The 72,089-nt window shown below is 40.7% G+C and overlaps 1 protein-coding gene across 1 annotated transcript; it reads right to left on the bottom strand.

Moving 5' to 3' along the window:
• Positions 1-390: 390 nt before the first annotated feature.
• GHITM (growth hormone inducible transmembrane protein) lies at positions 391-17,259 on the bottom strand. The gene is made up of 9 exons (XM_061196803.1): positions 17,123-17,259; positions 15,565-15,729; positions 14,463-14,562; positions 12,783-12,894; positions 12,220-12,361; positions 8,852-8,960; positions 3,995-4,183; positions 3,365-3,536; positions 391-1,841 (listed from the first exon to the last, which is right to left on the bottom strand). Exons 2-9 carry the CDS (start codon positions 15,691-15,693, stop codon positions 1,757-1,759), a joined length of 1,038 nt encoding a protein of 345 aa, XP_061052786.1. The 5' UTR covers positions 15,694-15,729; positions 17,123-17,259; the 3' UTR covers positions 391-1,756.
• Positions 17,260-72,089: the final 54,830 nt, after the last annotated feature.

The following is a 72,089-nucleotide window of genomic DNA, read 5'->3' on the forward strand; positions in this document are numbered from 1 at the left end:
GAATAAGTTGCTTTCTTGAACAAATCTCCTATTCAATGATATGCATATGGTTCAGCTGGAAAAATTACAGACCAATCACGATCTGGCTAGAACCTTTATTTCAGAAATAGGCATCCTATGTAACTTGAGGTGGGTAGAATAGTTATTTATGGATTACTGTACTAAATATTTGTCAAAACACCAACTATCTCAATAATCATACACTTATTTCATTCATAAGAACTTCCAAAAATAACTCTTCTGTATAAAAAAACTTATAAATGGCACAAGAGAGTTAAATAATGGCCTATGGAGGACAGAAGGAAAATTCTGCTAGGGGAAACTCTAGTGAAGCATTTTCTCCATTACATTTTTGATTGATATAGTTCATGAAAGAAGCCTCGCTTTGCCTTCCTTTTTTTTAAAAATAAATTTATTTATTTAATTTATTTACTTTTGGCTGCGTTGGGTCTTCGTTGCTGTGCGCGGGCTTTCTCTGGTTGCAGCGAGCGGGGGCCACTCTTCGTCGAGGTGCGCAGGCTTCTCATTGTGGTGGCTTCTCTTGTTGCGGAGCACAGGCTCTAGGCACGCGGGCTCAGTAGTTGTGGCTCACGGGCTCTAGAGCGCAGGCTCAGTAGTTGTGGCACATGGGCTTAGTTGCTCCACGGCATGTGGGATCTTCCCAGACCAGGGCTCGAACCCGTGTCCCCTGCATTGGCAGGCGGATTCCTAACTGCGCCACCAGGGAAGCCCTGCCTTCCTTTTTTTTAGTGATTCCTCTGAGAGGGAATGCAAGAAACTAAATTTGAGGGGGAAAACTGCTTTCATAATCTCAAGTGTAAACCACGAATAGGCTTTTCTGATAAAAGTTAAAGCCTGAAGAGATAAGAAAGGCAAGCATGTATTCCTTTAAACATTTCAATTAATTTGCAAAAATATTCAGCAACTATGCACATATTGTTTGTATACTTAAAATGCAACAATTTTCATGCTTCGAATATTTTTTTCCTGAGTGTTTTACGGATATTTTGTTCTACTAGACGATTCAAAAGTAAGACTTACACACACACATAATATATATAACAGGAATTCTCCGCATGATTAGCATTGTGGACTCTCCTAACAGTGTCAAACAATGAGAAGCCAAACATGATCACATCCATATCGTAAGGAGAGCCTGGAGAATCACCTATGTCTTTGTTTTCTGCTCAGTGCTTCTGATAAGTTCAGCAGATGTACAGCCATGACTTGTTTCCAAACATCCAGACCCCCTCACTGGCTCACCACAATTACACGAGTGCTAAGTTCTAAGTATTCACAGAAAGACTGCAGGTGTCGCTTTACTCCTCTCTGGTCCCTTTACCAAACCCCTACATCACTTATGACATTACTTGTTAATATTCTGCAATCCAAAATGAAAAATGCAGGTACACAAGTTTGCTAAATTTCACTTAACCAAATAAATTTAAAAATAGATAAAATACTTAAATTCCTGCAACACAAAACTTGGTTTTCATATTCATTTGAACATTTTAGAATTACTCAAACACAAGAATTGAAAATGTGTGTGCTATTTGGAAGAGAACTACTGAATTTATTCTCCAGAAGAAAAAGCAGACGTGAAGCATCACATTACTGGAACACCTGAAACATGTTGACAAGTTCTTATCTTCTAAACTTCAACGAAAGCTGCTTGCACAAACTATTTAAAGAATATCTGCCCCTAATAAACAAGCCAGATATCTGATGTATTAAGGAAGTCAGAAGCTGAGTCACTTCATTTCTTTCTGTTGCCTCCAGTTGCTAGAATACTGGCAATTCGCATAAATATGTTTAATGTATCCATGTAGATTCCCAGCATCCTAGAAAAGAAATTATGCCTGTTAAATATGATGTAATTCTTGTAACAATGACAAAAAATATTTCTTAATGTAGGAGAGAAGAAAGCGCAACACTGATTATTTGTCCCAGGTATATGAAATGGAAATTTTAAAAAAGACGCCAACTAAGGAAGTCCTAGACTAGAAAACTATCAAGATTTTTCTTTTGGCAGATTAATCTTTTAAATGTTAAAGGGCAGTTTTAAAAATCATTATATTCTCTGACACTCTACTATGAGTACAGTATCTTGCTTAAAAAAGAAAAAAGAAATGGGTGATAGACAATGAAATAATCAAAACAAAAACCAAAGAAACACCTTCACAAAAATGTGTCAGACACAAGTCTGGCGTTTTAAAATACAACACACTCCCTCAATGCCTCCCCTCATTACCCCCAAAAACCTGCTACAAATCTGTAAGCATTATAGCAATGTTTAAAAAAATCATTACATTAAGTTTTAAAGAAAGAAAAATAAATTACTTTAAAAAATGTGATAGACACCATGAAACTCAAGGAAATTACTTAAATAAAATAACCTACTTTGGTGGAGAGGTCAAGGAAAGGAAAAAGCATTATTATACACAACACTTAACATCAGCTACAGTTGAATATCTTAAAAACGCAATTTTCAATTTTTAGTAAAAAATTGAAGTGTTTCCAATTTTTAATAAAATAGGTTTTTCTATTAAAACTTTCAATTATGCACACTTTCCAAAAATAACACTTGACTAATACATCTTTTCTTCAGTTTTAAAGTCTGTTAAATAAAAATTACACACACACACACACACACAAAATTAACTGACCAACAAGAGCACTATAAGGCTAATTAACAAAAATAGGTAAAATACTCTGAATCAACTGAATACATACCTAATTATTACACTTAGTTGCAATATAATCAAATGTTCTGTGTACACATAGCTTACTAAGGAAAGAGAACAGACCAAATAATAACAGAAATAAAATAGTAAAATTCAACAAAGTCATTGTTGCAGGTTGAACTCAAAAGATATGTTCAAGTCCTAATCTGTGGTACCTGTGAATGTGACCTTATTTGGGAATAGGGTCTTTGTGATTATAATTAAGATGTGAGCTAAGAAGAGGTAATACTGGAGAAGGGTGAGCCCTAATTCAATATGGCATCATTATAAGAGACAGAGATACAGGGAGAACATCATATGAGGACAGGAGTAAAGATTAGAGTGATATATCTACAAGCCAAGGAATGCCAAGGATGGTTGGCCATGACAAGAAGCTAGGAGAGAGGCATGGAGTAGATTCTCCCCTAGGGCCCTCAGAAGGTACCAACCCTGATGACACCTTGATTTCAGACTTCTGGACTCTGGAACTATGAGAGAATAAATTTCTGTTGTTTTAAATCAGCCAGTTTATATAATTTGTTATAGCAGTCCTTGGAAACTAACACAGTCATAAAACAAAATAGGCCAAAGCAACACAAATGTCCTTACGCAACAAAGAAAAGACATTAAAGGCTACTTACGAATTGATGGGATCATACTTTTGAACTCCATACACTGGTACTACTTCTGCACGCTTGATTACTTTCTGTGTATCATACAGAAGAAACATGCTGAAAAGAACTAATCCACCATAAATTGCCACTGAGTACAGAGTGGCACCAGCCACAGTGGTAGGTGGAAGAAACATAGATCCTGAAATCAAAATGGGAAAAAAAAGTTTTTCTGGGAGAAAGGATTTTTCTGTAACTGGATTTATAATCAGCATTACTTAAAAAAATTTTCTTCTTTGGTATGTTGCACAGATAAGGAAACATCTGAGTATGTGCTCTAATTTTACATACATTCAGTTCAAAACCCATTATACTCATTCTTGCAATGGGTCACTTGCCCACATTATAGGAAAGTTCCTGCATCAGAGCAATTTTCATGTTCTCCAGACCAACTTTCCCATTTTACATGTATTTGGTAAAACCAATAATAATGGTTTGCCATGATGCCAAATGAGCAAATCCAGTCAAATTAGCATATATCTTTTAACCAACTTTTAAAAATGACACTTACTAAATTCTCTCCATTAGGATACCTGAGTATGTCAGATGATTTTAGGACATCATGAACCAAGAACCAAGCGTCAAAGCACAGTGGCTTACCTAGTGAGGACACAAAGACGACACCCAGGCCCACGCCCAGGGGTGCTCCCATGTTCAAAAACTTCTCACTGGGTGCACACATGGCCACAGTGGAGAGGCCTCCCACAACACCAGCTGTGTACCATGCAGCTCTGATGAGAAGAGGCCCCCCTAATATCGTCAGAGGAGCCACCACTGCACCCATCACACCTGGAGAAAGAGCAAGCAGGCAGTTAAATATTTACTAAATAGCAACCAAAAGGAAAATGCTTCTTCTAACTAACATGCCATCTGAACATATTATAGCTTATAGTTAAACAATATGATTACAAAAAGTCTTCTCCTTATTTAGGTGACACTATCCCCATAACCCCACAACTAAAGCTTGTACCTATCCAAATTCTAAATCACAACTAACACTATTCCTAGTCAATCAGTCAAAACTCACACAAGTATAAACACTAATCTAGATTTTTAGTAACTATGTCAAATTCAGTGTAGTTCATTATTTGGATCTGAGTCTACCAAGAGTCTTTATAACAATATTCACATTTGGAAGAACTGAGATGAAAGCCTTAAAATAACTGAAGGTCAAATCTACTGTGCTGACAGAGCACACAGAAAAAGGAAAGAATAAGTATATGATGCTAATCTTAAAGTAGGAACTTCAAGGACAGATGCTGCTGTTACCTTGTGTAATAGGGAATGTAATCACAGCTTGTAAAAAGCAATTTTAGTTGTCAGATATTTATAAACATGTCCACCAAAAGTATAGTAACAATAATTTCATTAGCAAAGGTAAATAGAAATCTTTTATTTAAAAAAAAAAGATCTTAGATAAGGCATTCTTTCTGTATTGAGTAGAGCAAGCTATACCCTTTTCTCTTTTTTTTTGGCAGTACCATGTGACTTATGGGATCTTAGTTCCCCAACCAAGGATCGAACCTGGGCCCCCTGCAGTGGAAGCGTAGAGTCCTAACCACTAGACAGCCAGGGAATTCTTAACTATACCCTTTTCTTAAACATTAAATGTGCATCGTTGAACTCATGGAATAAGCACAGAGCTACCTTCACACTGAAATTTTAATACCAGTGTGTCTCTTTTGAGACTAACATTTCTAGATCAAGTAATAGGGCATATTATATCACATGATGATGAAAAATTAAAAAATTTTTTGCTCTAGGAAAGATATTGGATAGAAATTCGTCTGTATGACATTTCTATTAGAATTCCTATCAGTTTTGCAACTGACAGCAAAATTTTAAGAAAAACTTTCAAGGAGATTATTGAGATTTTTTCCAATGGTACTGATAAAAATCTTAAATGGCAATAGATGTTTGCTGCTTAAGAACAAATCAATTACAAAACTAGTAAGAATAGCTCAACATTATCATTGTGAATGAAAACTGCCCTTCAGGAAATTAGTACGTCCACTGGGGAAAACAAGTATGAAGGTTCCTCAAAAAATAAACACAACTATCATATGATCCAGCAATCCCAATTCTGGGTTTATAAGCAAAGGAACTGAAATCAGGATATGAAAACAACCCAAGTGTTTGTCAATGGATGGATGGATAAAGAAGATGCGGTATATATAAACAATGGAATATTATTCAGACTCAAAAAAGAATGAAATGTTGCACTTCTTGACAATACAGATGGATCTTGAGGGCATTACGCTAAGTGAAATAAGTTGGACAGAGAAAGACAAATAACGCATGATCTCACTTATACGTGGAATCTAAAAAAGTCAAACAGAGAAACACAGAGCATAGTGGTGGTTACTAGGGGCTGGGGGGAGACGAAAATGCGGAGATACCTGTCAAGGGGTACAAGCTTCCAGTTATGATTAACAAGTTTGAGGACCTAATGTACATCATGATTACAGCTAATAATACCGTATCATAAATGCTGCTAAGAGAGTAGATCTTAAATGTTCTCACCATAAAAAAGATATGGTAAATACGAAATGAAGGTGTTAGCTAATGCTATGGTAGTAATCATTTTGTAATATACAAATGTGTCAAATCAACATGCTGTATGCCTTAAACTTATACAATATCATGTATCAGTTATATCTCAATAAAGCAGGGGAAAAACACAGTTAGAAGAGACTAGCTTTCAGCGAGCATTTCAGTAATTCTTGCACAGTATCACTTAGGCCTGATTGAGACCGCAGCTGTGTCCACAAGGTATTAAACATCTGTACGAAAAATGAAAATAGAATGCATTGGGATGTTTATCCTGGGTCAAAAGCTGGCTTTGATGTCTCTTTGACACTGTGAGTGGTTACCCTTAGGTCATCCACTTTGGATTAAAGGGGTCTGAAACTCAATCATGCCAGTGAATGAAGAATTAGACAGAGAGTTGGACTTTAAGAAATAACATTGGGGGCTTCCCTGGTGGCGCAGTGGTTAAGAATCCGCCTGCCAGTGCAGGAGACATGGGTTCGAGCCCTGGTCCGGGAAGATCCCACATGCCGCGGAGCAATTAAGCCCGTGCGCCACAACTACTGAGCCTGCGCTCTAGAACCCGCAAGCCACAACTACTGAGCCTGTGTGCCACAACTACTGAAGCCCATGTGCCTAGAGCCCATGCTCCGCAACAAGAGAAGCCACTGCAATGAGAAGCCCGTACACCGCAACGAAGAGTAGCCCCCGCTCATCGCAACTAGAGAAAAGCCTGCGCGCAGCAACGAAGACCCAATGCAGCCAAAAATAAATAAATAAATAATAAATTTATTGGAAAAAAAAAAAGAAATAACATTGGGGGGTGTCAGTCTTGACTTTGGCACTTCCTGCTGTGTGACCTCACCCAGCCTCAGCTTCCTCATCCATGAACATATGGACAGGCTAATGCCTGCACACACAGCTTCCCAAGATGTTTATGAAGAATAAAGCAAATTTTGAAAACAAATTAAAAAAAAAAAAATGGCATTCATACTGCGCAAGAAAGGGTTAACATAGCAGACCTAAGCCTACCTTTACAAAGACCTGCTTGCAAGGTTAGTCCTTGGTTGGCATCTGAGAACTTGGCACTGGAACCATTCTCTAACCTTAGGGTTAGACTATTTATGCAAACAATGAGTTATGCTGAATGCCTGCTTTCCTTCTGGGAGTCTGGATTTTGGTAGTTGCTAGGAGGGTCCCTAAATGATCAGCCCCCAATAAAAACCTTGGGTGCTGAGTCTCTAATGGGCTTCCCTGGGCAGAAACATTGTACATGTTATTGCACATTTCACATTCTTGCCGTGTGCCCTCAAAGGAAGGAAACAGCACTGAAAGCCTGTGTGTGGATTTCTCCACACTCTATACTTTCCCTGTATCTTTCTCCCTTGCTGATCCTGTTGTGTATCCTTTCACTGTAATAAACCTTAGCTCTGAGTATAACTATATGCTGAGTCCTGTGACTCCATCTAACAAATTGCTGAATGAATGGGTGGTCTTGGGGACTGCCCTCCAACACACATAAAACACCCAGAACTTAAGTAATTTATGTTACAATAATATCAGATAAGAAGAGGTTTTCTAAGCAACACAGGTAGAAAGGCTTACTTATTCTAGCTCGAATTAAAACTACATAGCTACTTTAATTCAACAAGTGGATCTACTATTTATCAGAGATAAAATGACACTGAACCTGTTTATTCAAGGAAACAGTGTCTAAAATGGGAAACAGGTGTAGAACTCTATTTACTGGCCAAGACACTGAATAATCCTTGAATATTTATATGGCACTAAGAGATATTAAATTTTACAGAAAATGCACACACTACGTTTTAAGTAATTTTTTTCTTAAAAGCAGGTTACTGGTATTAGAAGAAAATATTGGGACCATCGCCCTCCCAACCACAAAAGTTCTGTCTTGTAAAGGTCCATGGAAAATATCTATGGTTGAATTACCTAAGACCTAATGGAAGAGAGGCTTGAAAACCAAGGTTGGGAAGTCATGCTCTCTCACATTCACCAAAACAAAGCCAGCACATGAAGAATATAAATGATGTATTTCACACTGGAAATTCATCATACTAGGTACCTCAAAACTAATTTCCATTTACTAACCTACGTTAAAAACATTTCAGTCTGTCTCCCTGGAATTTTCATGGAAATGCTTATAAAATTTGTCTTGTCTTGTGGTAGAGGTCATGCATCTAAAGCATTTTTGTTTCTGCATCTGGTGTTCTTTACTCAACCCAGAGGCAGAATACCCTGGGATACTTGTAATGGAAAATACTTTATGTAAACTTTAAAATATTTCTTTCCATAATTAAGGAAAATATTACATATACCTAAAGGAATATTAATACTGTTCCACAATACCAGGGTTGGACAGTCTCTGTCCTGCCCACAGTAACTTTGTGCCAAGAACTATCTAAATACTGACCCAGCTAACCACATCACACACAAAAGTGAATTTCCAAAGATCTTTTTGACTGCTTTGTTCTTCCCAAAGCTCCACTGCAAAAACCTCAGCTCCTATTCTTTCACACGTCTTACGTCCTCCTTCTCTGGTAGAGACCCCCAGTTTCTTATTTTTCTAAAGATATACAACAAGAACAATTCTCAAGTGATGTGTATCAGATCTGAAATCCTCCTGGTATTAGACAAAATACATAAAAGGAAATCTCTGCATATACTAGACGGTCACCAGAGGCAAGTGTAATAATGGGGCTGTCTATGGTCTTAGTATCAGAATCATTAACTTTCCAGAGTGGAGATCTGGCAATACTACTACCAGGAATAAGTGCAGAAAACCGTTAAGTGTTTAGCAGACATGAAGCTTAATTAAATTGTGTACATATCATTTACGACTGTGAAGAGCCATCAAAAAAGGCAGTATTTAAGATTGTTTAACAACAATTGTAAAACAGAACATACCAGAATGTAGTAACCAAGCAAGATGCTTTCGGCCTGGGCTCTGGTCATATGATATCGACTGGACCAGCATTCCAGCTCCAATCATGGCTGCGAAGGTTGCACCAATTGTCTGAAAGACATGTATTACTAAGAAAAACTGATCCTTATACAACAACAAAGTAGAAACCCACAGGTTCCAAGTCCAGTTAGTCCCTCCAATAAACCATGTTTAAAAAGATGAAGGATAATAAACAGAATCCTATATTTTTCTAGCACATTAAAAGGCCTTGTGCTTATTTCAGTTTGGTCAAATTAGCAAGAGCACCCCCTACTATCATACATAAAGTTTTCCAGACAACTTTAAGTGAATGAGTAGAGCTTTGGCAGATAACATCATCTTTAAAAAATTTTATTCTTGTTAGACAGAGGTATAACAAAACCCCTTTAAAAATCCCAGAATAATTATTTTAAATTATATTTATTTTGGTATAGCACAAGTAACATTAAAAAAGTTAGTCATGATACACCAATTAGAAAATATATATATATATATATATACATATATATATATATATAGTGCACATTGTCTCAAACTCTGTATTTGCTAAATGAAAACATGAAAAAAAGAAGCACATGGAAAAGATGAGAAATAAGATTCTACATTTCTATCCTCCCAATTTTCTGGCTTAATTGGCCCTCATCCCTTTTCTTTGTCTATCTTAGATTTCCATTGTTATACATTTAAATATTGCTTGTGCATAACAAGGAAGAAATGTTTGTAATGAAAGATGATAATCAATCTTCAGGAAATTTAAAGCAGAAATTGCAAACTTGCAGCCCTTGGGCAAGATCAGGCAGCAGATGTTTTGTTTGGCCAACTATTCAAAAAACAATTGCGCGTGAATGCATTTAGTTGGAAGGCTTTCTCTAGATGCCAAAATCCCACGTGACATACCAGGCCTGCCTCACTCATCTGATGGCTAACCCAAGGGCATCTGAATGGTCAACCTCTGAGGTAAAGTACAGGTAAACATAACATAACAGCTGTTTTTGCTGAGAATGTGAAAGCCTTCACTCATAACACAGAAAAGCACGCTGGGTTCTACTTCACCACCTTCCAATGGAGAAACAATTACTAAAAGCTACTTCATCTATCTCTGTGCAAAGCATTTTCAGGATATTTAACACAATTATATATTTTTCTTTTAAAGTTCTTCATCATCCAGGTTCATTTTTTGCCTTTTACCTTCCCATACTCTACGCTCCAGCTACACTGAACTGGTAGGCTGCAAACATGCCCCAGTTCCACACCTCTTTAATTCTGTTTATTGTGCCTAAAAATACCTCCTTCCTATCTGGTTGACATACTCAAGGATTACCTCCTTGCCTGTAAAGTTTTTCTGGTAGGTACCCTGGCTGTAATAAGCAGTGTCAGATGTCTCTACTCTGTTCCAAAAGCACTTGGTACAAACTTTGACATTATCTGTGTGTATGTCTGTCACCTCCCAAAGGCTTCTTCATTTCTGTAGCACCTGTCTGCCTTTCTAAGCTATTTTAGTTAAGCAGCCCTAAAGGCAGGTGAGACTGATCTTATGCCCACAAGCACCTGAGAATATGGCCCAAGCACAAAACCTCCTTGAAGTCTTATTTTAGGGGCTAAACTCTTTTGTGTATTTTAATCTTTCATGTTTGCTTTGTTGCAAAAGCATTGCTTTAAATTGTTTACCTCTGATTAAAACTGACATACCTGATGAGAATGCAACAAGTTGATTCTGTGCCTTCAATAACCTCTAGGCTAGGAGATTCATGACACCCATCTGAGAAGCAAGACCCTAATACTGAAGTGTCTAAATGGCTACACAGCTGCAAATGGTTCTCCTTTTGGAAAGTACAGAATAGTGGAAATATTACAGATTTGAAAGTCATAGGGATTTGGGTTGCCCATGGGAAGAATCAGTGGGAATTTGCTGTGGGAAGTCTGTATTATATAAACTTTCCCATCTCCCCTTCCCTTCTAGTCTCACACTTGTTGCTCTAGTTTGCATTACCATCATTTTAGACCTTGAAAAGGCACAGCTGGTACACCTGCTTCCCGTCTCTTCCACATTAGCTCTTAAAGCTCAAATACAAATCATACTTTTGCTGTTCCAGTATCTGCAATGGCCTCTAACTGCTTAGGTGCTCTCCTTAGCTCGGCAATCAAACACACCCTTTCTAATTGTGTCTTCTTCAAACTCCAGACCTCAAACACTTGAATTTCATTTGAATGGGATTATAAAGTCACTTGTAATGACTACCTCCTCTCCTTTGCCCAAGCTGTTGTTTTTTATAAAACTCGACTACCCTGTCCTCTCCTACTAAAATAAAAAATGCTAGCAAAACAACAAATGCTCAAGAAACTCTCACTGAATATAAAACCTTATATAGGGTCAAGAAAAGTTCAGAATAATAGTGCCAGCACTATTCTACTCCTAGTAGTATAGAGTGCTTGGGTTTTTGTGACAGCTATTCTCCACTGACCTCTAAGATGGATTTTTTTTTTAAACATCTTTATTGGAGTATAATTGCTTTACAATGGTGTGTTAGTTTCTGCTTTATAACAAAGTGAATCAGCTATACATATACATATATCCCCATACCTCCTCCCTCTTGCGCCTCCCTCCCACCCTCCCTATCCCACCCCACTAGGTGGTCATAAAGCACCGAGCTGATCTCCCTGTGCTATGCGGCTGCTTCCCACTAGCTATCTATTTTACATTTGGTAGTATATATAAGTCCATGCCACTCTCTCACTTCGTCCCGGCTTACCCTTCCCCCCACCGTGTCCTCAAGTCCACTCTCTACATCTGCGTCATTATTCCTGTCCAGCCCCTAGGTTCATGACCATTTTTTTTTTTTAGATTCCATATATATGTGTTAGCATACAGTATTTGTTTTTCTCTTTCTGACTTACTTCACTCTGTAGGACAGACTCTAGGTCCATCCACCTCACTACAAATAACTCAATTTCGTTTCTTTTTATGGCTGAGTAATATTCCATTGTATATATGTGCCACATAAGATGGATTTTCATCTGCCTTATTTTTTAGTAAATTACTACAATATAGAGCTGTTTGATATCTGCTGCTAGATAAGTAGAATGTTCCTGTAAGTTTGGGTTCCAACACCTTTGCTGCTACTAAAATACATATTCAACAAGGAATAATAGCTGACTTGCCTAAGAAGGTATTTCCTACTTTGTTTCAGCTGCACTAATAGTTCATATATTACTTGAACAAAGATTTGTTTAATTAGTAAGGCATTCTTTCCATTTAATCCCCTCCTCCGATAGTTTTCATTTAATCTTTTGCTATTTAGTGGGAAAGGAAAACAAAAACAAGCTAACTTACCACCCAAGAGCCTCTCATCATGAAGTTCATGAGGGCAGGAGTTCTGCTCACTGCCAGGGCAGACAAAGCTGTTATGCCGATACTTCCTGCTAAGTACATATAGGTGGTATGAATTCTATCCTTCACATACTGAGGCCAAATTCTGTAAGAAACACAACACGGTTAATTTATAGAATTATGAATGTGAATTTTGGTTGAATCATTTACTAGGTGGGAGATCTTGAGAAATATCACTTTATTGCTCTAAATCTCATTCCATTATCATGGAAATAATGATGCATGTTGGAGTTACCATAAAAAATTAAGTAATATAAAACATATAAGCACTTGGCACATATACAAAACAACACATTTGCTTCTTGCTTAAACACATATAACCTTGGTAAAAGATTTTTATTTATTGTTTGAATAAATATATGCCAAGGAAATAAGAGATTCTATTTTTATTCATGTATATTTCCACACAGTTGGAACACTGGACACAAAATATTCCAAAAGTGGTGAAAGATGAGAAGAAAACTGGAACCTTTAAGGCTCAAATTGTTTGAGAACAATTTACTTACATGGCTTTTTCAATAGCTCCAATCTCATTAGACATTCCCAAGCCATAGTAGCACAAAGCTCCAAGACCAACAGCAGCCCCTCCAGCAATAAACCATCTTCCCATCTGATCAACTGCAGAACACAGGAGGAAATGCAAGTTAATACTGCTGTCTTGACTAAAATGATTAGACTTAATTAAAGTTCACTCTAACAAAATTTGCGGAGGCAGTGTATCTGTAGATGTAGGGGTACTTCTGTGACATATGTTATTTTAGTCATAAGAGATGTGTGTTCTTGTGACACTTTTAGAAAATAAAGATGAGAAAAATATGTTAACATCACATGTTCTATTTAATGTTGTGTCTAAAGTGCTATTAACAAAGATGATGCTTTACACGGAGTCAAGAAAAAAATGAACCAAAGAAAAATGTAATTAGTGTTTATGCAGCAGGATCAAGGGAGAGGGTGCTCTTGTTTTTTAGAGTACTGAGAAGGAAATAATTCATTAACTCTTAACTGGATGGAGGTATTCACAAAGAGCATCTTGCTCCCTTTAGTCAAAGTTTGTTCCCTAAAAATGTTACTACACTGTTGCTATGATTCATATAATTTGGTTTCTAGGGCCAACTGACCAACAGAAATGCCCTGAGCGATGCCAACTAGGGCTCTCTCCCATTTTAAAATACAGATGGTCCCCAACTTAAGATTTTTAAAAAACGATATGCATTCAAGTAGAAACTGTAGTTTGAATTTTTAATTTTGATCTTTTCCTGGGCTACTGACATGCAGTACGATACTCCCTTGTGATGCTGGGCAGCGGCACCCAGTCAGCCAGTTGATCATGAGGGTAAACAGCCGATACACTTATAACCATTCTGTACTCACCCAACAATTCTATTTTTCACTTTCAGGATTCAATAAATCACAGGCAGGATTCAACACTTAATTATAAAATAGGCTTAGTGTTAGATAATTTTGCCCAACTGTAGGCTAATGTTAAGTATTCTGAACACGTTTAAGGTAGGCTAGGCTAAGCTATGATATTTGTTAAGTTAGGTATATTAAATATATTTTGAACTTCAGGACATCTTCAACTTATGATGGGTTTATCAGGATGTAACTCCATTTTAAGTCAGGGAAGATGGGTGTTGACCTTTTACAAGGTTGTTAAGGAGCAGGAGTGTTCTTTGATTTTGGGTAGATTACCAATCTAGATTCTGAACTTGCAAAGCTGAAATCCAAACTGTGAACCAAACTGACTTCATTAGGGTATTGCTTCCTGAGAGGCCCTAAATGGGCAGCCAATCAAGATGACCCCTCTTGAACAACTAGCTTTTTATTAACATCTATGTTTTGGTGATTTACTCTTGACCTGAAACATATACAAATATTATGTTTGAAGTAAGATTCTACATGACTTCAAATGAACTTCATTAACAGATTATAACTTTCAGATCATGGCACATTAACTAATAATCCTTAAAAAAAAATTGTGAAAGTAAAATTTTTTTCAGGAAGAAATATGACTGGGGACCACTGAGCTCAGTGTGAAGTACCAACCTTTTCAGGGTCATCAGATACCTGAGGATGACTGCCCTTCTTCTCACAAAATGCACATATGTACAAGTTTGCATATACTTTAAGGAGGCTGTTCATGGACCTTTTTTTAAAACACGAGTTTACTAAAGGCTGCCACCTACTTTTAAATATTTTTTCCAATGATGGTTCCAAAGCTGCCTCCTTGAGTTCTTGGCTAGTTTTCCCACGTCGAATTCCAATTCTTGTCTTGGTGGCATATTCCTGATACACATGGAAACGAAGACACACACCATCCACACCAAAAGAATGTTAACAACAAAATAAAACAGAGGATCTCATCACCCTAGAAAACTCTGTATAATGTAACTTGGTACTTTCTATGTATGTAAGTCATACATACTTCACTATGGAAGTATGTTAGCCAATCTAAAAAATTAAATGTAGACCCTACCTGTGCTCTATCTTCAAAGTGATTCACTAATTCATTACAACCTAACTTCTTAGTTCAGGTTTCAGAATTGTTTATTTCATAAACTACAAATTTTATTTATATCTCTAGAATTATCATATTTTAAACACTAACTTTTAAAAGATACGCACTCAATAAGTATTAGCTGCATTTTTTCATCTGGGAAATGGGCTCAATCCTTCCTTTGACACAAAGCCAAAGGGAGGGATGACTACTACCTCTATTTTAGCTCTTTTTCAACAGTGGAACAGTTAATTTAAGAGAAAAAAGTTGTCTCTTTTAGCTTCTGTATATTTCCTTATCTACCTCACATTTCAAAATTGATACTAATTCGAATGCTAGAGCAGAAATCTACCACAAAAGGAAATGGGTTTCTCTCTAACTTGACAGATTTTGTTTTACCATTCTCTAAACAAGAGCTGAAATGACATGTTTAGTAACTTATTAATAAGTTATTGGCCAAATGGTAGTATTCTTAAGCTTTTGACAATAGGCTCCATGATCTGTTGAACCATATAGCTCTCAATCCTTCACAAATTACTCTAAATTCTCTGAATGAGAAACTCCAAGAGCTGTAAGTAAAGGAGAAGTTACAGGAGTTCTTTTTCATATATGATAAGGATGGAACAGGATGATACAACACTAAGAGGGAGAAAGAGCTGATCTGGGACATTTTCAGGGCTGTTTTAGTAAATCACTAATGGTAGAATAGGGAGCTTCACAATCTGTCAAAAACATAGTTCCAGGAGCATACAGAGAGACAGACAATATAAAAATATTCAGATTATCTTTACCCTGCTGGGTGGTAAGAGCCACTGATTTTTCGTGATGGAATTCTTCACAACAGGGGAGGCCTTGGTGAGCGCTGGGTGGAAAACCCTGGAAGGTAGTGTCCGGAGACACACAAGTCTTGCGGCCAGCATGGTGGTGCACCAGGTTTACCAAGCAGATCTGAAATGCTAGTTAGAGACAGAGACAAAAAAATCACCCATTAACCAACCCACTGGCTCTAAGAAAGAGCCAATCATCTCTTAGGAGAAAAGATGAAATAAAGTGACCTTTTAAAATGATAATGATGAATACGCTGCTTGTCCCTTGTTAGTTCAAGAAATCCATCCCACAGAACTGGTTTGGGATGGACCACCAAAATGGGTTTAAATCCCAATCGGAACAATAACAAGAGGAATGACTTTTAAGTTATGTGTCCAATACAGAGTGGATTTAATATCTTAAGAGAATTAAGGGGTGTGTGATGGATTTTATACATGTGGTTTTGGCTGAAGATTTATACCAGCATTCAGTGGGAAAATTTAAAAGAGGGCTAAGAGTAACTCTGAGCAGAGGAAAAATGTCATCCAAGAAGTGATTAACTCTTCAAGGTCATACTACATTGCAAGGCTATAAAACATCAGTGGAAACCAAGCATGCCAAGTATTACTTCCCTTCAAAATATGATATAAAAATATTCAAGGTACTGAAACCACCTGGGATGTATCTTAAAAATGTAGATTCCTAGGTCTAACTCCGGTCCTAATGATTTAACCCCTAGGAATAGGACACAGTAATATGTATTTTAACTAGCACCCCAAAAGCTAAGAATCCTTGCTTTTAAATACCTGAGTGTCCTTCCAACTCTGCCACGGGATCTGCGAGGGGTGTACAAAACTGACACCTATCCTTTGGAAAAACACCGAATCATTCTAGCACTTTCGTGGCATTACATCATCTCAGCCTAAAGGTGCTGTGCCTCTCAGTCCTCAACACACCTACTGAGGAGCACCAGCTCAGACAGAGTGGCCTCCAGAGTGGGAATTTTACTTCTACCACATGCTAGAAGTGGCCTCGTGCGAATGTTTGATCCCTGAGACTCAGGTGCCTTAACTACAAAATGGGTACTATTACCGATCCCATACGCTTCCGTGTGCATCAATGAGCTCGGGCGCCTGGTCCCCCGAGAAAGTTCAGCTAGATCACAAGACTCGGATGAGAGCCCGGCAGCAAAAACTCCAGCCTCCCAAAGTCAACGCACCACTCTACAGCACACCAGCCACAGGCACCCCGTTATCTACCACAGCGGCGCCTGGGTGGCCCGGCCGCGGGGATGATTCAGCACCTCGCTGCCCAGGGAGAAGCAGGCAGAGAGAGCGGGCCCCTGCCCGCCTACCCCAGGCCCCGAAGTCGCCGTCCCCTCCACCGGATCACCCGCAGGACGGCCCTGGCGCGCCGCCAGCCCGTGACGCAGCCCGCAGCGCCGCCGCCTCCAGCCCTCCCCACACGCACGCAGCGGCCCAACGGGGCCGGTTGTCAGTAGTACGGTGGATCGCGGTGCCTCACGGCCCGGGGGAGCCTTACCTCAGTCCCTGGTCAACTCAAGCGCGCAGTTCCCCTTCCGGGCCGGCGAGCAACGACTACCAGCTCTCGCGCCCTCCGCTCACCTCTTACTGACTGTGAACGCAGTCTCTTTAGCTCGCTGCGTGACGCAACATCCGGAGAAGCCGCAAACACTACGGACAGCCAATCATGAGCGGAGGCCTAACGGAAGGGCGGGCATAGTAGGAAGGCGGGGTTCCGAGCTGTAGGGGCGGGGCCAGTGGATGATTGTTGGGAGCCTCGCAGTCAACGTCCATCGTGGGTGTGGGCAGAGAAGGCATTTCAGCCATTTTAGCTCTGGGTAGAGGAGCTTACCGTTTTTGTCTCAACAGTTTCACTTGCAGCAGTTAAAAAATTATTTTAAAATTGAAAGAGGATAGTGTGAGAATTAAAAATTATTCATTCGTCCCGTTTCTTTCCTCTTGTCAAGAATTTATTGCCAGATAGTGTGCCAAATTTGGCAGTTTCAGACCGGAGCCAACGGGTTTCTTGCGGCAGATGTGAAATCTACAAAAGGGTCTGAGTCACACGAGGTCGGAGAGCCGCCTGGCCGGATTTTAGGAGTTCTTTCATTGCTTTGTGACCTCCCCATGACACATTTTCAAGGTTCAGTGAATACTAGTATAATAGGTTGGTACAACAGGCTCTGCCTCTTACCCAGGGTTGTTTTGAGAACTATTCGTATGCACGTAATTTGTAAGTTGAAAAACCATTTCTTGGCTACGTGAGGAAGATTTTCCCCTCCTATCATTCTCATTTACCCGTTTAACAAATATTTACTGAGGCTCACTTTGTACCAAATTCTGTACTAGGGATACATGCAAATAAAAGACATATTGTACCATTGTTTTGGCAAAACAAACTCCTTGCCCTTATGGCGTTTACTTTCTGTTGGAGACAAGAAAATAGATAAAATGTTTGTTAGTGATAAGTACTAAGAAGAAAAATAAATCTGCGTAAAACCCTAGCGGGCGCTATTTCGATAAGGTGATTAACAACATGTAAAATTCATGAACCTAATCTCCTAAACTATTGTTAATTGTGATTTACGATAATCCTCTAACCATGTAAATCTTGACAAACATAAAGGATTGCGTTTTATGTGGGTAATAAAACAGCTTGGCAGCACACAGGTCTTATTCACTCTGAAAATGGCAGGAAAACACTGGAGAAATCTGTCGCTTGAGATAGTGAACAGATCGAGCATGATCAATTTAATCTTACTTTAGATCGTCACCCAATTTGATCAGCTAGCAAATAAGTTCTCTGTTTAGTTCCCTTAGTGCTATTTTTCCCCTAGAGCTTCTGTTACCAGCAAAGAGAAGGCATTCACAACACAGTACCTGAATAAACGAAATACCTTTTTAAATCCAAGTGACTTGCTTCAAGATTATTGATTAAAGTTTATTATCTTCAAAAAAGAAGAAACATTTCTGGTTTCATGTTTTCTTTTCTTACCTATGGGGCTAGTGTTGTTTCCACAGATGTTAAATGTTTTGAGGCAGGAGAGTTACCTTGTCCCATCCTTGGGAAGATATGCTTAGTGTGGAGGGAGGAGAGGTTTCATTGACTTTGAAACCAGTTGGGAATGTATTGCAATTGTTTAAGCAAAAAGTGATGAAGGCTGGAATTAAGACAGAGGGACAGAGAAGGGGTGTATGACAGAGATAAACGACTAAGGAGGAATTTACAGGTTTTAATGACTGATGACTATCACTGATAAGGATGAGGGAGGCACCCAGGATAATCCCTCTGTTCTGAACTGAGTGAAACTGGGTGGATAATTGCACCATTAATTTAGAGATAGATTACAGGATGAGATACAAATGTGGGGGAAGTAGATAAAACTCAGTATGAAGTGTTAAATTGTAAGTTCTCTGCTTCTAAGACCTTGGAGCATAGGACAGATAAGATAAAAAGTCATGAATCACAAATCCTAATGCTGTATATACACTACAATTTTTATTAAAGGCTGCTAACTGGTTTCTTATCCTCCACTTGCTGGCTAAGTGAAGAGTGGGTTATAGAGGAGAAAAATCAGACTCAAGGACTAAAAATATTTTAGTTAAAATAAATACCCTCACCCTGTCTTACTGAAACTGAGCAGGACGCTGAAGGGCCCTCCTGGGTGCAAAAACCTTTCCAGGTCCCTCATTTCTTATTTGCAGGATAAAGGCTTCAGCCTCCTAGATCTTCCCTGAGCTCCAAAGAGCAGATTCAAACAGTTGCCAATCAGGGAAGTGGGGGAATGCAGAAACAAGGGAGGAGCAGTGAAGAAAAAAATAATGCAGCCTTGGGGCAGGTGCCTGGTTCCTTCTCATGGAATATACATAATATCTTTAAGTTCCTCTGCAGGAACAAAATCTCCCACCCATGTGGAGGATGATAACTTCAGGCTGAGCGCTTGATTCCTGGGGCATCGCCCTGTTGCCTCACCACCACCCAATCAGAAGAAAGTCACACACCCTGCAGCCCACCCCCCAAATTTTGCCCTTTAAAAACTTCTCCCTAAAAACCATTGGGGAGTTCGGGGTTTTTCAGCATAAACCACCCATTCTTGCTTGGCCCTGCAATAAACCTTTCTCTGCTTCAAACAAATTTTGGTTTGTTTGGCCTTACTGTCCATTGGGCACATGAACTTATGTTCAGTAACACTACTAGACTTTTCCATCAGGAGATGTGGTATGGCTGAAAGAGAGTTGAAAAGGGAGTTTGTGACCTTTATTCTCTGCCTTCCCCAACGGGGTCTTATGTGTTCACTCTGTTTCCCAACAAAGGTGCTCTTTTCTGAAAGTTTGGTGACATTTCTGAACACAGGGGACCAACTTCTCAGATAGTGTTTAAGTGGCAGAAAACAAAGCAGGTATGAAGGAGTCAAGATCTTCCTCACCCTGTTTTCTCTTGGTCTTAAAGTTTGCCATGTCAGAGAGTCCTAGAATCCCTGAGGCCTGGATAAACCCAAGACTGTAGCTGTGAGCATGGGCCAGCTTGTTTGTACCCTTCAAGACACTGCTCAGTAGTGAAGGGGACACCAGAAATATGCATGGGCAAGACACCCAGATGGGCATCAACAGACCATGGCGTGTTCTGTATGACAGAGCCAGCATCTGACTCTGTCTGGGTGAGAGACAAAACTGTGCCAACCTCAACACTTAAATCCTTCCAGCAACTGAAGGAAAATGAAGCCATGGGTGAGAAGGGGGCTGCTCCCTCTGAGATCTGCTGAAGGCATCTACCCGGGAGCCGGTACATGGAAGTAGAATGGAGGCATAGAAAGCAGGCCACACATTTTTCCTCTTGTTTAACATGGATGTTTCTTCTTCTTTCTTTCTTTTTTTTTTTTTATAGTAATGCTGCTCTTTATTTATTTGTTAAATTAAAAAATTTTAATATATTTTATTTTATTTGTCTATTTTTTAAAAATTAAAAAAAATTGTATAAAATTTTTAAAGGTTACTTTCCATTTGCAGCTATTACAAAATACTGGCTATATTCCCCATGTTGTACAATACATCCTTGAGCCTATCTTACCCCAATAGTTTGTACCTCCCACTCTCCTACCCCTATATTGGCCATCCCCACCCCCACTGGTAACCACTAGTTTGCTCTCTATATCTGTGAGTCAGCTTCTTTTTTGTTATATTCATTAGTTGTATTTTTTAGATTCCACATGTAAGTGATATCATACAGTATTTGTCTTTCTCCATCTGACTTATTTCACTTAGCATAATGCCCGCCACGTCCATCTATGTTGCTGCATATGGCAAAATTTCATTATTTTTCATGACTGAGTAGTATTCCTTTGTGTATATTTATATATCACAACTTCTTTATCCATTCATCTGTTGATGGACACTTAGGTCACTTCCATACCTTGGCAATTGTAAGTAATGCTGCTATGAATATGAACAGTGGAGTGCATGTGTCTTTTTGAATTAGTGTTTTTTTTTTTTTTTTGATACCTACCCAGGAGTGGAATTGCTGGGTCATATGGTAGTTCTATTTTTAGTTTTTCGAGGAACCTCCATACTGTTTTCCACAGTGGCTGAACCAGTTTCCATCCCCACCACAGTGTATGAGGGTTCCCTTTTCTCCACATCCTTGCCAACATCTGTTATTTGTGCATTTTTTAAAAAATAAATTTATTTTATTTATTTATTTGTTTGTTTATATTTTTTATTTTTGGCTGTGTTGGGTCTTTGTTGCTGTGCGCAGGCTTTTCTCTAGTTGCAGTGAGGGGGGCTACTCTTCATTGGGGTGTGCGGGCTTCTCATTGCAGTGGCTTCTTTGGTTGCGGAGCACGGGCTCTAGGTGCATGGGCTTCAGTAGTTGTGGCACGTGGGCTCAGTAATTGTGGCTCGCGGGCTTAGTTGTTCCACGGCATGTGGGATATTCCCGGACCAGGGCTCGAACCCATGTCCCCTGCACTGTCAGGCAGATTCTTAACCACTGCGCCACCAGGGAAGCCCTTGTGTTCTTTTTAATGATAGCATTCTGACAGGTGTGAGGTGATATCTCTTTATGGTTTTGATTTTGCATTTCCCTGATGAATAGCAATGTTGAGCATCTTTTCAGGTGCCTGTTGGCCATCTGCATTTCCTCTTTGGAAAAATGCCACCGACAGACTTGCTCACCGCAGGGTTGCCACAAACTTTCAATTTGTAAAAAATGCAGTAGCTGCAAAGTGCAATAAAGTGCAATAATATGAGGTATGCCTGGATATATATATATATACACACACATATATATATACATATATATATATCTATCTCACAGCTATACATTACATACAGTACATGTGCCAGTATATCTGTGGCATTAAAATTTCATGGGGGAAGGCAATTAGGAAAAAAATGCCTGAAATGGCTCCTTAGGGAAGCAATCATGAAAAATTGGTTGAGAAACTTTGGTCTAGAATCTAGGACTCCTTTGACTCATGGTGGTCCACTCTGGTATCAGACCTGCTCAGCAGAAAAGTCTTAGTTTTCCATCTATGATTCTATCAGTGAGATGTTATTTGAGGTAATTTTATGATCTCTTGATAAAAATTCCATATCTGTATTCTTTGTGTTCCAATATATTATTTCTAACTGCTTTGGGACATCTCCATCTAACTTGTCTAAAACCAAGTTATAGCTAAGGGGTGGTCCAGCGGATTGCATGTAATAGATGTACTCCAGTATTCGTTTCTCCCTGAGCCTTCAGATTCCTTTATAGTAGTGCTCTCCAAGTGTAGGGATTAATAGGTCCTAGGTCCTCGTGCCAGTAGCAATGGCATCACCCCTGAGCTTGTTAGAAATGCAAATTCAAGGCCCTCCTCAAACTACTGGATCAGAATTTCTGGGTCTGGGGCCCAGGAAACTGTTTAACCAAATCTACAGGTGATATTTATGCATGTTAAAAATTAAAAATCACTTTTCAACAGTATGCTAGAGAAATTTTGCCATCTCATACTCATAGTATAGGTTATTGTTTAGTCCAAGCTTCAGTTAACCAACTAGAAAGCTATAAAGACACTTCCACAAGCTCACACTAACACATTTAAATCCTGAATGCCAGGGAAGTGCATCCATATTGATAATCAAACCATACATTTTATTTTCTTTAATACCCTTAGAGTCTACTTCCATAAATGCTAACCAGACTCCTGATCATACCAATTGATGAGATCCTATTTCTCTCCTGTGTAATATGTCTCTCCGAGAACAGGCTTTGTACTTCTTCATCTGGGCTATGCTGAAATCTGACTTGATTTATTTAGATTTACAGGAATGGAGGGTGTGCTTGTAATAAAGCACAGTCACCCAGATATTTCAGTACTGGGCCACATGATCAGAAACCCAAAAGTATGGGGCTCCCATGGATCTTTAAAAAAAAAAGCTAACAGTGGTGAAATAGTTTGTTAGCTATTAGAATTATACTGTTTTAGCAATAATACAGAAAGTAGGCCAAAAGAATAGTTTAATAATAGCTAAAGCTTATTGAATTCTACCATGTGCAGACATTACCAGTTTTTGGTCATTTTATGTTTATTATATTGTGTACTCTTGTAAGATGGCCTCAGAGGCTTGACCCTGCCCTATCCCCTGTTACCTCCCCGCCCCACCCGCCCCAAGAATTTAAATCTCTTGATTGGATTTGACCAAGGATGCTTTTTCAGGTGGTGTGTGGGCGGGTGAAAAGGGCAAACAAATTAAGGGTTTTCAAGGGAGGGATTATAATGATGGACCATAGGATCTAGGCTGGGTCAGGATGGATGTGAGAAGGGTGAGAGAAACTAAAAACCTGCTATAGTTAATGGGCTGGAAGTTTTGGGATTTGTATTATTGCTAGAGTTGGTGATTTCAATGAAATGAGGTTGTAGTAAAAAAAATTTGGATATTTGAAATTCAGATATTGGAGGAAGTGTGGTTGATGGTAATGGCAAGGTCATGAGTATGACCATGGGATAAGCGACTGAGGTATGGTGGAAGAAAAGATGATTATTAGTGACAAAGAGCTGAGAGGTCTAGGTGTTGGACAGATCTTCCAATGGATGCTGATACACTGAGAATGGCGACAGGACTAGGGGTGGAAGGGAGGGTGGGTATGTAAGTACAATAATGGCCCCCTAAAAATGCCCATGTTCTAATCTGTGGACTCTGTGAATATGTTTCCTTACATGGCAAAAGGGACATTGTATATATTATTAAGTTAAGGATCTTCAGATGGGGAGTTTACCCTGGATTGTGGGACTAAGGGGCAATTAGTCACAAGGGTCATTGTAAGAATGAGGCAATAGGATCAGAGTAAGAGAAGGAGATGTAACGATGGAGACAGACATTGGAGTGATACGGGGTTATAGCCCAAGGAATGTGGGCAGCCTCTTGGAGCTAGAAAAGGCAGAGAAATAGATTCTCCCCTTCTAGGAGGTAGCACCTCCAGAAGGGATGCAGCCCTTTCTGAAACCATTTTAGACTCCAGAACTGTAAGGTAATAAATTTGTGTTGTTTTAAGCCAATAAGTTTGAGGTAATTTGTTACAGCAGCCATAGGAAATTAACACAGCAGATGTTAGAGTCATTAATGAATTAGTGAGAGTGATGGTAGTGGTTAGGAGGCGGGGTGGTAAAGGACAGAATTAAGGAGGTAACACCTGATACATACATTCAAATGTTGCTGGGGTTTTAGAAGGAGGAAGAGAACTTACAGGTGATGTATCATGAGTTCCAGGGCTCATGATGGAAGGTTTGGGAAATAGGATCAGATTGGGATGGGTCTAGATCACTATAGGGATATGTTGATGGAGAACCTGGAGATTTTGGGTTTCTGTGGCACCTGGAAAACAAGGAAGAGAGGCAAGAGTCCTGAGGTCTGTTATCTCCAGGTAGTTTCATTTATTTATTCAACATATATTTATTCAGCACCTACTCTGAGGAGGGTCTGTTATGGGCATGAATGGTTTGGTGACCCACGGGAAAGTTAGTGCATCCTTCTGGGGACTCCTGGTGACTGTTATTTTGAATGCCAGAAATTTGAGTTGCTCTAAAATATTCCTTGTCCTGTCCTGTGGGCAAAGTGGTATGACAGGCTGGATAGGTTGAGGGGAGATGAGAAAGAAAGAATGTTGATGGCAGTGATGTCTTATTTGGAATAGGAAGCTTGGGACTTTCACTTTCTCTAGTGGCTTGATGGGCTGGAGAAAAGACAAGCCACCTAAAATGAAAGAAGAATCAGACTGGCATCAGATTTCTTATTCACAACATTAAATGCTAGAAGTCAGTGGAGCAATGACTTTAAAGCTCTGAAGAAATAGAACTGAGGACCTGGAATTTTATACTAGGCAAGAATATAAATCAAGTATGAGTGAGGGCTGGACTTTGCTCTGGGATAGATTCCTTGCCTTTCCTCCACTGTGCTCTGTATTGCAGGAGACTTGTTCTGTAGGCTGCGGTTCCCAGGCTCCTGTTTTACTGCCTTCTGGTTGGGTTCAAGCAGTGAGAGAGCACAGGAGGAATGAAGATACCAGGATATAATTCCTCCCAATCCCTCCCACCCCTCCCCCTGCAGTGGAATCTGACCTTTGCTGTGTGTTCTCTCTGGCTCCAGTTTCTCCTGGGTTACCTGGCCCAAGGGTGGGATCTGTTGAACACCACCTCTTGCTTTGTCCCTCCAGCCTAAGGATGACTGTGAATGTCCACAGTCTGTAATAATTGGGTTGCCTTTCCCCTTGTTTGGTTTCTTAGTTCTTCCATTATTTATGCAACCAATTTTTTCCGTTAAACTTCCTCTGTTTAAATGCTTTAGTGGCTTTACTTTTCCTGTTAGGAATTTGAGTGATATGGCAAGATAAAGATATTTTTGGGAATTCATGGAATCAGAAAGTTTATCTCTGGCATAATCCTTCTCAGGAAGTTTTATGATGATATACTCCAGAAAAGCAAGGGAGGAATTCAAGAAAGAGGCTGGATCCACTCCAAGAGAACAAGAGGGAGCAGTGGATCCAATTCCAGAGGGCAGTGAAGGAAAATCCCGGATAAGGACTATGCCCCAGGCCTGTAGCACAAACATATCAGCTTGAAATAGGAGTACAGAAGGCTCCAAAAAGAGGCAATTTAAAACCTCCCCCCCACAAAATAAAGTCTATGTAAGACCACAAGCTGTTGTGATCCAAATTTGAAGCAAAATAAGATATGCAATGATTTTAAACATAATTGATAGACTATAAGAGAACCCATTTCACCTTGACACAAGGATCATTCTTCTCACCATGGCCTAGGGGTTGTGACATTGGACTTGTAAAAAAGGAAATATAATCATAGCATTATATTTGGCTTTGCAGTAAAAAATATTGAGTCATATTCATGTAAATGCTCTTTATTGGTTTTTTTAGCTCATAAAGTCAAACTAAATACAAAGAATAGGATACCTGATTATGGTTGCAGCAGAGAATATAAATGTTAACAGCCTTGGTACTATAAAAGTAAAAGTGCAAATGCAGAAGGTCAAGGGAAGAAAGTTGAAAGGAGGTATGAGGAATTAATATTCTCATTTTGCAAAGGGAAGAATAAGCCAACTAAAGTTGATAGAATAAGTAGAGGACCACTGTATAATTTAAAATGATTAAGATAACCAATAGTAGACTTCGAAGCAGTACTGTAATTTTCAAACATTATGAGATGCAGGAGTAGTGTACCTGATTTCAAGAAATACTTCCTCCAATTTTCAAATCAAGAAAGAGGCTGTGGGACTTCCCTGGTGGTGCAGTGGTTAAGAATCCGCCTGCCAATGCAGGGGACACGGGTTCGAGCCCTGGTCCGGGAAGATCGCACGTGCTGCGGAGCAACTAAGTCCGTGCACCACAACTACTGAGCCTGCGCTCTAGAGCCCGTGCGCCACTACTGCTGAGCCCGCGCACCACAACAAAGAGTAGCCCCCGCTCGCCGCAACTAGAGAAAGCCCGCGCGAAGCAATGAAGACCCAACGCGGCCAAAAATAAATAAATAAATAAATTTATAAAAAAAAAAAAGAGGCTGCTTCTGGGGTAGGGGCTGCGGAGCAGGAATGGCGGGTGTGGGGGCAGGGTATGTTTCTTTCCAGCCTCAGTTCTCTTTTATTCTTTAATTTGTGTCCATGAAGTTTTGAAACACTTTGGAGTAAAAGAGAAAAACAGTTATCAGAATTTATCTCTGGGAAGTAAAACTGTATTTTCCCCCTTCTTTTTGCTTTATCCTTTGAGTTATCTATATGAGCATCTATTTACTTTTCCATGAAAGCATTTGTTTACTTTTATAAAAACAAGAGCAAGTATTCCACTTTTCTTCATGCCGGAGAGTTAAGTCCAGACTCTTTATTACCAAGAGCCAGTAGCGGGTGGTGGTTCTGGGCATGTTTGAAACCTTACTGGCTATGTGATCTCCAGTCAAGTTATGTAACCTTGCTATACTTCAGTTTCTTATCTGTGAAATTGAGATATTAAATATAGTACCTACCTCTTGATGACTGTTCTGAGGATGACATGAGTTAATATATAGAAAGTTTGTGGACTGGAGCCTGACACATTGCAGACACTATGCAAGTGTTTTCTATTTTATTACTTTGCTGTCTAAGATTCTTTATGATCTGGCTCCAGGATACCCTTCCAAATGTGTCTCTCTCTCTACTTTCTTTCTGAACTGTTTGCTATTCTTCATATATAAATTGTCTTTTCCCACTTTTCCCTTTTGTCCTAATCTCTTCATTTCCAAATCAAACTTTTCTTCAAAGTCCAGCTCACGTACGACTTTTCCACGTAACTTTACGTGATCTTCCAGCTAGAAGTACCTCCGCTACACATCACAGTTTTTGTCTGTGCCATGAAGAGTTTTATGGCATTTAATACTTCCTATGCTGTATTCTGTTATTTATGTATATATGTATATATATTTCCAATTAGGTTGGATGCTCCAAGGACAGAGTGAGTAAGCATTTTATTTTCAAGTACCTGGCAGACAGTAGATGTCTCCAAAATGTTGTTTTGAATGTACAGTGAGTTAGAGAAGAAAAGGACAAACAATGTGATATCTTAGTTAAAATAAAAGGCTCAGGAACGCTTTCCCCCTCTGGTAGAATTGTGCTTGCTTCACTTTTCTTTTTCTCTTACAATAGGCTGGGATAAGACTCAGAAGCAGCCTTGATAATAAACCACATTTTCCATTTCTAATAACCCTTTAGTAGCTCAGTGCTGAAGCTCATTAGATTGAGGTCTCTTTGTTTACTGAACAAAGACCACAGTTTTTCACTAAAATGATGACTCATTCCTTTATGATGTTTGATCCGGTTCAGTTTTTGCAGAAACAGCCTGTTTGCTGTTAGCACAATTTTTTATTTTTGTTTCTATAGGTGGCGCTAGCTGTGTGTGTTAAAGCCACAAACCGGGCTGAAAATTAACCTTGTTTAGAAATAATTGAATGTCCATTTGCTTTTCATTCTTTCTCTCAAGCTTTTTGCTTCTTTGTGTTTATTTACTCTTAGAGAATTGCTCTAAGCAATGCTCTGGAGATGCTGCTCTAAGATAGGTCATTAAAACCAGGTCCATTAACATGGGATCACCTTCAACATCTTTGGGTAGTTCAGGTTTTAAAGAAAATATTAATTATAAAAAATCTTAAATTATTTATAGTGATTCTGAATCTATTATGCTATAAAATTAATTTAAACAAATCATGTACTAATCATGCCTAGCTAAATACAGAATGCTAATTTATTAACATTAATGGAAGTACTCCTAGCATTTCATATTTGATAATACTTCATGCCTAACCTCCCTGCAGCCTTTTTATTATACCTCTAAGTAATAATGCTGACATTTCTTCTTTCAATATTCTTTTTGTATTATGAATGTGAGCATTTGATATTATTATGATGAAGGCAATATTTTATGTTTAAAAAATAATTTACAGCAAGGATTTAAAGGTGAGCATCTTGTGCTTTGGCCCATGAGTCCACGGTCTAAAGAAATCTAGCAGTAAGCTCATTGAGATTGAGTAAATGAGAGTCAGTATTCTCTGCTTCTTTTTGCAAAATGCATTCCTTAGTGTTCTTGAAACACACACACACACACACACACACGTGCATGAACATACATTGTCTATATGTAAGAAGTTGATTATGTTAGCTTAATGAGAAGGAAGCAACACCAGGGAAATCATGGATTCACGGAGAGAAGGGTAGCCAATACACAAGGCGCTCATTGCAGGATGAGGTGAATAACATTTCTATAACCAGGGATGTCTTCATGGGCCTGCGATCTATGCAGTCACATAGGGCCCTTTGCTTAGAGAAATCCAGTCCTTGGTTTAATGTTCTGCTTTTGCTCTCTTGAAAATGTTCAAAAATTATTAAGAATTTCATCTTGCACTGGACCTCGCAAATCATGTATGCGGTCCTGTCTTTAGGCTTAATAGCTTTCAGGACAGTTGCAGGGCTAGAGTGGAGAATTTGTAATAGATGTCATACCCTATGTGACTATCTTCAAGGCTTTGAGATTGAATGAAATGGAGAATCAATGAGATTCCCTGAAAATAGCCCCAGCACAGGGTCATTGTCAATGGGCTGTGGAGGAGCCTTCTCTGAAGAGCCTGAGCAGATGGCAGCTGAAAACTCTGCAACTAGCGTTCCTCACCCAGGTTTCAAAACACACACTCGGCATGCTCATGCTGAGAACTTTTTAAAATTAAGGATTTCTGACACTTTTCCAGAAATACTCCTATCACCTCCCATTGCATTCAATTCCTGAATGGATGTCTGAAACACTTCTTTTCTGGTAGGTAGAGCATGTTTCCTGGACATTCCTGCTAAGTAAGACAATAAAAAAAGGCAGAACTAAAAGTCACCTATATATTTAGCCTAGTGCAGTGGCAACACACCTATAATTGCATTAGCAAATAGGGTGGTTTTGAACTTTGGAATTGAAACTCATAACTACATTGCTGGTATCCTTTTGCAGAGAGAGATGACTTTTATCAGCTGTTCACATGGTTGTGTTCATCAGCAGAAAATAAATGAGTCTGTGCTTAATACAATTTCTCCTTGGAGTGAGCTTGCACTGAAGTTTTAAAAATTAGATCTGGGGAAAAAAATCTGAGCATGCCATGGTTTTCCCTCCTGCTCTGTATTCTAGATGCCTCTCCCCGTACGTTGCACAGGGTTTCAGGGCCTTATCTATTGCAGCTATTTACATTTATATTTAATAAGAGAATCTTCTCTGTTCTAGGCTTTATAATATATATTTCAGCAGGGATTACCATGGACTTGGGAACAGAGTTTTTTTTTGTTTTGTTTTTTGTCTTTGACTGCACCACGTGGCTTGTGGGATCTTAGTTCCCCAACCAGGTATCGAATCCACGCCCTCAGCAGTGAAAGTGTGGAGTCCTAACCACTGGACCACCAGGGAATTCTTGGGAACAGAGTATCTGAGAACATATTTAGCATGTTGGGGTTCCTGACCCTTGTCCTCAAAAGAAACTAGAATAATATTTAGATCCAAATCCTTTTTTAAAAAATTAATTCTTGTGAATGCTTCAAAGCTCAGTCTTATTTATTTATTTGTTTGTTTGTTTGTTTGGCTGCGCCGGGTCTTAGTTGTGGCATAGGAGATCTTTGTTGCCGCATGCGGGACTTTTGTTGCCGCGCAGAATCTGTAGTTTCGGCATGCGGGATCTTTTAGTTGCCACATACAAACTCTTAGTTGTGGCATGTGGGATCTAGTTCCCTGACCAGGGATCAAACCCGGGCCCCCTGCATTGGAAGGGCGGAGTCTTAGCCACTACACCACCAGAGAAGTCCCCAAATCCTTTTTTATGTGGAAGCATTTACGTTCATCATTCATTCATTCTCCATTCACCATTTATTCTTAGTTCTTGATTTAGAAATGAATATGAATTTGAAGCTTCCCTTCCAGAGAAAGGAAGGAATTTGTTAAAAGCTGTGGGTTTATTAGTATCCACTTGAAATATGCAACTTCCTCTGAGGCTAATTTCAAGGAAGGAAGTCATCCTATATTACGGAACTATCAGGTTTCGCATAACAGATTGGAGCTAAACAGCTTGCACAATTGCCATAAGATTTGAATCATTAAGATAGTGGGGATATAACATTTGCTTGCTGTTGCCAGTGTATGAGTACTCGTGAGCCAGTGCCTCTGAGTGGTAGAGTGGGGCTTTTTGTTCAGAAGTCCTTACCGACACACACACTGAGGAATCGTCTATGAATAATTTTACCACAAAGCAATTCTTTATCTTCCCATTTTTGCAAGCGGTCTTGATATTTAATTATACATTTTAAAAAGTTTGCGGTCAGAAAAGGCAACATGGAAAAACTGTCAATTTCAGTTAATTTCAGGTGTGAGACAAAAACACCTGAAATAAAAACTAGGGTTAATATTTTCTTCCTAATTTAGGGTTTCATAAATATAAGATATAATGCTGTTCTTATAGTAAAGCAATTTATTTGCAATTTTTATAGTCTCATTTTAAAAAGTGATTAAAATAATAAAGGAAGGAACTATGGAAATATTTGGGAGGTAACTGTCAGATAAGATCGGTATTTCTATAGAAAAATATGCTAAAAGTTTACTTTTCTTTTCAATAAAAGCACTTAGCAAAGGTACCCAGATCCCTTTGATTTTCTTTGTCCCTTCTTTAGTTCTCTGTGACAAAATCCTAGGTCCAGGAGGAATATTTTGTCATTTGGTTTAATCTTTTTCCTAGAAAGGATGCTGTCTAGAGCTGGGACATCCAATGAGCAACCAAGGTTATCCCAGAGACTTGTAAAAAGTAAACACGCCGCAATGAAAACCAAAAACAACAACAAAACAAACAAAAACTATTGATATACACAACAACATGGATGAATCTTAAAATAATGATGCTGAGTGAAAGAGCCAGACCCCTCCAAAAAGAAGAATACAATGCCATTTATATAAAACTCTAGAAAATGTGAACTATTCTAAAGTGACAAGAAGCCAGTCAGTGGTTGCCTGGGGAGGGCGGAGGCAGGGAGAGGCAAGAGGAAGGGGTTACAACAAAGGGGCATAAAGAAACTTTTGGGGTAACAGATATGTTCTCTATCTTGAGTATGATGATGGTTTCATGTGCATGTACATATGTCAAAAATTTCCAAGTTGTACACTTTAAATATGTGCAGTTTTTGTACGTCAATTATACTTCAAAATATACACATTTTTTGGTGTTAATTATACCAAAAAAAACCCCCAAAACCCTAAACTAAGTGCTCTGCCGATTTAAACATAAGAAAAACAAAGCAACCTATAATCCCAGTGGTCAGAGATAAACACTGTTAATGTAATGGTTAGGTACTTCTAGAACCTTTTCTGTGAATGTAGAGTAATCACTGTTGGTCTATCCATCTATCACTTTCATTGATCTATCTTCCTGTTCCCCCAACATATATGTATCCATAAGGTCATTTTACTACTTTTAGGACAATTGCTGTTTTCATGTACTCTGCTGTCCTCTCCCTTAGAGAAGGGATTGGGTGGGACTGCCCGAATCCTCCCCTCATCCCTTCCCTTCTATGTCTGAGGTGTTTGCCCATGAACGTGAGCCTGCCTGGGAACTGCAGCTCTGCACATCCACATCTACAAATCTACCTCATGACCTTCGGCAACAGGATAGTAACTCCAACTTCAAAATGTTGGCATCTTCAGACATGGCACTCTTGAGTTTTGAAAAGTGGTATTTACCTGACTGTGGACAATTTCTAGAACAGAGTCTGTCACTAGCCTTGGGCGTAGTTGCTGTGATCCTTTCCGTCCAGGCAATTTTACATACTCCGCTGGCTGGAATTGCAGGGTGTTCCACGGTGCTCTTCAGCACCTCAGGAAGAAAAGCTTTCGACGGTATTGCAGTCCTTTCTGGCCCACGATGATTGCTTGTCTGCTCCTGGGGCTTCTAGTAGCTCTTTTCCTCGTTTGAGTAAGAAGTTTACGCTTCTGCTACTTCAAGTTGCTATTCTTTAAAAAAAAAAAATAGAGGTTGGTCACCCTGTACTTCTTCAACCAAGAGAGAAAGGAAAAAGAGACAGGGATTGAGAAATAGAGAATTTCATTTGCTGTCTTCATTTCTTTTATTTCAGAACCCTTCACTTACCTCTGGACCCATCTGTCTGTTCTCTCTGCTCTCTTTACTAAGGTATTAGCTTTTAAAGGAAAGGATTTGGGGACCCAAAAAGTCAATAGGACTCAAAGAATTGTCAACATACACATATCCAGAAGCTAACCAATCTCAATCAACCTCAAATAAGCACGGCTAACACTTGTCTATAAAGAAAAGCTATTTCAACTGTTTGCCAAAGCATAGATCTATGAGCCATTTTATTTGCCATCTTCACAGACACCGTGTTATTAAAGTCATTCACCTGCTGGGAATATTTTCAAAAAAATTATTCCCCCATGGGAAATTATAAAAAATTGAGAATGGCACATTTTAACTACTGAATATTAATGCAACCTTTTCTAACTACTAATAAAAGAATCAAATCCCTGTTTGTGAATATATTAAAAAGTTAGACCAGGCTATTTCATATGCAACCAGTAATTTTTTCACTGTGACATTCATTTTCACTTTAGAATTTAGATAGGATTGTAATGGGACTGATAAAAGCAGAACTATACACTTTGAAATGTGTGTAAGTGTGCATATTTTTGGCTTCATGACAATTGATTGCAGTGTTTGCTTTTGAGGTGAATGAGTTCAGAGTTCTCAATTCCATGTGTGACATACACCATTATAGGGTATTACTCCCCATCAAAAGGTTCAATCACGCGGGTGGTAAAATTAAGTTGATTACCTTGACTTAGCTATGACATGTGATTCGACATAATTTGGCTGTTCCAGTGAATAGATTGGAATTATATTGATTCAGTAAAGACTAGTGGTTTAGGAATTGGGAAACCTGGATTTTAGTCCTATGTCCATTTATAATAAAATTGGGCAATTATCGGTGGGTCTCGTGTTTTGTGTGTGTGAGTGTATATGAGTGTGAGTGTGTATGAGTGTGTATTTGTGGGTATATTTATAAAAAACGGTACAAGGTAAGACATTTAGCGTAGCTGAAACATTGGGTGTGTTATGAGTAGTGGTAGAAGATAGAGGTGTACGAATAGGTCAGATCATAAGAGACATTATATGTCATGCTAAAGAAAATGGATTTTATTTTACAGGTACTAGGGAAACACTCATTTTTTAAACCTTTTAATTTGAAATAATTTTAGACTTACATAAGAGTTGCAAAAATAATACAAAGTCCCGTATGCTGTTTACCCAGCTTCCTGTAATGTCAACGACTTATATATTTATCAAAACTGAGAAATTTTCATTGGTACAATACTAATAACTAAATGATAGACTTTGTTTAGAATTTTTATCAGTTTTCCCATTAATTTTTTTCTTCTGTTCCAAGATCCAATCCAGGATACCACATTGCATTGGGTTGTCATGCCTCTTCAGTATTCTCTTATCTGTGACAGTTTTGCAGACTTTGTCTTTCCTGACCTTCACATGTCTGAAACGTGCTGGTCAGGTGTTTTGTAGCTGTCCCTCAATTTAGGTTTGTCTGAAGTTTCCTCACAATTAGATTGAGGTTATGCTCTTTTTGGCAGGAATACTACAGAAGTGAGTTGACCTTCTGAGTGCATCATAGCAAGTGGTACTTGATGTTGATATGTTATTATTGGTGATTTCAACCTCATTCATTTGGCTAAGGTGGAGTATGCCAGGTTTATCCACTGTGAAGTTATTTTTTTCCTTTGTGATTATTAAATATTCTGAGAGGACGTTCTTTGACACGATACAAATATCCTGCTTCTCTTTAATTTTCTGCCCACTAATTTTAGCATTTATCCATGGATCTTACCTGGAGCCATTACTATTGTTGTGTTCGAGTGGTGGTTTCCTATTTCCATTATTCCTTCTACACTTATTAATAGGAATTCTCCTGTAAAGAAGAGTCAAAATTATTTTGAGGAATGATTACTGTGATGTTTATATGTGGATGAGAGGTTGGAAGGAAGCAAGACTGGGGGCAGAGAGACTACAAGTTAGGAGACTTGAAATAATTTAGGAGAGATGACAAGAGCATGGACTGAGGCAAGTGCAACGCAGGTAGGTAATTAATATGAGAACTATTTCAGAGGCAGACTCAAGAGAACATGATGACTTATTAGATGTGAGCAAGGAAGGCAGGCATCAAGTATGGCAAGAGGTTTCTGTCTTGGAGATAAGGAATAGTGGAGGAATAAGTGATTTTGGAAGAAGAGAGCTAAGAAAAACTCAAGTAGGGACATGCAGAGTGGAGGAACCCCCATGGGACATTCACAGAGGGTTGTGTGATAAGTTGGTCATACAAAAGGCTGGAGCTTAGAAGAGAGGCCTGGCACAGAAATACAGAGCTGCAAGTCATCAGTGGGTTGGTGGGAGTTGGACTCATGGAGATGTATGACCTCGTCCAGGAAAAGTATGTAGAGGCAGGGGAATCCATAGCAGGCTAAGGATCACCAACATAAAGGCAGGGAGAAGAAAAGGAACTCACACAGACAGAATGAAAATGGGCACCTAGAACAGTAGGAGGAAAACTAACACAGTGGGAAAATGCAGGCCAAGTGAGGAAAAGTCTCATGGAGGGGGGAATGTTCACCAGTATCCAGGTTACAGAGAAGTCAGGTAAGAGAAAGACTGAAACAATATGGCAGCTATGAGTTTACATCACCAGAGCTATTTCAGCACAGTGGTGAGGGCAGGCCCTATAGATTCCTAAGGGAAGTGAAGATGGAGAGACGGTGTGTACAGACAACACTTTCAGTGAGTTTGAAGGAGCTGGGAAAGAGAGAAGGGTGGCAGGAGGGGAGGAGATTATTATTACATACTCTCCCCTTTTCATACTCGTAAGTTATGGCTGTGAGTATAATATTTATTCTTTATACATTAGCACGTGTAATTTCCCTTATTTCTCTGGATGGTTTATATTAAAATACACACACACACACTATTATCTGGTGACATTCTAGATAATTTATCATTCCACTGAATGACTGTGCTTCACCTGGCTGGCACAGAATTGCCTACAAGCCTTGCATTATTATATCTCAATTCAGCGTGTTTGGATTGAGTATTTGGCCAAGGCCTCCATGTACTCAGTGGACAGGTCAATTTGCTTTGCTTGGCCAGGCTCCTGAGTGCCCCCCAGTCCCCAGCCTTACAAATGCTTCATCATCAGCTGAACAGAGAGCAAGGTGAAAGGAGAAAGGATAGTTCAGTTCAAATCTATCCCCAGGAGGGAAAAAGCAATTCAAAACATATGCCCTGCTCACAGAGGAGCAAAAGCATTATCTTTGTACAACATTATTTCAGCATAGAGGTCAAATTTTCCTCAGTAAACTCAATTACTTCCTTTATTCAATCTGGGAAGAAAATTTTGCCTGTAGAACAGCCTTTGAGCATGAGAAATTAACCCTGGAATATGAATCATTTGAGCTAAAAGTATAAGATATTCTGGAAGCTGAGTTTGGCCTTGTAGCTATTTATTAACGTTTATAAGGAACTTCTTTTGATTGTAAAAACAATGTAATAATATTACAGAAAGTTAAGAAACAGAAAAGGGAACCACTGCTAATCTTATTAGCATAGTTACTATTCTTTTTGGGTATTTTTGTGTTTCTTCTCTATGCACTCATATTTTTGCATAATTGAAATCATACAGATTATATATAGTTTTATCACTGGCTTTTTCAGTTGACTCATAAGCACTGTTCTGAGTTGCTAAGTACTCTTTATAATTATTCTTTTTATTCTTTTTAAATGATTGCATAATATTCCATGGAGTGTATGTGCCATAAGTTAATTAAGCATTCCTCTACTGCAGGACATTTAGTCTGTTTCTAATTTATCATCATCATAAATAAGGCTGTATTAAAAAATATTGTATGCCATGGTTTTATCCCTATATTTTGTAGTGTTTTCTTAGGTTGTATTTTCAAGAGTGAGATTGCCGAGTCATAGAGGATGAACATATAAACTCTTCATATTTTCTTCCATATTGCCTTTTAAAAGAGTTTACTTATAATGATGTCACCAACTAAGGTTCGCTAAGTAGGTGGGTGGAGGTGTTCAAAAGGCCAGAGCAGGGTCAGGTAGGATGGCTCTCCCATGTGGACAGAGGTGGAAGGGCACTGCAAGTTCCGTCTAGGGATCTGCTGACAACAAAACTTAGTGAAGCTGAAATTCTGCTGTGAACTTCAAACTGGAGGTGGAATTCCAAGTAGGAGGAACAAAAGGAAATAGGAAGTAAAAAAAAGGTCAAGGGCTTCCCTGGTGGCGCAGTGGTTGAGAATCTGCCTCCCAGTGCAGGGGACACGGGTTTGAGCCCTGGTCCGGGAGGATCCCACATGCTGCGGAGCAACTAAGCCTGGGCACTACAACTACTGAGCCTGCGCTCTAGAGCCCATGAGCCACAATTACTGAGCCCGCATGCCACAACTACTGAAGCCTGAGCGCCTAGAGACCTGTGCTCCGCAACAAGAGAAGCCACCACAATGAGAAGCCCGTGCACTGCAATGAAGAGTAGCCCCCGCTCACCACAACTAGAGAAAGCCCACGTTCAGCAAGTAAGACCCAGTGCAGCCAAAAATAAATAAATAAATAAATTAAAAAAAAAAAAGGTCAAAAGTCTGAGAGACACTTTAAAGATTGAAGACGCAGTGGGGCAGAAAAAGCCAAGGTTGGGGGAGAGGGTAAAGTACAACGCAATTGGAGACCATAGGTTTGAAGCCTGTATTGGTCATGAGCTGTGGGTGTGGCGAACTCACATGGAGTGTTTCAGACACACACAATGACACTGGACTCAGCAATGATTAAAACTCAGTTAGTTTTCACTGTCTGGTAGATACTGTCTTAAGTTTCTCAGGGATGCCCTCATTTCATCTTCATTACAACATTTACAGGTGCTATTACTGCTCCCATTTTCACGTGAGAATGTCAAGGCTTACAGGTGAGCAGACAGGCGACTGTCCTGAGAAGGCACAGTGGTCAGCTGTCAGGTGATCTGATGGCTTTTCCTCTGCCACACCCTGCTCTCCACTCCGCTGGAGTTTCAAATTTTGTGAACATACTCTGGGTATAAATATACCTCATTCTTCATTCAATTTATATTTCTCTGGCTTCTTGTCATGCTTAATATTTGAATAAGACACTGAATATAAGAACTGGGAAGAGGGATTTCTTCATACTACAGTAATAATCTTTATTTAACCATTTGATATTCCCACCCAGCTGGAAGGACATCAGCTTTGTTTTATTTCACTTTTGTGGTTAATCAACAACTGTTGTTGAATTGTCAAAGGGTTTTCGTAAAAAGCTAGAAGAAAATTTTTGAAATGTTAACAGTTGCCTTTACATGGTGAGAAAATGAATAGTTGTTTACACCCTTCACTTTGGCATTTTTTAAATGATATACAATTACTATGGATTTCTTTGAAATTAATAAAAAATTTTATTTTATTATTTTTAAAAACATCTTTATTAGAGTATAATTGCTTTACAATGGTGTGTCAGTTTCTGCTTTATAACAAAGTGAATCAGTTATACATATACATATGTCCCCATATCTCTTCCCTCTTGCATCTTCCTCCCTCCCACCCTCCCTATCCCACCCCTCTAGATGGTCACAAAGCAAGGAGCTGATCTCTCTGTGCTATGTGGCTGCTTCCCACTAGCTATCTATTTTATGTTTGGTAGTGTATATATGTCCATGCCACTCTCTCACTTTGTCCCAGCTTACCCTTCCCCCTGCCCATATCCTCAAGTCCATTCTCTAGTAGGTCTGCACCTTTATTCCCGTCTTACCCCTAGGTTTTTCTGACCATTTTCTTTTTTTTTTTTTTAGATTCCATATATATGTGTTAGCATATGGTATTTGTTTTTCTCTTTCTGACTTACTTCACTCTGTATGACAGACTCTAGGTCCATCCACCTCACTACGAATAAATCAATTTCGTTTCTTTTTATGGCTGAGTAATATTCCATTGTATATATGTGCCACATCTTCTTTATCCATTCATCTGTTGATGGACACTTAGGTTGCTTCCATGTCCTGGCTATTGTAAATAGAGCTGCAATGAACATTTTGGTACATGACTCTTTTTGAATTCTGGTTTTCTCAGGGTATATGCCCAGTAGTGGGATTGCAGGGTCGTATGGTAGTTCTATTTTTAGTTTTTTAAGGAACCTCCATACTGTTCTCCATAGTGGCTGTATCAATTTACATTCCCACCAAAGTGCAAGAGGGTTCCCTTTTCTCCACACCCTCTCCAGCATTTATTGTTTGTAGATTTTTTGATGATGGCCATTCTGACTGGTGTGAGATGATATCTCATTGTAGTTTTGATTTGCATTTCTCTAATGATTAATGATGTTGAGCATTCTTTCATGTGTTTGTTGGCAATCTGTATATCTTCTTTGGAGAAATGTCTATCTAGGTCTTCTGCCCATTTTTGGATTGGGTTCTTTGTTTTTTTGATATTGAGCTGCATGAGTTGCTTGTATGTTTTGGAGATGAATCCTTTGTCAGTTGCTTCATTTGCAAATATTTTCTCCCATTCTGAGGGTTGTCTTTTCATCTTGTTTATGGTTTCCTTTGCTGTGCAAAAGCTTTTAAGTTTCATTAGGTCCCATTTGTTTATTTTTGTTTTTATTTCCATTTCTCTAGGAAGTGGGTCAAAAAGGATCTTGCTGTGATTTATGTCATAGAGTGTTCTGCCTATGTTTTCCTCTAAGAGTTTGATGGTGTCTGGCCTTACATTTAGGTCTTTAATCAATTTTGAGTTTATTTTTGTGTTTGGTGTTAGGGAGTGTTCTAATTTCATTCTCTTACGTGTAGCTGTCCAGTTTTCCCAGCACCACTCATTGAAGAGGCTGTCTTTTCTCCACTGTATATTCTTGCCTCCTTTATCAAAGATAAGGTAACCATATGTGTGTGGGTTTATCTCTGGGCTTTCTATCCTGTTCCATTGATCTATATTTCTGTTTTTGTGCCAGTACCATACTGTCTTGATTATTGTAGCTTTGTAGTATAGTCTGAAGTCAGGGAGCCTGATTCCCCCAGCTCCGTTTTCTTTTTCTCAAGATTGCTTTGGCTATTCGGGGTCTTTTGTGTTTCCATACAAATTGTGAATTTTTTTTCTAGTTCTGTGAAAAATGCCAGTGGTAGTTTGATAGGGACTGCATTGAATCTGTAGATTGCTTTGGGTAGTAGAGTTATTTTCACAATGTTGATTCTTCCAATCCAAGAACATGGTATATCTCTCCATACATGTGTATCATCTTTAATTTCTTTCATCAGTGTCTTATAATTTTCTGCATACAGGTCTTTTGTCTCCTTAGGTAGGTTTATTCCTAGGTATTTTATTCTTTTTGTTGCAGTGGTAAATGGGAGTGTTTTCTTAATTTCACTTTCAGATTTTTCATCATTAGTGTATAGGAATGCAAGAGATTTCTGTGCATTAATTCTGTATCCTGCTACTTTACCAAATCCATTGATTAGCTCTAGTAGTTTTCTGGTAGCATCTTTAGGATTCTCTATGTATAGTATCATGTCATCTGCAAACAGTGACAGCTTTAGGTCTTCTTTTCCAATTTGGATTCCTTTTATTTCTTTTTCTTCTCTGATTGCTGTGGCTAAAACTTCCAAAACTATGTTGAATAATAGTGGTGAGAGTGGGCAACCTTGTCTTGTTCCTGATCTTGGTGGAAATGGTTTCAGTTTTTCACCATTGAGGACGATGTTGGCTGTGGGTTTGTCATATATGGCCTTTATTATGTTGAGGAAAGTTCCCTTTATGCCTACTTTCAGGAGGGTTTTTATGATAAATGGGTGTTGAATTTTGTCGATAGCTTTCTCTGCATCTATTGAGAAAATCATATGGTTTTTCTCCTTCAATTTGTTAATATGGTGTATCATGTTGATTGATTTGCGTATATTGAAGAATCCTTGCATTCCTGGGGTAAACCGCACTTGATCATAGTGTATGATCCTTTTAATGTGCTGTTGGATTCTGTTTGCTAGTATTTTGTTGAGGATTTTTGCATCTATGCTCATCAGTGATATTGGTCTGTAGTTTTCTTTCTTTGTGACATCTTTGTCTGGTTTTGGTATCAGAGTGATGGTGGCCTCCTAGAATGAGTTTGGGAGTGTTCCTCCCTCTGCTATATTTTGGAAGAGTTTGAGAAGGATAGGTGTTAGCTCTTCTCTAAATGTTTGATAGAATTCGCCTGTGAAGCCATCTGGTCCTGGACTTTTGTTTGTTGGAAGATTTTTTTTTTTTTTAAATTAATTATTTATTTATTTTTGGCTGTGTTGGGTCTTCGTTTCTGTGCAAGGGCTTTCTCTAGTTGTGGCAAGCGGGGGCCACTCTTCATCGCGGTGTGCGGGCCTCTCACTATCGCAGCCTCTCTTGTTGCGGAGCACAGGCTCCAGATGCGCAGGCTCAGTAATTGTGGCTCACGGGCCTAGTTGCTCCGCGGCATGTGGGATCTTCCCAGACCAGGGCCCGAACCCATGTCCCCTGCATTGGCAGGCAGATTCTCAACCACTGTGCCACCAAGGAAGCCCCTGTTGGAAGATTTTTAATCACAGTTTCAATTTCAGTGCTTGTGATTGGTCTGTTCATATTTTCTATTTCTTCCTGATTCAGTCTCAGAAGGTTGTGCATTTCTAAGAATTTGTCCATTTCTCACAGGTTGTCCATTTTATTGGCATAAGTTGCTTGTAGTAATCTCTCATGATCCTTTGTATTTCTGCAGTGTCAGTTGTTACTTCTTTTTCATTTCTAATTCTATTGATTTGAGTCTTCTCCCTTTTTTTCTTGACAAGTCTGGCTAATGGTTTATCAATTTTGTTTATCTTCTCAAAGAACCAGCTTTTAGTTTTATTGATCTTTGCTATCATTTCCTTCATTTCTTTTTCATTTATTTCTGCTCTGATCTTTATGACTTCTTTCCTTCTGCTAACTTTGGGGTTTTTTTGTTCTTCTTTCTCTAATTGCTTTAGGGGTAAGGTTAGGTTGTTTATTTGAGATGTTTCTTGTTTCTTAAGGTAGACTTGTAAAGCTGTAAACTTCCCTGTTAGAATGGCTTTTGCTGCATCCCATAGGTTTTGCGTCATTGTGTTTTCATTGTCATTTGTTTCTAGGTATTTTTTGATTTCCTCTTTGATTTCTTCAGTGATCTCTTGGTTATTAAGTAGTGTGTTGTTTAGCCTCCATGTGTTTGTATTTCTTACAGATTTTTTCTTGTAATTTATATCTAGTCTCATAGCATTGTGGTCGGAAAAGATACTTGATACGATTTCAATTTCCTTAAATTTACCAAGGCTTGATTTGTGACCCAAGATATGATCTGTCCTGGAGAATGTTCCATGAGCACTTGAGAAGAATGTGTATTCTGTTGTTTTTGGATGGAATGTCCTATAAATATCAAGTAAGTCCATCTTGTTTAATGTATCATTTAAAGCTTGTGTTTCCTTATTTATTTTCATTTTGGATGATCTGTCCATTGGTGAAAATGGGGTGTTAAAGTCCCCTACTATGATTGTGTTACTGTCGATTTTCCCTTTTATGGCTGTTAGTATTTGCCTTATGTATTGTGTGCTTGCACACAGGCTTCTTGGTGGTGGCAGCAGCAGCCTTAGTGTCTCATGCCCGTCTCTGTGGTCCGCGCTGATAGCCGCGGCTCGCGCCCGTCTCTGGAGCTCGTTTAGGCGGTGCTCTGAATCCCCTCTCCTCGCGCACCAGGAAACAAAGAGGCAAGAAAAAGTCTCTTGTCTCTTCGGCAGCTCAGACCTTTTCCCGGACTCCCTCCCGGCTAGCTGTGGTGCGCTAGCCCCTTCAGGCTGTGTTCACGCCGCCAACCCCAGTCCTCTCCGCGCGATCCGACCGAAGCCCGAGCCTCAGCTCCCAGCCCCCGCCCGCCCCGGCGGGTGAGCAGACAAGCCTCCCAGGCTGGTGAGTGCTGCTCGGCACCGATCCTCCGTGTGGGAATCTCTCCGCTTTGCCCTCCGCACCCCTGTGGCTGCGCTCTCCTCCGTGGCTCCGAAGCTTCCCCCCTCTGCCACCTGCAGTCTCTGCCCGCGAAGGGGCTTCCTAGTGTGTGGAAACCTTTCCTCCTTCACAGCTCCCTCCCACTGGTGCAGGTCCCATCCCTATTCTTTTGTCTCTGTTTTTTCTTTTTTCTTTTGCCCTACCCCGGTACGTGGGGAGTTTCTTGCCTTTTGGGAGGTCTGAGGTCTTCTGCCAGCGTTCAGTAGGTATTCTGTAGGATTTGTTCCACATGTAGCTGTATTTCTGATGTATTTGTGCGGAGGAAGGTGATCTCCACATCTTACTCTTCCGCCATCTTGAAGCTCCACCCCCAATAAAAAATTTTAAAACAAACAAAACAAAAAAGAATTGGGAAGAGAACAATAGGGTCACTTACCAATCTGAAAAAGGTAGCCACAGACAAGGACGTGAGCGTATTCTAAATTGGTATTGAGTCAACACAAAACTAAGTGATGGCGTTCAACTTTCAAATTCAAGAATGTTTGCCTAACACTGAAGCTTCCTAGATTATGGCTATTATTTATCGTAAATATTCCATCTGTAGAAATGAAAGGGAACACAGTTAAGGCTTATTATTCCAGTGTGCTGGCCACATTGTACATGGGATCAGATCTCTTCAAACATAACCATTATAGGTAAGAAAAAATTGTCAGTGGGGAAGAGTGAACTGAGAAGGAAATCAGGCTCTTCTACGAAAGGCTGTGGATGTCTTGAGCAGAAACACCACAACCAAGTGTTGCCAAAATTTGGCCTCTGTACATCAGTGACAGATTAAATCTCCGTGACAGAGTTTTGGGTGAAGTAGAAATAGCTTTATTGCTTTGTTAGGCAAAGGGTGCCACAGCGGGTTAATACCCTCAAGACTGTGTGTCCCGCCCAGGAGGGGGTAGTGGGGAGCCTGATCGTGTTCAAGGAGCAGGGCGTGATCAGCTGCTGGACATTTTTCTGATTGGTTGGTGATGAGGTAATTGGGAGTCAGCATCATCAACCTTCTGGCTCCAACAGGCCTGGGGGCTACGTGCTTGTGAGCAGCATACAGTTAACTTCTTCCACCTGGTTGGGGTTTCAGTATCTGCAAAACACCTCAAAGGCCGTGGCTCAGAATATTATCAATAGTACTTGAGGAAGAACTAAATGTCCTTGACTTTGTTTAATGGCTAAAGTATTAATATTGGGTCTTGCTTGACTGTTTTCCTTTCTGCATTTTCTCACTTCTCTGATTAAATTTATTCTTTGACTAAAGTTTTTCTGCAGTCAAAAGGCAGGCGGAGGACATGGGTGGGAGTCTATTCTGGGAAGGCTCATAGGGTCCTGCTCAGTTACACAAGCACCTAAGTTTTCATCTTCTTAGTCCTGTTTTCCAACAAAAGTTCTGAGGAAGATGCTTCAGTGGCACGGATGGTCTTTGGTTTTGAAATGATGTATGAATGTATTTTTCTTTCTGTTGAGAACTTTCCTTTATGAAACTATGATGTTTAGGTTAACATTGAAAAGACTTCCAGTTCAGTTTCTACATGTGAAGAGCTTGGAATATGTCACTCCTATCCTTACAACAAGAAAAAACTGGACAACGTGAAAACCAGTGACTTTTCTTGGCTGTCTTATGGAAATGAGGATGCAGGGAAAACCACCATCCTGAATCTTGGGTAGAGAATGAGCTCATTAGAGAGAACAAGTGTTGAAAATTAATAAAGAAAATAAAAACAAGCATTTTAAAAATTATTTTATCAAGGGGGTCCTAGATTGGCGTTCAGGACCACCTGGGCATATCTGGAAGGACTACGGTAACTCCTGGGAGAGAAAGCCACCTAAAGGAAGACGGAACCAAGGAGAAGTTTTGAACCACCCAGAGCCAAGGGGATGTGGTTGGGAGGACTTCGAAGTGTTTGTTATTCCAGTTTGTGTTCAAGTCCTTAATCCTTGGATTTCATAGAAGACGTTGGAGTCCCTTGGAGAACAGGTGTGTTGTACATAAACTCCTACAAGGATGTTTCTCCAGGACACTAGGGCATGAGCCACAGAGCTCTGACACTCTTGCAACAGAGCGTAAGACAAAGGGAGAGGGACCACTGTGCACTGGTGATATCTCGGGGGTTCAGGAATTCAGCTGCAGTGGGAGAGGGGACATCTGGCAGGAGACAGAGGGACAGCAGTAGCTTGCAGATGGAGCAGACATGTTCATAAATACACCTGAGATATACCTGGGGACTCCAAGAAACACTTCAAGTGCTCAGTAGGGGCATGACCCAGTGAAAAATGCGTTATTTCTGCTAATGTCACACTATTAGCTCCCACAGGCTGTGAAGAGCTGGGCAAAGTGTCACCACCTCCAAGAACAGTTTTGTGTCCTTTCTCATTCTGGTCATTCCTTCAACTAGCCCTTTGGTTGGGCTGCTGAAACATCCAGAACTCATGTGAGAAAATGCTTAGGAAGCAATATTATGTAGGATAGTTTTCTTGGCCCTGTGATTGGATCTGTTTCTCTGCTTGATTTTATTGTAGAAAATATGAATTTCATTAATATCTCCTTGAAATGGATGTGGGCCAGCATATTTGTTAGATCCTTTGTGCCATCTAGGTTTTATCCTCCTTGAATAATAGAGTTTGAAATTAGTTGAACTCCATGGTACCCAGGTTCTTAGCTTTTATCTCACACTTCACAAGTTTCCCCTAAGAACACTGTATTTGATTTTCAGGACTTCGGTTGTGTGCTTTATTTCCTCTATGGGAAGACCCAGGTAAAGTTGAAATTACAGTTAATTGATAGAGGCCAAGGAGGAAGATTGAAAAATTTAATTAGTTTCCCTGCAAAGTAATGTGTATTAACCTGACTTTCCACACTAGAGACTAACATATCTTAACTTAAGGTGCACACGAAGTGTTCTGTTTAAATATACGGGGTCTGAGTCATCCTCCAAGCTTATCTTCTGTCTAGATAGAGGAGAGAATCAAATCCCTTTTAAATTATAAAATTGTTCTGTGATTAGATACCATGGCTGTCTCCTGAGGCACTCAATGAACTTAACAAATGGTTAACACCTGTTAACAGTTGATTATTTAGGAGGTATGGAGCAGGTGCTATTGGTGTCCCGTGCTGCCCAACTTGGCTTCCAGCTACGGTGTGGTGGGAGCTTTCATGCCGACCACCTCCCACCTTACACACTCATGGGTCTCAGCTCTCTGCCTTAGGTCTTTCTCCAAGTGCAAGGAGCTTGCTCAGCCTGTGTGCTTGGGCCTGGAAGTGTGAGACAGGAGTTGGTACTCCCACAGTAACCAACAACCACTGGGGGCAGGAGTTGTTGGATAAATACCCCAACACTGACCTTGGACCGATGACTCTAAGTTTCATTTCTGTGTGGCTTCCCTAGCAGGACTGAGCAGTAACGAGCTCAGTCAAGCAGCCTTTATCGGGTCTCCTTCCCTCTCTCTCCAGCTTCTCTGGACACTCCCAAATGAATTACCTGAGCCCACATCCTTGTCTCAGTTCCTGCTTTTGGAGAACCCAAACTAAGAACTGGTTAGTTTGGAGGGTTAGATAGGCTGATTTTGAACATAGCAAGTTGAACATTTAGCTAGCACCTGCCTGTGACTATTCATTCAATGAATACCTTTGAGAGCCTCCTGTGTGCTAGGTGAGGATTTTTGGCGTTGAACAAAACAGAACGTCTGCCCTCATGAACCTTCCATGTGACTCTTTCAAAATTCACAACAACCGTGTGAGTTAGATGTTATTATTACCCCCATTTCACGTGTAACTAATGTGATTGAGGATTCTCAGCTCTTTGGGGATATAAACATGAGTTTAATTTTTCTAAAAATGCCTAGCTTTTCTCTGTGGAGAGGTGTGTCCCCAGATTTCTTCCCAATTTTATAAATTTTCAGCCACTTCTTCTGATTAAACAATCTCATTCTAGTTTTATGACTCACTCCCATGCACTTTTTTAAATTGAAGTATAGTTGATTTACAATGCTGTGTTAATTTCTGCTGTACAGCAAAGTGATTCAGTTATACAAATATACATATTCTTTTAAAAGTTCTTTTCCATTATGGTTTCACAGGGTACTGAATATACTTCCCTGTGCTACCCAGCAGGAGCTTGTTATTTACTCATTCCCATGCACGTTAAATCTTCAACGTCCTAATCAATTCTAAAGTGCCCATTCCTGTTCTTGGGAGGGCTTAAAAAACCCACTTGGAGACTTGTGTGGGGTGTGTGTGTGTGGGGAGTGGTTTGTAGCCTTGGCAAACAACTTAGATGACACTGTCGGAGGGGGCTCACTGAGAGGACCTGACTGTCGGCTGACCCAGGAGCTGCAGGGGGCAATCCAATTGGGAGCTCTGGCCCCCTGCTCTGTCCTTGGGATGTGAGTCCTGCTTGCCTTCCCTGAGCTGGAAGCTGCCTCACGGACACAGCCTTAAGAGAGTAGCTGTTGTTGAGACCATCTGGATGGTATATTAGACTGAACCCAGTTAAAGCCTCTATAGAGAAGTTTCTATAGAAACTTCTAAGATTCTGGCAGGCAGAAACGGAAATCTACTCGTCTCGTGGCCGCCCAGGACAAGCCTCGTGAGTACGTTCCCTGGCTTACTAAGCCTGCCACCTACCAGTCTGGAGTGGTATGCCTCTTTCTTCGGTCTGTCCCTGCCCTCCGTGTCCAGAGGGCCAGTTTCGAATTTTACCCTGGGAAGCTCCCAAGGTTGGAAACCAACAACTGGGGAGGCAGCCAGGAAGCTGAAGAATGGGTCTTGGGAAAGAGACATTCAGGGGGGAAATCCTGAGTTGGATATTGGCCTCTATGTGGAGAGGGGTGGCATGTATGTTAGATGCTTGGGGACCCTGTGAGTACAGGGACACCCGGCAAACGCCGGCTGGTCTAATGCGCCTGTTTGAGGAACTGTGCAGCTCCCTGCCGCACAGGAGAGAAACACGTGGGTGCGCGGTGGGCTAGGCTCTGCTGTGGGCAGGTCGCTGCACACTGATGTCCAACTAGAGGCTCAGCTCAAATCAGGAAATTGGAAGGAGAGCTGAGGTTAGAGAAAGACGTGCAGGTGTCCACTACTCTGCTAGCTTGGGGGCTGGCAGACAAAGCAGGGGTGCAGGATAATACGTTGGAGCCCTTAACGTGCCGTTTTGTAAAGCCAGGAGGGCACAAGCTTCAGCGGAGGGAACTTATGACAAAGCCTCTTTCTTTGGTCTCTCCTTGCCCTCCATGTACAGAGGGCGGGGGCAGTCTCAGATTTCACTCGAGGAACTCCCAGGCTTACCAACCAACAAATACAGAGGTAAGATTGAACAAAAGGGATTCTAAAGCCTTCAGGTCCAGGGATAGTCCCTTGCAGTGAAGTTTTCTTTTGAGGGGTTTCTGATATTAATTCAAACCAAATATAATGTGTATGTCATTTATACCTTTGCCACTGGGAGAAGGGAGATGGAGAGGAGAGAGGGCAGACACAACCATCTTCAACTCATTTATAATCAGCTTAAAATGACAGGATCTTTTTAAGGTGGAGTGGCAGATTTTCCTGTTTATTCTACTTTGCTTAGACTGGGAATGGAGAATATCTTGTAATTCCCCAGTCAGCTATGTTAGGCAGTGGTTGCCTGGAGAGCCCTGTTGGGAAGGAGTCTGAGGCCATAAGCAGGTGTAACAGGAAGGTCATTAATTAGTATCAAATTAATTATTAAAGCCAGTCATGGGTGTAGGAGGGGAGAAAAGCCGCACTTTTAAAGTGTGTTTGCCGTCCTTGATCCGGTTTCATGTTACCAAGTTGGATGGTACTGGATGAGGCAACCTGAAAGTCTTCCAGAGTTTTTAATTTACTAGGTTTTACAGTTCAGGTCCAGGGCTGCAAACGACAGGAAATTAAGCAGAAAACCAAAATGTGCTGTAGGATATTGGATAGTTCACTGAATTTCCAGGAAGACTGGAGAACCTAGCTCATAAAATTGACAGCAACCAAGACGACCCAGCACGGCCATAGGCAGGTAACCCTGGTGTCACTGGATGCTCACCAGTTCCTCCAGCACACCACTGCTCTGGGACCTTCCCTGCAACACTCTTGGACTTGTTAAAAAGTTTTAAAAACCTTTTTATGAAAAATTTTAAGCATATACAACAAGAGCAGAGTATAATGAGGCTCCATGCATTCATTCCCAGAGTCCCTGATTATTACTGATACAATTCTGTCCATCTTATCTATCTCCCATTTAAAATTAAAAAAATTTTTTTTGCTGGAATATTTTGAAGCAATTCTAGACATCATAATAAGTCACTTGTAAACACTTTGTATTTTTCACCAGCCGATAACTTAAAAAAAAACCTTACCCACAGCACTATTACCTGAATTCGAGATGCCTTCTTCCCTATAAACTAAATTTTTGTAGGACTTAGTCATTAATCAGTCCTTTTTATTACTTCCTCAAGGTTCATCATTACATGCCTACACTCCTGTAGCCCGGGAGCTAGGTTGCCCCTTTGTCATCCATGATGGGAGATGGGGCTATACTGCCCAACTATCTTGGAATTACTTCCAAATAATAAGGGTGTACACAGCCTGGGCAGACAAAATGGCAGATAAGGCATAGTAGAGATTGGAACTGCTCACAAAACCATCAGATAAGTAGCCACTTGTCAAAATTGCCATTTATATTTCCTAATTGCCTTTGACTTATAGCCTAGCATTCTCCTGTAATTTCATAAATATGCTTTGATAGTCATAGAGTGTTGATTTAAAGTGATGTGGTTTTCACCTGGTTGGAAGGCTATTTTCTTCCTGGGAGGTTTATTAGCAATTACATATGTAAATCTATGCATACTTTCTTTTGATACATTCTCTTGGGAAAAATTACACCAAGAAATTATTAATGTACATGAAAACGACAGTTAAAACTCCCAGGGATAATCGAGGCATTGAATATTTTTACATATTTTAAGGCATCCACCAATATCACTTGAGGGTGGCAGTGTTGAAGAAAGAATGTTAAAATAATAATTTTCCCTGTTTAGATGTTTTAAAAATTTGACCAATGAATGTGTTTATATTATACCAGAAGAAGAATTAAGGTTGTGAACTATAGAGTTTCCAGCAGTAAGATGGAGTTAACTGCAGGTTCTTGGCGCTATCTGGTAGGATCCTTACTTAATGCAAATGTGTGACGTTTCCTTGCATGGAAAGTGGGATGCATAATTTTTCTTTATCTCCTTGTTTTGAATCACATATTTGCCATCGTTTGCACTTCCTATTGTCTTTCATTATCTTTCATCTTCATCATCACTAGGGATCATGAATGATAATCACAATCTAATTTCTACCATCAGCTATCACTGGGGACTACAATTATCGAAATAAATAAATTCAACATATATCTATTGATTGGTATTGAAATATCCATTATAGAGATGGAGGGCATAGCAAGGTTCTGCATCCTCAAGGGGATCAGGGGAGATGAGATGCAAACCCATAAGATAAAAGTGTCAGAAAAGAGCTAAAGTAAAAAGCTCTTAGAGTTTAGAGAGGGGAAAGATTACGATGACTCTTGCCTGGAGAGATCAAGGAAGGCTTTCTGGAGTATGTGGCATTTGAATCGGACTTTTTTTTTTTTTTTTAATTAATTAATTAATTAATTTTTGGCTGCATTGGGTCTTCGTTGCTGCGTGCGGGCTTTCTCTAGTTGCGGCGAGCGGGGGCTACTCTTCGTTGTGGTGCACGGTCTTATTGCGATGGCTTCTCGTGGAGCACGGGGCTCTAGGCACGTGGGCTTCAGTAGTTGTGGCATGTGGGCTCGGTAGTTGTGGCACACGGGCTCTAGAGCGCAGGCTCAGTAGTTGTGGTGCACGGACTCAGTTGCTCCGCGGCATGTGGGATCTTCCCGGCCCAGGGCTCGAACCCATGTCCCCCGCTTTGGCAGGTGGATTCTTAACCACTGTGCCACCAGGGAAGCCCGGAATCGGACTTTAAATACTGGCTTCAAGGCATTTAGCGTGGAGGAGGCACATTCAGAAAGTACGGGCAGGCTCTAGGAATTGCCCAGCTTAACTGGGGTGTGTGTGTGTGTGTTCAGTGTTCCTCCAGTTGGATTCTGACTGAAAACAAGACATTTCAGAGTTTATTAGCAAAGTCTTTAAGAGAAAAATGATTCAAAGTTAGTAATAAAAAGTATACAGAGAAATGTCACGGTCACATAAGCTCCTTCTAGTTGGCAGCACCCTAGTGGGGCTGCAGACCTCCACCGGGCCCCAGCTCCGCGGGGCAGGCAGCCACAGTGGGCACACAGCCCACGTGGGGAGGCGCCCTGGGGACCAGTGCTCCCCCGGCTACACCAGCAGGCTTTACCCGTGCTTCTCGGGGTCTTCTTACATATGTCGCCTCCTTGTTGTGACTTCCTGCTCTGCCTTTTCACTGGTAGTGTAGCCGAAATTTGGCCTCTGTACCCTGACACCGAATTGAATCTCAGAGACAGACTTTTGGGTGAAGTAGAAAAGAATAGCTCTATTGCTTTGCCAGGCAAAGGGGGCCACAGTGGGTTAGTGCCCTCAAGACTGTGTGTCCCGCCCAGGAGGGGGTAGTAAGGAGCCTGATCTTGTTCAAGGAGCAGGGAGTGATCAGCTGGTGGACATTTTTCTGATTGGTTGGTGATGAGGTAATTGGGAGTCAGCATCATCAACCTTCTGGTTCCAACAGGTCTGGGGCCTACCTGCTTATGAGCAGCATACAGTTAACTTCTTCCACCTGGTGGCGGTTTCAGTATCTGCAAAACAGCTCAAAGGTATTGTCATGTGTATCCCTCGAGGGGGAACCAGGACCCTGCCCCAAGACTGTACTATTGTTTTTTTTTTTTGACTGCTCCTTCCTTGTCTCCACATCCCCTCCCTTCCCTGATTAACATCTCTTTGAACCTGCTCATTGGATCGCAGGGAAGGTCATGGAGGCTGAATGAAGCCTATTTCTTGCCAAAAAGAAACTTGGGGCACATAAAGACTTTTGTGCCCAGGAGTCCCACAGGGTCCTGCTCTGTTTCAGTAGAGGTAGGCACCAATCCAGAACTGAGTCAGAGAGCTTTGCAGTTGAGTCTTGCTTGTGGTTTTATGCTAAAATCAGCAGAAGCAAGGTCAAGAGGTCAGCATGTGAATACCTTTCCCTGCCTGGGAGTTGAGTGGGCCTGGGTTTGAATACAGGCTCCAGCGTTTAGGATCTGTGTGACTTCAGGCGAGTTGCTTTTTCTTTCTCTGTTTCAGTGTTGTCTCATCTGTAAAATGGTGGGAGCCATACTATTTTCTTGCAGGGTTCTCCTGTGTGTTAAGTAAGTTAATGGGTATAAAATGTTGGAACGGGCCTGCTGGCTTGTGCTCTCACTGGTGCAACAGTGTGTGGGGAGGAGCCTTGGGGGATGGGGAAGGGGCACTGGCTGACTTGTGGACAGTCTTGCGTGCTAGGCCAGGAGGCTGAGGCAAGAACCCTGCTTGCTGCAGCATCTGTGCTGGGCCTGGATGAGCGTCTTTATTTCGGAGCTCGAGATTATTTCCAGGGAACCGGGAGTGAACCTAATCCCTTTCTAGGTGCTGCAGGAGAACTGGGTCCCTCTTCCGTGGTTACCAAGGTTTCTGGAGGAGAGCTCTGGCATGGACCCAATGTCCTGCATAAGCCTGTCACACAACAAAGTGGCATGCGATTGTATCAGAGGAGTGGCTAGTGGGGACATATAAAGGTGACTCCTAAGGACTCATCCCTGTACCAGGAAGTGTCCATTCTAAGGCAGTTCACACACGAGCCACAAGGGATTACAGAATACAAACGCATGTACAGGGAGGCAGGCTTGTCAAGCTTCAAAGACGAAGACCGTGAGTAAAGGAGTAAGAAGTGAAAATTTAGGCGACTGTAAATCTTTGAGCCATTTTGTGCATCTTGGAGGCATCGTCTTAGTCAATACAAAAGCCTTACATTGCTGTTCTGAACAAGTTTTGCGGAGCAGAAAATGTGAAAAAGTAAGATTACCTCGGAGAAAATCGGTGCCCTGGAACCCGCAGGGCCGCCCATCACACTGCAGCTCACTGGCTAGAACGAGCTTGGCCAAGATGAATTAGCCCAGGATGAATTAGCCTCTGCAGCGCCTCTGGGCTGAGTCTGAGTGTCCCCGGAAGAAGCCAGCCCTAGGTTCAGCGGAAGGACTAAGATGGGAGTGAAAACGTGGGAAAGCATTTGAGGCGAGCCTTTGGCGAACATATATTCAAGGGCGGGAGAAAGGTCCCCATCAGTTCTGTCCTGGGTGAGCACAAGTCTCCTAGCGCCCCATCTCTTGCCCAGGAACCTCTCATTGAGAAGATACCCCCTCTGAAGTGTTCTTTATCCAGAGCTGACTCAAAACCATTGAGGGAATGTCAGCTTCTGAATATGTCTTAGAGACTACATTGTCCAGTGGTTGCTATTTTTTTTCCAGGAGAATAATAAAATTTAGAAAAATTGATGAGGGCTACTGCATATTTTGCCTTCTTGTTAGGGTGGTACTAGGTAATGGTATCTGTCCAATAATCTTAGCCTAAGAAGCTTTAGTCTAATCCAACCCTCTCAATTACAGAAGGAAAAAAATTGAGTTGCAGAGACAGGGAGCAGTTTATCTGCAGGTTCCCAGCTCAGCCTGTAAGTGGCAGAGGTGAGACAGGGACCCAGGTCCTCTTGGGTTTCAATTTTAGTATCATTTCTACTACACTAACCAGAACAATGTGCTGTGCGTCTCTAATTGTTTACATATTGTAATTGCCTTAATATTATCTTCCCTTTAGCTGTTTAGACAGGCACCAAAGATTATGGGTCTTATTCTGTACAAGCTGGCATCACTTAGGATATTGATATCTTAGAAGGGAAATGGAAGAAGCTAGCAGCTCTGTTTTAAGTTCTTGATATTTCCAAATGTCTCCAGTGATGAGCATTTGTTTGAAGAAAAAAAGCTTAAAATAGGGCAAAGTATCTTCCTTTCCATCAGGAAAATGCCAACAGCTCACAGAATCTTTCTTAGCCTTTCTGACATTTCCCAGAGAACCTTGCAAATTATTTGCAGTGATTTGGAAATAATGAAGGACCTTACACATTTTGTAGTACCGTGTTTCCCCAAATGTGTTACACTCATCAATGGTATGCGAGATGATTTTAAGTAGTATAAAGATCGGACCTTTTATTTTACTAGTAGGTATAAATAGGTATTTATTTTAATGTATGTAATAAAATATATGATAAAAATATAATTAGTACAACAAACCTACAACATTTTATTGCTTAGAATGGAGCTAATTATAAAAGGAAGTTGTTTTAAAGAAAAATGTCAAATAATAGTATAAGTTAGTGTAAGTGATGCCCAAATTTGTCAAAAATTGGAACAGTGATATCTGGCATTACATACATATCTACAGTTTGGGAACTACTTATTGAGGCCACATGTAACATGTATAAACTGAACAGTTGAACAGTCCACAAAACTTGAAAGCACATCAGTGGAACCCCCAGTTAATTTATAACTGTAAATGAGGTTTTTATTCCCACGAATGGGGGAGAACTTAATCTTGGTCCTTTCACAAATAGAAACTATGATTCAGAGGTTTGCACAGTGGATTAAAGATTTTCTCAATCCCAATGTGGTACCCAGCTGTGGCCCTTATCCCACTGGCTTCCCCTGAAGAGTCTCCTCTGGTGATTGATTAGGGGTTGAGCAGGTTTCCTCTTCGTCTCCAGTGTTTCTCTGCCAGGGCCATCTCTACACTGCTTAGTCAGCCCTGCCTGGCACAGGTGGCATCACTCCGCCAGCCTGCGATGCGCTGCAGGTAGTCTGTGCTGCCCGCCTACACTTCCAAGGTGTACAGCAGTTTCCCCTCCTACCTCCATCAGTATACACACGCGTGCACGCACGCACACACACACACACACACACACACTCACCTCCAGTGAGTGTTCACACACAGACCTCTGAGGCAGGTTCTTTGCTTTTCTGAAAGGACTTTAGAACCTTATAGATCTCTTCTAAGCCAGTTCACTCTGCTGGACCCTGTGTGGGTCTGGAGTTGTCTTAGCCCCTCCTGCCCAGCTGCACCTTTCTGTTAGCTCTCCTCTCCTTTACTCATGCCTTGTGGGTACCAGATGCACCTGTGGAGGTTGCCTCTGAGCCACACTCCCTCTAGTCACACAACGGCAGTCTCCCCTAATGGGTGGGGTGGAGGCACAGGGGCTCCACTCACGCTGTCCACACATTTCCTTTCCATCCCTTTCCTCCTTGCTTTAGAGCTCTTCTTTCTTCTACCCTGGCTCCCTAGGTGACCTCATCCAGTCTCATGGCAATTAACGATGAACAGGACAGAAGTGGTACCTGCCCTCATTGAGCTTACATTCCACTGGGGCTAGAAATTCAAAAGGCAAGAGAATTGACAAGTAATATAAAATAATACAAATTATAATAAATTTTTGTAAAAGAAGGGAAGGAGGCTGAGATATAAATAATGCTGCAGTTACTATCTCTTGCTCGAAATTTTGCTCACTCTTCAGATTATTACAGATTATTTATTTATTTATTTATTTATGGCTGTGTTGGGTCTTCGTTTCTGTGCAAGGGCTTTCTCTATTTGCGGCAAGTGGGGGCCACTCTTCATCGCGATGCGCGGGCCTCTCATTATCGCGGCCTCTCTTGTTGCGGAGCACAGGCTCCAGATGCGCAGGCTCAGTAATTGTGGCTCACGGGCCTAGTTGCTCCACGGCATGTGGGATCTTCCCAGACCAGGGCTCAAACCCGTGTCCCCTGCATTGGCAGGCAGATTCTCAACCACTGCGCCACCGGGGAAGCCTATTACAGATTCTTAAAAGTGGAGTTGTCAGGGAAAAGGTGATCATTTTCCAGCTTCTGGATACATTTTTCAAGGTTTCTTAGGTGGACATAGTAATTCGGAGAAGTTTAGGATGCTTAGGGGGGTGTGTCCCTAATATTTTGAGCTAGGAATTAAAGAAGGAAATAGTCATTAAAAAAAAAATTGTGTATCAGTCAGGGTCCAGTTAGGAGACAGTAACCATATAGTAATTTAAACAGGGAAATTTTAATGTAAATGATTAACTATATCAGTGTATTACCTACTAAGGAGAAAGAGAGAGCTATAAAGAACACAGGAATAACAGATAAAAGGAACAGTCACTATCTCTAGGGCTGTGGCAGAGAACCAAGGAAGGAACGAATCTTGAACAGGTTCCCCATTAGGGCAGAAATCTAGATCTAATTAGAGAGGGCATGGCTCTGGCCCGCAGGACGGTGAAGTTTGCTGTGGTGCTGCACCTGTAGGATTCGCTGGGAATCTACCCTCTAGGATACCAGGGAAAGTTGTCCCCAGAGATGTGCCTTGTGCAGAACTTGTTGGGGAGCTACTTGTAAGACTGGTGCTGCTGAAACTCCTGGGGGTGGGAGGGAGTGTCATGTGAGTGCCTCTAGTGTCCCTGTGATGCCAGCTGCTGCCCCAGAGGAGCAAATGGAGGGGATTCAGGAGGAGAAGCCCCTTTCTCCTCCAGGGTACCCCCAGCACCCTCTGCCAACAAAGTTTTACATTGTGCCAGTTGATAAGGAAAATGTGTTCCAGCATCCCAGGAGGCCAGCAGAGGATGGATTTGGAACTGAGAGGCAAATATACCAATTCCTGTTCTTCTTTGGTGGAAGATCAGTCCTGGGACATTAATTCACCAGTACATTTGGCCACGTCCTGTAAAAGCCAATCATAGTTTTGTGGCTCAAAAAGGCCCTCAATTCATTGGCCTGTGATAAGAAGCACTCAATTTGTGCTGAATGGTGGGTGCCCTGGGGATATGGGTGCAGCACCCAAAGCATCTGCAGTAGATGTCATCACACACGGTGTATATTTATGCATCTATTTCCTGTATTGTCTGTGTCCCCACTCTAGAATGTAGGCTTTATGAGGGCAGGAGTTTTGTCAGGTTTATAGACTGTAGCCAGAACAATGTGAGGTGCATAGTATAGGCTCAATTCATTTTTGGTGAATTAATGAATGGATTTCCCACAAATCTCAGGGAGAGGATGTGAATATCAATGACCTTGGTGTGCCTGGAGTACTAGCTCACGGGCTTCAGAAGGTCTCCTTCCCTATTCTTGAGCTGGTAAATATAGACACATCTAGAGCCGCCCACACCTTCCCGTTCCAAATGACTGAGTGCACGCCAGCATTAAAAGGATCAGGCAGAACACAGTTGCTAATACTTCTGGACAGCCAACACAAGGCTTGAGATTGCTCATTTTTCAAGGGTAATTGCAAACCATAGCAGCTGTTCTGGCCCAAGCTCGCTGGGCATATTTCACTGCAAGTGGGAGATGGCTGTGACTATTGCTGACAAGGGGAAGCAAACCCAATGCACACAGCCTTCCTCAAGGGAATTAAGCTCAGCTCCTCTCAGCAAAGTATTCTTACCTCCTCAGCTGTGAACGTTCAGGAATCTCTATCCATTTACTCCTTCAGGCACCATCAGCATATTCAATGTGCTCTGGTTTTGGCATCAGAGGAACATTTGCACTCCAGGTGTTTTATTTACTGTTTTGAGAGAGGTTCTGTATTTCAGGGTAATTTATTTTACTTTCGGATGAAAGTCTCTATTTATCAATTTTGTCTAACATCAAATCATCTTGGACTGTACTAGAAAAGGCCACATTTTAATCTTACCTGATATTTTTATACATCCAGAATATCTTTTTTATGGAATTCAGGGAGGCAGAACCAGAGTCAGGATGTGGGCTTTGGCGTCTAACTAGAGGTCCAGGTAACTCACGTGGAGATGAGGACAAATTCCAGATTAAGTTGGTGATAAATTTAGAACAGTGTAGAGTTTATCCCTGAGCCTGCAGTCAGGGCTTTTAAAATGACTGAGGGTATGAATACATGATTCAAAACTAATCTCAGGAACTAACACAAAGTTCAGAAGATTTATCAATGCTAGCTGGATCAATGGGGTTTGAGATGAAATATTATAAATCAAGTGTGAGCCGGTGTTAATCCAAATCCTGCCTCCAGCTTGGAAGGTTATGTGTGAGGTGAGAGAATCACAGGGAAGAAGCCACTGGAGGAAAAGACACTTTTTCAGTGAGGGCGTGCGGTGTCTCAGACTTAGGGCCCTGGCACTCAGCAATCAAGTCTGTAAAAGAACGTCCCCTTGTCCACACTGCAGTGCTGAAGGGTTTTCACTCACCTTCTTCAGACCCAGATAACAGGGCATATGGGAAAATAGGGACATGGTACTCTCAGGGCCTGAAGGGCTGAATCTGTCAGTGTGTTGTTTTGGGAAGGCAGCTGGTGAGGTGGCTGAGAGCCTTGGTTTTTCTCACTCACGATACAGGAATGACAACAGTACCGAATCACAAGTTTGTTGGAAAGATTAAATGAGATAGTCCATGTCAAGTATATAGCACTTAGCCAATAGTCAACATTAAAACATACTAGATATGATTATTATTTTCATTATTAATGAATGCACATCATGTGGTTTGAAGTATTACATTCCCCAAAGCTGTATCTTTTCGTTTAAATTTAACTTTTCAGTCCAGAAGCCCCTGGGGTTCCTAGAATATTTTAACAGCATTGAGTACCTGGACTCTGCTAACAATCCCACTAGGCTAGGGTCCAACAGTGTCCTTGCTTGAAGAAGATGAGGAACATTTTAGGCAACATGTCAAACAGATTCAATTTTTAAGCAATCAGAAATACACGTTCTTGGACTTCCCTGGTGGCGCAGTGGTTAAGAATCCGCCTGCCAATGCAGGGGACACAGGTTTGAGACCTGGTCCGGGAAGATCCCACATGCCGCGGAGCAACTAAGCCCGTGTGCCACAACTACTGAGCCTGTGCTCTAGAGCCCGTGAGCCACAACTACTGAGCCCGTGTGCCACAACTACTGAAGCCCGTGCGCCTAGAGCCCGTGCTCCTCAACAAGAGAAGCCACCGCAATGAGAAGCCTGTGCACTGCAACAAAGAGTAGTAGCCCCCGCTCGCTGCAACTAGAGAAAGCCCGCATGCAGCAACAAAGACCCAACACAGCCAGAAATAAATGAATAAAATAAAAAAATAAATAAATAATAAAAAATAAATTAAAAAAGAAAAAAAGAAATACACGTTCTTGAAAAACGTATTCTTGAGCATATATTGAGAGCAAACTTACCACAAAGCATGTTAACTTCCCAAACCAGTAAAGGTTCAGTTCAGTTGCGAGTAACAGAAAAACTTAAAATAATGGTGGTATAAAAAGTTTGTTTCTCCTTTACTAAAGGAACCTGGCAGGTTGGGCACCCCTTTGATCATCAGCAACTCAGCCTTCTTTGTTATAACTCTGTCATCCTTAGCATGCTGTCCCATGGTTCAAGATGGCTGCTTAGGCTCCAGCCTTCATGTCCACATGCCAGCCAGCAGAAATGAGGAAAGGACTAACAAGGATAGCCCTTCTCCCTTTCAGGAGTCTTTCCAGAATTCACACATGATACTTTCACTTAAATTCCATTGTCCAGAGCTTTGTCCTATAGCCACACCTAGCAGCAGCAGAGTCTGGGAATGTAGTCTTTATTTTAGGTGGCCATGAGCTCAGCTAAATATAAGGGATTCATTTACTAGGAACAGGGCGGAATGGATACTGGGGGACAATTAATAGTCTCTGTTACACATCCCTTCCCTTTGTTCTGTAGCAGATCTTGTTAGCTGCATTGGACCACTATATCTGAGGTGTGTTTCTGCCCTTCTTTCATAGCAAGACAATGGATGGGACTCCCCTCTTTTACAAGAACACTTGGAGGGTATTACTGTTTTTATTTTACAGATCAGAAACCTAAAATTTAGAGATGATAAGTACCTTCTCCGAGATTACACAGTAATTGATGGGGACAGGATCTGAGCCCAGGTCAGTCTGACTGACAGTAAAGCCCTGTTCTCCACCTCCCTTCCCCGCAGAAAGCTGCTGCTAGGAGCAGATGGGAAGGCTCACTAGTCACTGGATGGCCTCACAGCCCTAACATCCTCATGTGTGCACCAGGCAAATTGCTCTGGAAATAAAGAATGATGGCCCCCTGGCCTAGCAAATCCTCTAATAGTCTAGTGGCAGGTGAGGTACATGTTGGTCAAATGGGCCAATCTCAGGGGCTAGAGCTTTTGCCCCAAGAAGGTTCTCCTGGGATGTCTAAGGTGAAAAAAGCATCCCAGAAGAAGTGCTTTTCAAGTATTGATTAAGGGAGCGTTTGGCTTTCATCTTCAAAGAGGCACAGTTGGTTGGTTCATCTTCCAGATTCTAGTTCTCATTCTCTCTCTCTCTCTCTCTCTATCCCTCCTTTATATTTCCTGGATACATTTGTTGCAAGACTGCTATCCCTTCTTTTATTTTCACTGTGAAATGACGGGGAAAGGTCTGAATCAATTTTGGAGAACTTCAAACTACTGAAAACCCAGGGTGTGTTCCATGAAAATGAAACAGAGAAACCAGAAAATCCAAAACACACTCACATTGTAATAGCTGGTAAAAGATCAGGCTTACACACAGAGATAAACGCTTATGGTTGGTTCTTTCTGGAAGCGGTACCTGGGGCACTGCACTGGGCTCTGCAGCAAAAAAGCAGATGACACTGAGGAGGGTTTCCCTAGGGATTTTAGAAAGGATTTGTTTACTCAACAATTTCTTTTGTCCAGGACTGCCCACTTAATTCATATATTAGAAATGCTATCGGGCTGCAGGGTACCAAAAGAGAATCACATGATTAAGGGGTAGCGAGCTCTATCAGAAGGAACACAGGCTTTGGAATCAGATAGATCTGGGTTTTTCAGTAGGTGGTTCTATAATTTTCTTGACGTGTGACCCTGCGATAGTCTTTGCATCAGTTTCTTCAGCTATAAGATCGGAGTAAATACATCTGATTTGTAGAGGAGTTATTTTTTTTTTTTTTTTGGCCATGCCACACAGCTTGTGGGATCTTAGTTCCCCGACCAGGGATTGAACCCGGGCCCTTGGCAGTGAGATCCTGGAGTCCTAACCACTGGACTGCGAGGGAATTCCCTGTAGAGGAGATTTTAGAAGATATATCTATATATAGCTATAGCTTCTAAATATATGTATATCTCCTAAAATATTTACGAGTGACTTTAGATATAAGGTGTCACAATAGTGGGTCACATAGGACAGAGGTTAATGTGCACACTGATTCTATAGTTGGGGACCCTCATTAGTACCAGTAGGCATTTTATATATCAGCTCTCTATTGGCGTGTAACAAACCACCCCAAAATTTAGTGCCTTAAAACATAGGATTCTACAACCTATGGGCAAGGTTCAGTAGGGAAAGCTCACTGTTGCTCCAGGTGGCAGGGAACGGGGTCACTAGGAGCTTGATTGGGCAGAAACAAAATGGCTTTACTTACACATCTAGTACCTCTGGTGCCTCTGTTGTGATGACTAGAACACCTGGGGGCTGGCCAGGTGCCTTTCTCCTTCAGTGTGGTCTCTCCAGCAGGGTGGCCACCTTAGCTGGTGACTGAGAGCTCTAGGAGAGCAAAAGAGGAAGCTGCCAGGCTCTTTAGGGCAGGCTCATGCTGCATTCTGCTGGGTCAAGGAAAATCTCCATCTAGCCCGGATTCAAGGGCAAAGGATATAGACTCCACGTCTCGATGGGAAGAGAAGCAAGAATTTGTAGTCCTCATTTAGCCATGACAACCATGATATAAAATTAATTACTTTTTCCCAGCTCTATCTCGACCACCAGCAGTGAATGTTGGCAAATCCTAAATTAGGAAGATATAATTGCTGCCACCTGCCAGAACAGAAACAGGTGCTGTTAACAGGCCCAGAAATATGTCTGGGGCTCTGGGAGCCAGGTGGGGGAACAAAGTGTCTCTCCTGAGCCCTTTTCCAAAAGTGGCACGTTTACAAACATTTTGAATGTAATATGTTAACATAGTGTTTGTTAAGGCTGTGAGGAAAAGAAGCCAGAGGAAGCCATTTAACGGCAGCACCTTGAGACATACAGATAATGCACACTAACGGTAAACTTTTTATGTACTTTTCTCCCTTATGAACACTGCAGACCTCTTTCCCTGCCCCCAGCCCCTAGATGAACGTGGACTTCCTTGATATTAGAGCCCACCCTGCCTCTCACAGGGCCAGAGCATCCTGGGGCTGCTGCTGTGAGGTCACATGTGTGTGTGTGTGAATGAGTGTGTATAAGCATGTGACGGTGTGCATAAGTATGTAAAAGGAGTGTTTTGAGTTGTGTGACTGTGTGGATGTGGATGTGGGTGTGAGAGTGTGTGTGGATGCAAGTGTGTGTGGGAGTGTGGAGACAGAGAGCGTGGGAGTGGGAGTAAACCCAGAACTGGGCAAAGAAAGAGAGCGCGTGGAATCCTGATTCAACATGATGGGATTAGGATCTGCCCGCCCCTTGGAATATTGCTTGACTCCAAAGCATGCAGCTCCTTCTCCTCATGGCTGATGGTGACATACCAAAGTCTTCTTAAGTGATTGAAATAGAATGCTATGATTCCTGCCAGCCCACGATTGGCTGAGTCTGGAGAGCCTGGGGCCAGAGCTGGGGGAAGGGGAAAACATTGAAGGTGTAGGGATTGGGGATATCCGGCGTTTGAGCAGGAGGGTTCTGTGAAGCAGGCACCGTGTTCCAGAGCTCACCCTGCTCCCTCTTGATCCTCTTCATCCTGGCTGTGGGCACCCCTGAAGAGGGGAACGTAGTGCACTGTGAACTGGCATTTTTCTTTTGGTGCTTTTGAGGGTGGTCCCCACCAGTCCCTGCAGACACTGTTGTGTTCGTCCCAGGCTCAGACACACCCACGACATCCTCCTATTACCTAACCACCAAACCTCCATGGATCTAGGACCTGGAAGGAGTAAAGGGTTAAGAATCTTTACGTACCAGTCTTCTTCTTTCTTTCTTTCTTTTTTTTTTTTCCCGAACATTTCAACATCAGGATGAGATTTTTGTCTTTGTAGCTTGGAAAAATAATTTTCCCTCATCTTGTTTCCACTTTTAAATTCTGTATATTTCTGTACGGGTTTCTTTAAATTGAGGATGATTGATGGGTTTTCAGTGAAGGAAATAATAACAAAAAAATAACTCACAGGGCACATTTAAATACATATCTCACTGTGGTACAGGGATATTTGAGAGGTAATTTCATGAATGATTTGTTGGTTAATAATTATTGTTAACATTGATTTGAGTATGTACTTTGTGCCAAGCACTATTCTAAATACTATATACATGTTATTCTAACTTACAGATGAGAAAAACATGGCCCAGAGATAGTAGGTAACTTTTTGTGATCACACTGATAGTAAGTAGTGTATCAAGCTTCGAACTCAGGCTTTCTGCCACCGTGAGCACCCAAGTTCTGGGTCACTAGACTCTGCTGTGTCAGTTAAGAGTGTGATCCAAATACTCAGGTGTCAGTGGTCAGGGAGTGCAAATTGACTGTGACATTGACATTCACTTTTCATTGGCTCTTGCCCCTGCCCCTTGACTCCTTTAAGTCCTGTCTTTTTCAACATCAACTACTTTGATTATTTTGGGGAACCCCTCAGGGTGCTTTCTCATGTCCACAAATTATCTCTAGTTGTTATTCTCTTGCTGGGACAGCAGAAATTAAAATCACTCACTTCCATTGCATATCCTAATGGCCTAGTTTTAAGTTTAAACATTCACATGGTATAGTGAGGAAGAACTACCATTGCCAAAGTGTGACCACACCCATTTCCTCATTTGAATTCCACGATCACCCTGTCGGGTGGTGGCACAGGTGTTATTATCATATTCTCCCCATTTTATAAATGAGGAACCTACAACTCGGTGAGGTTATTTGTCTGGAAAACCATAGTTGGTAAAGAGTGGAGTTAGACTGAACAGAGCTATATCTGATCCCAAATGACCACACACAATGATTCCTTATTAATCCCTGGTTTTTATGTATACTTGTCACTATGGCTGTCCATAGCTTTGACACTTATTTTTTGTGACAAAAATATGTTATCTGTATGGTAGAAAGAACTAACCCATTGAAACTAAGAAACACTCTTCTAAATAACCCTTGAGTCAAAGAGAAAATAAAGTCGATATGACAAAGTACTTACAAATAGAAAGGAGAACAAAATATATGGGATACAGCTAAAGATGTATTGAGAGGAAAATACATTGTTCTTAGATGCTTTCATAACTTAAAGATCAGAACTAAATGAACTAAGTTTTCAATGGAGGAAACTAGAAAAGAATAGCAAAAAAAAGCTAAAAGAAAATAGGAGGCGCCTAATGTGTATGAAATAGAAAAGAAAAATAATAGAAGGGGTTAATAAAACTAAAGCTAGTTAAAAAAAAAAACAAAATAGAAAGCTCCTTGTGAGAGAGAGAGAGACAGACAGAGACAGAGTGAGAGATGATATTAGGAAGTGGCTATAACCAAAGCATAGAAAAATATTTTTAAAAGTGTAAGAGAATGCTATATGCAGCTTTACAGAAATACATTAAAAATACATTAAAATATATAGAAAATGAACAATTTTCTATGAAAACATGCATCACTAAGTTTGATTCAAGAAGAGACAGAAAACTTGAAGAGACCAATAACATAGGATAAATTGGAAACTTTATTAAAGATCACCATTTAAAAAGGCAACAGGCTCAGGTGGTTTTACCCTTGAAATACATCTGCTTTAAAAAATAAATTATTTCTTTGTTAACAAAACTCTTCTAGGGAATAGAATAAGAGTTTTATTTTTAGTTTATTTTATAAAGCTAGTACAAGCTAATGCCAAAAGCTTAAAAAAATCACACAAAGCAGAAAACTATAAGCCAATTTCACTTATGAATATAGATGTAAAAATTCCATATAGAGTGCTCAGTTATAAATCAGTTCTAGCAACACATTAAAAGAATAATATATCAAAAATACATAAGATTTCTTCTATCAATGCAAGGATGGTTCAATATTAAGAAATCTGTTAACATATTTCATTACACCAACAAACTGTGATTATGTTCTTAATTGCCAGAAAGCCATTTAATAAGATTTTGAACAGCCAATTAAAAAAAAATGAAAAACCAAAATCAAATAAACCAAAAAAACCTAGTATAGGATATAGGCTATTTACTAGAAACTAAGAATAATCGTTACACATGGTGAAATACTTAAGCCTTTGTCCTTAGAATTGTTCCCAGGACATGTTCGCCTGCTGTTTTTTCTGTCCAGACACAGTGCTTTGGATGTTCTTTACATGCCAGTGACTCACAAATGGAACCTTCAGTTTGGCTTCTCTCTTTAGAACAGATTGATAATAACTGCCTACTCAGAATTTTCATTTGAATGACTTACAAGTTTTCTGTGGCCACATTGGAACTCATGATCCCCTCTCCTGCTCTAAGCTGACCCTTCCCTGCTATTTTCTCATTTCAGTAAATGGCACCACTTTGACCAGAGCCCTCTTTGTTCCTTGCCTTTCAATCTCATCTATTAGCAAAGTCTGTCTTTTCTACTTTAAAAATGTATCTTAAAACTGTCTCCCCTGGATATTAGGGGACTGGTGAGGAGATAATTAGAACACCCATATTTGCATTGTACAACTTGTTACACGCATAGCTTTTGTAATTTGAGATCTAATAAAGTAAAAGGTAAAAGAAGGGAAAAAATCACTGTGAGTCATGAAAAGTGCTTCTTGTTGCCTTTTAAAGCCACATTTCTGAGAAAGCTTTCTGACTGGAATAATAAATTGTGCATGAAAAACACAGAAACAGAGGAGAGGGCAAGGTCACCACTGAAATGGAAAACTGAGTGACACATGGCTTGAAAACTCTCTGAATCACTGGCATTCTCCTGATCAGGCAGAGTGGAACAAATAACTCCCCAAACAAAATGCCACAAGGGCAGTTTCTTTCCTTTCTCCCTTTCCTTTATCCCTTCTCTCTCTCTCTCTCTCTATCCCGCCCCCCCCTCCCCGCCCCACCATGATTGGAGAAACTGTGTATCAGCCTATCATCAAGTAAGTGGTTTCAAAAAAGTAACAATGTTTCCAATATTGTATTATGAATATGACTGTCATACTGTATGCCATAAAAATTTTATAACAATTCATTCATTAGTGTATAGGCTAGGCTACCATGAAGCCATTGTGTCGATCACACTAGGCTACCATGAAGCAATCATATTGCTGCTTCTTAACACTGCTTCTAATTGCTGTTAGGAATGCATGAATCTTTATACCTGCAAAGGAATATGAGTTTCTTTTTCACATTATCTTTTCATTTTTGATGTCTAGTGTTAGTAATATGTATATCACTTGCAGTGTTTCATATCATATAAGACAATATTTTTTTTTTTTTTTTTACTGTTCAGTATTTTATTTACTATCATTTAAAAGGATGACTTAAAAGGATGTTCAGCTAGGACTTACGTAAGAAAATAACCTAATTAGAACATGAGAAATTAGAAATGAGGAAAAATGACAGGGGCCATTTGTTCAAAATTGTGAGTTCTGGTGCTATAGAGTGGAAGAAGATAAATTTGAGGATATAAAAATGAATAGCTCGATACTCTCTGGAAATTCAAGGAGGTATCCACTAAGCAATGCGCATTTTTTTAATTGAAGTAGAGTTGCTTTACAATGTTGTGTTAGTTTCAAGTATACAGCAGTGATTCAGTCATATATATGTGTGTATATATATATGTGTGTATATATATATGTATTCTTTTTCAGATTCTTTTCCATTATAGGTTATTACAAGATATTGAGTAGAGTTCCCTGTGCTATACAGTAGGTCCTTGTTGTTTACCCATTGTATATATAGTAGTGGATCTCTGTTAATCCCAAACTCTTAATTTATTTCACCCACAGCAATGCATATTTGTTAAGCTCTAATTATGTGTTAGTTACAGTGTATAAGACAATATTTATGTAGGTACTGACAGACAACTCATCCAGTAAAGAGATGATGTAAAGTATTGACAAACATAGTACAGTACTGTAAATGTGTTTTTTCTTCCATATGATTTTCTTAATTACATTTTCTTTTCTCTAGCTTACTTTATTGTAAGAATACAGTATATAATACACCTTAATTACAAACTATGTGTTAATCGACAATATATGTTATCAGTAAGGCTTCCAGTCAACAGTAGCCTATTAGTAGTTAAGTTTTTTGGGGAGTCAAAGTTATATATGGATTTTTGACCGCACGGGGTATCAGCGCCCGTAACCCTTGCATTGCTCAAGGGTCAACTCGATTTAAAATTAATTTGGATTAGGTTTGATGTCTTAGTGCTCTCCTGTTTTCTGATTTGAATCTCCCTCTCTCTTTCTCTCTTATTTTAATAGCAGAGATTCTTTTATTTACCGGTTTCTTTTAAGTGCTCCAACCAGCCAGATCTGGTGGTGCTAGTGCATCCCCCCCAAACCCACCCCATCCCCTCATCTCCTTCCACTTTTTCTTCTTCTGCCAGGTCTGGACACTCAGGATCAGGACTGGTGATTTCTGCTTGATAGCAGTGTGATTTCTTCATATAATGACTCCTGTTCTTGAAAGCTTCATGGCATTTTTACCCCAGTACGATTTCTGTTTGAAATTCCCATAGAGTAGAGTCCCCCAGGCCTGAGGCCTGAGGACCAAGCAGGTCACACAGTCCAGAGAATACCATGTTGCCTTCACAAAGGGTTTCCACAACACTGGGCTTCCAGATGGGCAGGTTAAGAGCCTGAATAAGGTTTGGTTTACAGGGAAGCCAGCGTGAATAACTGAAGACACCTGCCTTGTCAAGCTCCCCCGGTAGCACAAGAAAACTCAAATTAGCTATAGTCTTGCCTGGAGTGCATCTTACATGCGCTATCATGGTCTCTGGAGACCCACACTCACAGAAACTGCCATTCAACAATGTTAAATATGGGGAAAAATCTGCCAGTGGGACGGTGAGTGGGACCATATCAGAATTTCATTCACTATTTACTTCAGCAAGATATTTCTCAACTTCCACAGGTTATAGCAAAACCTGAATTGTGATAGTTTTTGTGTTTTCTCTGAGAAGTCAGTGGTTTTCATAATTGCGTGAAAAATGGTGAAGTTGCTTCTTAATAGGTATCAACTGGCATTTCAGGGATCTCCAAGGATTGTAGCTGTATCTTTCTAGCTTTGAGCTAATCCAATAGCTCTGTATTCCAGAAAAGACTCAACAGTGCCTGGGGATGTGAGGTGTCTCGCCCAATATCAGCTGGGCAAGGAACTGCAAAGGAGGTATATCAGTTAAAGTCCAATTAGGAGATAGAAACCAAACAGTAATTTGAACAAGGAAGTTTCCTATAAAGAATTATTATTTACAGGAACTTTACTAAGGGGGGTAGAAAAGAACTCTAAAATGTACACTAGGGCTCTGAGAGAGTACCCAAGGAAGGACTAACTTGGAAGGGGTGACCTTCCACATGCCTGGGACTCAGAGCTCATTGCAGAGGATGTGTTTATAGCCCATTGAATGGGAGAGAAGTTCACCAGGTTGCCTGGGCCAGCACTGGTCTGTAACTGACGCTGGAGCTATGGGCTGAGGCTGGTAAGCTGGAAATACTCACGCTAGGGAGACAACAGTCCTAGACTGACTGGAAACTACCTGCTGGGATGCTGATGAATCTCCTGGGAAGCTACCTATGGAGGGGTGTTGCTGAACTCACTGCTAGGAAACCAGCTGGGGCACTCGTGGAACTCACTGGGAATCCATTTGCTGCGCAGGAGTGCAGCTGAAGTCTCCTTCAGAACTTCCTGGGAAGCTGCCCATGGAGGATGTTGCTGAACTTCCTGCAGAGAAGCTAGCTGGATCACCCTAGAACTCACTGGGATTCCATCTGCAGAGGTGCCACTTACATTTGCTAGGGGACAGCTTGGTGTCCTGCACACCAGCCCAGCACTGCAAGAGCAAGAAGCAACCAGGAGGAAAGGATGCTCTTATCCCAGTGTTCCTACAGCGCCCCCTACTGACAAAGGTTAATATCGTGCTGTAGGCAGGGGAGAAATATTCCAGCATCCCAGGTAGGGCAATGATTTGGAGCTGAGAGGCAGTAAATGATAGCACAGGGGACATTGAGACTTAGTTCTTTTACCTTCTAGTGAGCTCACCCTTTTACTACATTATGTGGCATACCCTTAATGATCATTGTTTTTCTCCTTTATTTATTTGTACACCAAGAGACAACAATTATGGTAGAGTATTGGTGTAGATACTGATAAACAAAAAGGGATCTAGAACTTATTCTAAATTTTATTACATTCTCTGATCTGAATACTTAGAGCAATGATCAAAATTTAGCACCAGAGGGAATTCCCTGGTGGTCCAGTGGTTAGGACTCTGCACTTTCACTGCTGAGGGCGCAGGTTCAATTCCTGGTCAGGGAATGAAGACCCCACAAGCTGTGTGGCACGGCCAAAAAGAAAAAGAAAAAGAAAAAAAATTAGCCCCAGACACTTGGGCTCAGTTCTGCACTGCCAAAGAAATACTAGGAGAATTGAGACAATTAAAGAGGAAATTCAGCCCAATTTTTTTCAACATCACACTCAAAGCAAAGTGAGGGCTTTGGGGAGAGAATATCTAGTGAATTTGTAGAGACCTTTACTGTCCAATAGAGTAGCACTAGCCACATGTGGCTTTTGAGCACTTGATACATGGCTAGTGCAATCAAGGAACTAAATTTCTAATTCAATTAATGAATTATAATTATTTATTTAAATTAAAAATTTCAGAGTGATATTTAATTCAGGTATTGAAAAACTTTTTAGTTTGTTTAGAACAACTTTAAGGAATGTGTGGGAGGTTTTATGGGCTAAGCTTGGAGGAGGCGTACTTCACTTTTGCTCCCAATCCATTGGCTAGAACTCAGTCACTTTTTCACAAGGAAAACTGTGACCCTGAGGAAAAGGGAGCCCCTTTGGTGGATGACTAGCCAGGGTCTGTCTCCTGAGGTTTAGATAGAATTAAACCCACCTGGGGTGCCAGAGGAGGGCCCTGTGTGGTTTAGATCAACCAGCTTATCTCATCTCTTTGGACATCACGGTTAGTTCAGAGTTGAGGAAGCGATCCAAGCTGATCCAATCGGAGTGAACCTCAGGACTTTGGCAAAGAATGCTAGAACACAGACTCTGTCCACTGGGGTGACGATAGGTGGTTCAGAGCTGCTATGCCCATGAGGAGAGAGCCTGGACTGTTGAAAGATGTGGTCAGGAGCCTGTTCAGAGGAAGCAGAGCCAGTCCGGCTGCTGTCATGTGAGGTCTACATCCAGACTGAAGTCGGGTTGTATAATTATGTGACCCAATACATTCTCTCTTAACCTCAGCCAGTCTGTTGCTTGTAACCAAAAGAATTCTAACTACTCCAAGTGGTGTTCCGCGGTAACTGGATTCTTTTGTTTTTAAACCAAGACCTATTCACGCTACCTCAGGAAAATGGAGGCGAATTATAAAGCTATGCATGGAGCGAAAGTAGAATCTGGCAAGGAACAACTCTAGAAACAAGTTGCTCTCTCTAACCTTTCAGTGTTCTCACGGTCTCACACATTCTTGTATCTCTCCGTCACTGTGGGCATCTGCTCTGTAATTCATAACTTTGATTTGCGCTCTGCCATTGTATTGGGGGGATCAGATGTCCACTGTGCATGGTCTGTTTTATATCTCTTATCCTGACATCCCTTCTGGTTAAGCATTTGTCCTGAATTTTTCATTTTTAATGAAATGTTCTCAATAAATAACAATAAAATAAGCCTGGGTAGATTTGGCAGAGCTTTATTTTATTCTTTCAGCTTTACCATGGTCTTGTCTGATAAAACATGAGATTCCAGTGCAATGAAGTAAATATCATTTTAAGCCATGGTTAAACCTGAAAGAAGTCCTCGATAATCTTCCTCTTTTCCAGACCTCTTATATTAGATGTGATATAACTAACACACTCTTTCCTTTTTTTATTGTTTACTTTTAAAATTTTTTCGTTTTTTTGGCCATGCCACGCAGCATGTGGGATCTTAGTTCCCTGACCAGGGATTGAACCTGGTTTTAAACACTGGACCACCAGGGAAGTCCCAACACCCCTTTTTCAAGGACAGTATGTAGCGTGCTCACTGATAAAATAAAGAACGTGCTTTCCTAGGGGCAGCTACAGCTAACCCTCTGGCCTGGCTGGCTATAGGAGAAGTATTCCAGCACTGCCTCTGCCAGCCATTTGTTCTATCAGCTGGTTGTGCTGTGGCCTGAGCCTGTGAGATGCACAAAGTTGTCATCAGGCCTTTGAGTTATTTAGGAAATTATAGGTGAGATCTGTGAACTAAGTGCAGAAAATAGAGGCTGAGTAGTCCTGGCATAAAGTCCATCAATGACAATCTGAATGTTCCTACTGTGGTGGTTTTGTAACCTATTGTGTGGAATAAATCTATAATTCTATTTTTGGTAACACCTTCATAATTTGCAGTAATTATAACTGCATAATTTTAATATTTTTTCATATCCTCTTTCATTCTCAAAAGTATCTCAGTTTGGGTGGTAAATTATGTGGTCATCCCGATTGTGAATACTTTTTATATCAGTTTTTTAGTTCCAGCTCTCTCTGTTAATTGGCTCATTCCCTCCCTCTGTCTCTCTGTCTCTCTCTCTGTCTCTCTTTAAGCTAAGATTCCCGAGACAATCTCTTTGGTCCAACTTGTGGGAATGCCGGATCGTTTGTCATTGGTTACCAGTGAATTGGCTACTCTTGAACCAAGCGCTCTCACTAGGTCCAGTCAGCTGTGGTGGGATCGCATGGTGTGGAGATGTCATGTGATAGAAAACATGTTTGTCCACAGAGTAGTCAGTTTTACTGAAAAGTGAATACGGGCATGGTAATAAATTCAAATTCCTATGTAAAAGCACTTAAAAAGAACTGCCAAATCTTATACCAGAGTGAAGAATTGATACTTGAGAGCTGAAGCACTGATTACTAATATCACTTAATAGAATTAATAGAATCACAGTTGTGTCCCCATCATCTGTAAAAGTGCTAGATCCATATAATAGTTATTCAGTAAATATATATATTAAATAAATGGATAAATGGTAAATCAATTTCAGGTGTTAGGCTCAGAAACAAGAAAATGCTCTCTACTCTGGAGGAACTTGGACCAATTTTTCATCATATGTTGTTGCTCCATTGAATAGGGATTCTATGGAATATGGCGGCAGGTGGAGAGTCAACCATGATAGAATCAGGGTAGCTGTGATCCATATCTTGTCTTCTCTTTCAGATTTCCTACAAATCTGAAAACAGTAAAAAAAAAAAAAAAAAA

Source organism: Eubalaena glacialis, chromosome 1, assembly GCF_028564815.1.
Source record: "Eubalaena glacialis isolate mEubGla1 chromosome 1, mEubGla1.1.hap2.+ XY, whole genome shotgun sequence".
Lineage (NCBI taxonomy): Eukaryota > Metazoa > Chordata > Mammalia > Artiodactyla > Balaenidae > Eubalaena > Eubalaena glacialis.

Coding starts and splice junctions, on each gene's coding strand:
- GHITM (XM_061196803.1), bottom strand. CDS start 15,693: ATGCTGGCCGCAAGACTTGTGTGTCTCCGGACACTACCTTCCAGGGTT. Junction 8,961..12,219: donor TGATGAGAGGCTCTTGGGTG/GTAAGTTAGCTT, acceptor CATGTCTTTCAG/ACAATTGGTGCAACCTTCGC. Junction 1,842..3,364: donor AAGTATGATCCCATCAATTC/GTAAGTAGCCTT, acceptor TTTCTTTTCTAG/GATGCTGGGAATCTACATGG.